The sequence below is a fragment of the Hibiscus syriacus genome, unplaced genomic scaffold, assembly GCF_006381635.1.
Source record: "Hibiscus syriacus cultivar Baekdansim isolate YM2019G1 unplaced genomic scaffold, ASM638163v2 tig00116964_pilon, whole genome shotgun sequence".
Lineage (NCBI taxonomy): Eukaryota > Viridiplantae > Streptophyta > Magnoliopsida > Malvales > Malvaceae > Hibiscus > Hibiscus syriacus.
Window position 1 is genome coordinate 2689417 of NW_024063489.1, and position 71248 is coordinate 2760664.

Here is a 71248-nt window from a genome sequence, read left to right on the forward strand (position 1 = left end):
TTATATTTTAATGTCATACACCTAAGCAATGTGATATTAATTAATTAAAATAGTAACAGATAATACTACATATATATTGTTATACTTTTATATGACAAACCAACCACCAAATGCCGAGGAAGTGAAGATAAAGACCCACGAGCAGACCACATCTCAATTTGAGAAGATTCCTGCTAGTGATCAAGAATAATTAAATATTGTTAATCAAACATAAATCATCTTATTAACTCAGCTTATGATATATATACAATTTTTTTCCTGTTGTGGGGCTTTGAAAAATAATCAGCAAACACGAATAGGCGTGTTGATTTGAAACAATCAAACTTTGCAAGCACATGGGAAATGAAAAGTTTGGGGTCCAAGGAAATTTCAGTTGACAATGTATCCTACAAAACAAAGAAGTTAATGGTTGACTTCGTGCTTTGCAAGTTTAGAATCAATATTCGTATACTGTAAGATTAATATAACATAACCATACACCATAGTGAAATATTTTTTAGTATATTAAAATTAATAAACTCACTGCTTTCGACTTTTCATTGAATGGTATTTGTTAATAATAAATGAACCATGATTCATCAAGCGAACTCGGCTTCTAACTCAAAAGTATATAAATATCATGGTAAAGGCACAAGTGTTTACCGTTTTCGTTTCTATCGAGTGTTATTTCAGAATAAGCCAGAAGTTCAATATAAATTGTGAGAAAAGAGAAGTAGCTCTTGGTGAGTTATAATGGCGTCAAAGTTGAAAAACATGAACAAAGATATAATCATCTTCGTGGCCTTGCTTGGGCTGATTCTTGGTGTCTTTGCTCGATCGTGTGTTCAGGGGCCGCAGAAGAGTTTGGAGGAAGAGAACAAAAGCTATTTCCGACAGCAGTTCGGTGAGTTTAATGTTTCATGCTTCATAAACTAATTAACTTGACTCTGTCTACAAATACGATTTGGTATAATTTTGCACTAACATTTTGCTATTGTAAATGGGATTTGCAGATAAAGTTTGCAGTGATGTGCGTAGAAAAATTGAGGATGTCTGTGTCACGTTAACAATAAAATTTATCCATTTCTTGGTTTCGAGATGGCTGCAGTTGAGATATTTACCAGCATTGTTCCCTGCGCCTCGGATCACGTGTTTGTTGTTTTGGGTAGCGTTTACCGGATCAATCTCATCCTTGCCAGATAACCCTCTGCAGTAACTGTTGATTCATTTTTGTTATCTGCATTAGCATTTATAATAATGAAGACCTACTAGAGTTCCCCATCCACCCTATCCCTTCCACACAATTTGCAAATTTGCAAAATTCGCATGATGTCTGTAAGTAAAGAAGAATAAATAAATAAAACCTACTAAAGTTCCCGATCCACCCTATTCCTTCAATCCTTCCACACAAGTTTCTTTTATACGTCACATCTTAATGTAAGGATAAAGTACACAAATGATCTCATAAAATGACTCATAGTGTTATTTTATTAAGTTTTCGACTATTAAAAGTTACAAAATGATCACTTGACTATTGTTATATTATAGACTCGTCCTTTTATGTTAAAAATTTGGCGGATATCTGAGTTAGACATTAACATGATGATTAAGATATGATAAAATCATATTTTAATGATATCTACTGACAACATCGTTGCTTTCAATAGTCGAGGAAATCAACATAATAACATCTTATAACCAAGACACCATTCATATACTTTATCATCAATTTAAATATTAAATGCTGATTAAAATCTCGCATGAAACTAATAATTAAAATCTCGCATGAAACTAATAAAATTATAAATATATTTATATTATAAACAATTTTACTTTAATGTGTTAAAAAGTAAATAATGTTATGAAATGTTAATAATAATTTTTTTGATATGTTAAATATAAATTGTTCTTTCGATAACTATATAATATATTTGATGCACATGTTTTAAATATTTTATGTTAAATAAAAAAATTTACATTATAGTTATGTCAGATTATAATTTTATTATTTATAGATCTATATTACCTTATAATTATTTTAGATTAATGTGTCGTTTTCCCTAGATTTTTCTTAATTTTTTTCTTCTTGCGCTGCTCTCCCTTTTATAATTTTGCTTAGTCGGCGGCAACACTAAACTTAGTGTTGACTGTCGACCGTAAGTGCTTCTTATTTTTCATTTATTTTTTTATATTACATCTTTATTTTTCTTTTGATTTTTTGTTTCCAATAACACTACCTTTGCGGCATGTTTTCTCTGTCTTTATGACATGTTTTCTTCTATCTTTTGACACGTTTTCGGTTGTTTGGTTGTTTTTTCGTTTCTACCTTTTCTCATGATTGAATTTGATGATGTCTCGACTGATCAAGATGTCGTTTATTTATTATTTTGATGATCTTCCTTACTTTAGACCTTCTATTGTATTGGGATACGTGGTTGCGTTCATGGATAGTTTTTCATGTCGTTCGACTTTGATATGCGATTTGTCTGTGGTATTTCAGTAGTTTTCATCATCTTTTGTAATTCTTTTGTCGATGCAGACAGATCTATTCGTATCTATCTTTGTTCGAATATTTTAGTTGAGTTTTTAACATTTTTCTTATATGTTTATTGTATGATCTCCAGTGGCTAGTTTCTTATGTCAATGATTATAGGAAAATATTTTAATTATATATTTATTAACGGTTATGGTTATAAACATTCATTGTAATTTTTAGTATTCTTCTTTTAATAAAACTAATTGCTTCTATTAAAAAAATATGTCAAATTAATAAGGAAAAAACTTAACGTTTAAATAAATAATAGGCTTAAATGCACCATTACAATTTAAAATATGTCATTTGTATCGAGTTGTCTCCTAAAATATTTTTCGAGACATTTTATCCCCTAAAATTTAAATTATTATTTCATTTACCTCAAACCATTAACTTTATTTAAAAAGCCAATAGTAAATTACATTTTAATGACTCAATTATTCTTACAGTTCCGTTTTAATCACCTAGTTTTTTTTTTTCAAAAGCATCATTAAATTTAAATTTATTATGTTTTGGTCACCCAGTTCGATTCAATTTATTTTTTAAATTTGTAATATCGTTGATATCACAAATCGAGGTTCTTTGAAGACGATGGAACGGTACTCCTCCGTAGCAACAACGGCCATCTCATCCAACAATGCACGCCATTCTTGTTTCCGTGGGAGTATACCATGCTAACGCTGGAGTGTTCTAAAGCACAGGCGTCGCTCTCCGAATGATTGCTCCATAACTTCACCTTGATCTGTAACCCGAAGTGACCCATGAATAGTGTCTGGTGGTTGAGATAATAAAGGAAGATGAGAGGGACCACCTCCTCTGCCAACAGTTCACGCCAAATAGCTTGGCAACCTTGATAAGCTCCTCTTGAGCTTTGTATAATTGCCAGGCACTGTAGACAAGTTTCATGTGGTTAGTTGGGGCTATATGGTATGATTTCAATGACACCATTAAAGAAGACAAGCTACACACTGGAAGCAATGAGATATAGAAATAAATTCAATACTAGTTTATTATTTACATTATAATATTATTTTTTATTATATATTAAATTTATATATCAAATAAAAATATATATAATACAGATAATTTTTTATATACTACAAATTTGAAAAATAAATCGAAATGAATTGAGTGATTAAAACGGAACAAAAACTTAAGTTAATGATAATTTAGAAGAAAAAAATATAGTTGAGTAACCAAAATAAAACCATAAAAATAATTGTGTGATTAAATATATAATTTATCATTGTTATTTCTAATGGATTTAATGATTTAAGATAAACGAAATACTAATTTAAATTTCAAAAAATAAAATATCTCAAAAAATATTTTAAAAACAATTTAATATAAATAACATACTTTTAAGAGACAATAATCATGGTTATTAAAACCGAACCGGATCGGTCGCTTCAATCGGTTGATCCGTGAATCGGTGGCCTGTCCGGTCCGGTTACCTCACAAAACCGGTCTGGTAATGAACCGGTTGAAAATCGGGGTGAATCGACTTAAAACCGACAAAACTGGTTTGAACCGCCAGTTTACTTTTTTTATTTAAAAAAATAAACCAAACGATGCCGTTTGTTTAACGAGCCAAGTCAAATTCGAGTATTACCAAGCTTGACTCGAACTCGAAAACTTTAAAAGTAAGCTCAGCTCAACTTAAAAACTCACGACCTAAAAATTATCAAGTTCAACTCGAACTCAAAATATAATATTAAAACTTGAACTCGAAAAGGCTCGAACTAAAAAAAAAATTATAAGTTCGATTAAAGCCAAAAATTTGAGCTCAATTGAAGCGAAAGAATAGTTCGCTCTGTGCTCACCAAAAGGCTCCATGATTTTGAATGTCAAATTATCTCTATTATTTATAGAAGTAAGTTGGGATGCTCTTCTATGTTTCTTAGCCATGTGGGATTGTTTTGTTCTCATATTTTTACTCTTTAAACTTTTGGGAAGCTCTTCTATATTTCTTAACCATGTGGGATTATTTTTTTTAAATTAAATTAAATGACATCATTTGTTATGATTTTTTTAAGTCTCAATTTTATTTTTTATTATAGTTATATAATTATATTTATTATTTAATATGTTTTACCTTAAATATTATGTTGTAGTTGATTTGAATCATTTTGTTTCACTTGATTTTATGGTTTTAATTTATATATGTTATGACTTGTAATATTTTTATACCTTTTAATATTGTAAACTTAAAAAAAGTATTACATATATATTAATATTACTTTGAATATTATATAAAATTAAAAAAATATTATTTTATATAAAATTTGGTTCAATCGTGATTAAACTCGATTGAATCGGTGAACCAATATCTTCACCGGTTCAATTTTCGATCCGATTTTAAAAACATTGACAATAATACATGTAAGTCTAGATAATAAGGTTGATGAGCTTTTTGCATTTGTCAACGGCTGCACTATCATAATGAGTAGGATGGACTGCAGAACAGAGAAACACTCCCACAAGTTTTTTCCTCGTAAAAGAGGGCATCTCTAAAAAGTTTTTTTTTCTTTTAAAGAAAAATAAATACAATTAAAACCCGTACGGACCTCTCGTTTTGCTCTCGTCTAAATTTTCTTGTCAAGCTCAGCTCTCTCTATCTCTCTCTGGGCCCCTCTCCCAAAACAAAAACTTTCAACTCCACCATCTGCAAGTATCACAAATCTCGCCCCGAATCTTCCAAATTTTTTCAATAAAGAAAAATTAATTACTTCATAATTTTTGAAAATTTTGGGGGTTAAAGATGAGTTCGAGCTCGGATTTGGTGGGTTTTGTTGAATCTGTATTGGGAGTGTCGTTAGGCGGTACGGTAACGGATTCCATGATAGTGATCGCTACGACGTCGTTGGCGGTGATTCTGGGGCTTTTGGTGTTCTTCTGGAAAAAATCAGCTTCTGAACGCAGCCGTGATGTGAAACCGTTGGTAGCTTCTAAGCCTGTTTCACTTAAAGATGATGAAGATGATGACGCCTTAATTGCTGCCGGTAAAACTAAAGTTACCATTTTCTACGGCACCCAGACGGGGACAGCTGAGGGATTTGCTAAGGTAAGTAAATTAGTAACCGTAAAGTTCTGATTTTGATTGCCGAGTGTGGTGATTTGATTGATTTGTTGAAAATGTAAGAGTTTTGACTGCTGACTACTTGAGGGAACTGATGCCTCTTTTCTTGGATGAAAATCGTAAGATAACTGATGTCAAAACTATTAATTTAGCTTATTATTTAGTCACTAATTCGTTGTGGAAAATTCGGTTGCTGATATAACTAATTGCACGGACAGAACTGAATTAAGAAGCAGCAAAGGGATTTGGAAATGATTTCTTTCAAACTTGATTCATTATGAATAAAGTTAGGGTTAAAGGCAATATTTGATGTTTACTGCCCTTTCGTATGCTTTCCATCATTTCTGGGAGCTTAACTGTAAATAATGAATTTCTTATTCATAGGCCATTTATTGGTGGTATGTATTCGCTATGTGCTGTGTCAGTAGCTTTCGTCACTCAGAGCTTAAAGAAATTGGGATATGGCTAGAGATAGAAACCTGGCATCAATAGTTCTTGGTAGTTCTGCAAATTGTGGCTGATTTAGCTACCTGAGGAGTGTTTTATTGTCCTTTTTTTCTGTTAGTCGCTGTTACACTGGGCAAAAAATTGATGTGTGCTTGGCACGTGGTGCTGCATGATTGGAACAAGCCCCTATTTTAATTCAAATTTTAATTTTTTATATGAGAATTTTATATTGCAGGCTTTAGCAGAAGAGATCAAGGCAAGATATGAGAAGGCAGCTGTAAAAGTTGTTGACCTGGTAATGTACAGGGAACCATGTTGCTACTTTGTTTTCTTGCATGAGAACGTGTTCTAGCGTTTACAATTATGACCATTAATTTGTGTATGTTTCATGTTAGGATGATTATGCTGTGGATGATGAACAATATGAAGAGAAACTCAAAAAGGAAACTTTAGCCTTTTTCATGGTTGCCACGTAAGCTAATTCTCGCTTCTGTTGGCTCTTTTCTTGGTTATTCTTTTGGCATTATATACAGCCTGGGGTATTTAATATAGTTGACTGTGATTGTAGTTATGGTGATGGGGAACCAACTGATAACGCTGCTAGATTTTACAAATGGTTTACTGAGGTTGGTTACTACTTGAAAAGAACATTCAAATTTAGACCTTGTATTATACTGGCTTTGCCATTTTTTTGTTATTTAACGCTCATAACTATGCTGTTTTATTCTACTTCAGGGAAATGAAAGGCAGCCTTGGCTTCAGCAACTCACGTATGGTGTCTTTGGTCTGGGTAACCGTCAATATGAACATTTTAATAAGGTAAACCACACAGAGACATAGGACCCAACCACTGAACAAGGCAATCAAGAGCATTTAATTTGCTTTGATTGCTTGTTTTTTCTCCTTTACAATTGTTTAATCTAGTTTGATGGTCTTTTCTGGAAGTAGATCGCAAAGGTGCTTGATGAGCAACTTTCTGAACAAGGTATTTTTCTGTCTTGCTTTGAGACTCAACCCTTCTGATCTAATTGATGGCATTGTTCTTACTAATGAGTCATGACTATGGAGTCAAAAATTCAAGGTTAGGTGCAGATTGGGAGGTTCAGGATGAAAATTTACTCAAGGTTTTTTGGGTATCATACATATAAGCATATCCCTTGTATCTTTTAAAATTGCTTCGAGCATAAAGAGTTGGGAAAATTGATTTTATGATTGAGCTATATATCATTTCTTTGAAAGGAAACAAATGGCTGATAGCTTGTCCTATGCTTTTTTTGCATCTAATTTCACTGCCAACAAATTGAGGGAATGGCTGATAACTGGATGACTTCTTCCTGTGCAAACAGGTGCTAAACGTCTTATAAATGTTGGTCTTGGTGATGATGATCAATGTATTGAAGATGATTTTACTGCATGGTATGCCATCTTCTTTCAGAGGTTCTCTGTAGCCGTCACCCATCTAATTGTCTCTCTCAAACGATTCTGGTGCCTTTTTTTTTATTGAAGCTGAAACATGATCTTACCGATGTGATGAAGAAGTTTGCTTGGGACTGTACTTAAATTTTGTGCTCTTTTAGCTTTATTTAATTGTTTTTTTTTTATTATAACCTTTTAATTCATCCCTTAGGAGAGAATTGCTTTGGCCAGAGTTAGATCAATTGCTTAGAGATGAAGATGATGAAAATACTGCCTCTACCCCATATACAGCTGCTATCCCTGAATATAGAGTAGTGATTCATGATCCTGCTATGATGCACATCGAGGATGATTACTCAAATAAGGCAAATGGGAATGCTTCATATGACATCCACCATCCATGCAGGTAAGAGGAGGTTAATGTGATGGTTTTCAAATCCTGTTTCCTCATGCTTTTATTTCCTTTCTGAGGACACTCTTACATGATTTGTGCTCAGGGTTAATGTTGTTGTTCAGAAAGAGCTGCACAAGCCTGAATCTGATCGCTCCTGTATACATTTGGAGTTTGACATATCAGGGACTGGGATCACGTTAGTTCACAGCTTGTAGTTTTTGTTACCATAAATCCTCAATCAATTTTCTGTGGAAGTATTATTAGTATTGCTGTGTTTAAGTGCTTTTGGCCCCTTGGATTTACAAGAATAGATAATTTGGCTTATGATTTATGACCTTATACTCTTCCAATAATAAGTTCATCTGTCCCAGATATGAAACTGGAGATCATGTTGGTGTTTATGCTGATAATTGCATTGACACTGTTGAGGAAGCTGCGAGATTGTTGGGTAAACCTCTGGATTTGATATTTTCTATACACACTGACAATGAGGATGGTACACCCCTTGGAAGCTCATTGCCACCACCTTTTGCCAATCCATGTACACTTCGAACGGCATTGGCACGATATGCAGATCTCTTAAACCCACCACGGAAGGTAAACCACCCCCTTCAGATTATTTCTTTTTTCTTGAATAGAAGGAAAACGTTTCCAGCTGATTTCTGCCTTATTTTTGGGTCGCTTTTTTTGCTTAAGTAATTGGTTTCTTTGTTTCAAAACTGTTTTTTTGTGGTTAGGCTGCTTTGATTGCCTTGGCTGCTCATGCCACTGAACCCAGTGAAGCTGAAAGGCTTAAGTTCTTATCATCACCGCAGGGAAAGGTTGATAAGCGTGCAGTTGTTTTCATCCTTTTGTCTGCTCATGTTTTATGCTCTTGTTTCTTATGTTCTCTTCTCCCTTTTAAACATGTCACTTTTTTCCCAGGATGAGTACTCACAATGGATTGTCGGCAGTCAGAGAAGTCTTCTTGAAGTTATGGCTGACTTCCCATCAGCAAAACCTCCTCTTGGTGTATTTTTTGCTGCAATAGCTCCTCATTTACAGCCTCGTTATTATTCTATCTCATCCTCCCCTAGGTTATTGAATTTATATTGTCTATTTTACCCTGGTGCAGTATTACCTATAACCTTATATTTATACGAAGGTTGGTTGCTCTGAGCAGGTTTGTACCCCACAGGGTTCATGTAACTTGCGCTTTAGTTTATGGTCCGACTCCAACTGGAAGAATTCACCGGGGCGTGTGTTCAACATGGATGAAGGTAGTGATTATATCTCTTTTGTTTCTATGCCCTTTCCTTTCTAATAATTCATTCCTTTTGTCTTTTATGCAAATCTTGCTGATACTTGCTATTTGCTAGAGAAGTTATTTAGGCTTTACTGACACATGACACCGAACTGTAATGAAAAAAAAATCAGAATGCAGTTCCGCCGGAGAAAAGCAATGATTGTAGCCGGGCTCCTATTTTTATAAGGCAATCTAATTTTAAGCTACCAGCAGATCCTTCAATTCCAATTATCATGGTTGGACCTGGGACTGGATTGGCACCTTTTAGAGGATTTCTACAGGTTTGTTACTTTCTGTTTTACGGGTTTCTTTTATTTTGCAAAAGGAAGAAAATAATGTGCAATTAATTGCTTTTTGCAGGAAATAATGGTCCTTAAAGAAGATGGTGCAGAACTTGGTCCATCTATACTCTTTTTTGGATGTAGGAATAGGCGAATGGTTAGGATTCTATTCTGATACTAATAACTTTTTAGCAACGATGTCAGCATGTCTTTCTATAACTGGCTTTCATTGTTAGATATTTGTAGTTAGGATTCTATTTATTACTTTCTTGGCAACTTTTGCAGGATTTCATTTACGAGGATGAGCTCAATAACTTTGTTGAACGAGGTGCCCTGTCTGAGCTTATTGTTGCATTCTCGAGAGAAGGGCCACAAAAGGAATATGTTCAACATAAAATGATGGGTAAAGTAAGTACTAGTTGTCGGAAAAACAGAGGTTCTACTCAGTGATATGAAAGTGCTGTATTATAACATATGCTGCTTTTGATTACAGGCAGCACATATATGGAACCTAATATCTAAGGGTGGATATCTTTATGTATGTGGTGACGCCAAGGGCATGGCAAGAGATGTTCATCGCACTTTGCACACAATTATTCAGGAGCAGGTATGATCATCGTCTCTTTCTATTTTTTCCTTATATTGCCAGAAATCTTATAATTTTAATAAGTTTTTCAAGAATTCATGTAATGACAATCGAACTGTTTTACAATCACTACATCCTGGGAGTTTGTCTTTTCATAATTAAATTCATCGTCCATTCATGAACTTCCAAAAAAACCGTCTACAAATTTCAGGAAAGCGTGGATTCATCAAAGGCAGAGTCTATGGTAAAGAAACTCCAGATGGAAGGACGATATCTTAGAGACGTTTGGTGATGGCTGCTCATTTTCATTTTATCCATAGACCAAGATGGTGATGAATTTATTTCATCGAGATTTCTTTCACCAGTTCCTGCGAGTAAAAACAGCCAATTTGACAGTGATAGCAGAAAGCTAAACTGTTTTTCATATTGTAAGAAGAGGCTTCAATTGCAAGATGTTAATCTACCTTGTTTTTTATTTTAAACTTAATTAATACTCTTAAATAGAAGGCTCATTTATTTTTGGACTTGCTCTTTCATTTAAAGTTGCTATAGGGGAACAGTGGGCAGCTAGTTACAGAGGATGTGAACAAAGTAGTCAAAGCTGTTTGTAGGTTATTTTTTCGATTTATCATCCTAGTGTTTGTACTGAAATAAATTTGTGAAATAAAACTGGATGCTTTTCGCGCTTGTTATCACGGTTACTTTCTCAAGTATGCACATATAAATTATTAGGTTGAAACCCGAAAAATGTATGTTTTGTTGGCTTTGTTATTTTTTTATATAAATAAAGCAGGAATTAAATGAGAAAAATACATTGTTTTATTTAAATGAAAACTACGTTGACGTTTTATTTTTACCCGAAATGTGTTTGTCCGAAAAGAAATGCATGACAGCGGGAGCGTTAAGCATTTTTTTGGCTGAACGTTATTCCGCAAATCAAGGCGTAAGATTGCATATCAATTACTCCTCGTCAATGAAGTACACAACACAAGCCCAATCAATTTCATCCGTCTTTTTTAACTGTTAAGCAACGTCAAATCACTCAACGCTTGTCAAGAATTCCAACTTTTCACGTTGGACCCTCTCTTTTACACAACCGAAGAATTCAAAGCCCAAGAAAATAAAGATGAATGCAAGCTGTTAGTGACAGTGTAGTGGTGAAAAAGGTACCCATTAGTAGCGACTTTACCAGTTAACGGCGGCGGTTCTCTTTCTCTTCTGAGCTTGCTGTTGGAGCAGGGGCAGCTGGCTCCTTGTTGTTGGATTCATTCTGTTGATCAGCATTTCTTTCTCTCAGTAATTTGCTTCCAGTTGATCTCATTGCCCTTGGTAACTTCAAAGGGATGGCATCAGATTCACTTGGGCACAAGTTATCTGCTGCTGCAATTTTGACAGGTTCATGAGTTTCTGGCTTTTCAGGTGCTGCAGCTGCAACAGTCTCTGGCGTAGCAACTGGAACCAGTTGAATCATTGATTTTCCCCATTTCTTTCTCCGATTAGGCCTTGGTGCATCCGGTTTAGCCTGTCAAAAAATAATCAAGCTCACTATCAAGACATGATTATGCTAAACGATCATGTAACCTAGACTTGAGTGTCAAACATGTCTGAATATGTTAGATATGGATATTTTAAGAAAAATGAGGTTTCTTTATCATACAAGAGACCAAAAATGGTACCACTGTGTTTCCAATGTCAGCGAGTGCTTTTCGCTTTGTAGGGCAGTCGTCGTTTGTTTCAGCTGGCATCTCACCACCAAATGCATTCTGAAGAAGCATTGCACCATGAGCGACGAGGTTGTTGGTTTCATTAGAGTCACCATCGTTTGCAACGTTTGCTTCTTCTCTATTTGAACACTTGACTGAAGAGCAACCGCATGACTGCCCACAGGAACTTCCGTTTGCTCTACATTGGCATTTCGATGTTTTGCAAGAAGACTGCTTACTGCAAGTGCAACACATCCCATCAATTTTCTCAGTAACCTCATCACTACATTCCTTGTTTTCTAAGGCATTGGTATCTGGTTGATGCACTGCCAAAATCGAAGTTCTAGATCTAGAAGCTCTTTTCCGTATCTGCTTTTTGTCCGACTGCACCCATTCGTCGTCGTCGTCGTCATGTGCCTCTATATCTGAATGTTCGGATTCAGATATATCCATGTCCTCCGTAAAGATCACAGAGCTTCGATGTTCCTATACAATAGTTCTACTTTAAGTAACAAGTAGATGGCAACAGAAAGTTAAAAGCTGGCTAGTGGATTTTACCGGGTTCCGCAACTCATACTTATGTCTTCCGCCATTGAAGTCAGGGATGCCGGGTTCCATGGTTTCTTTCATGGGATGCTTAGCGGTTACATTCTGTTGCAAGATTAATAAATAGATTCAAAACTCGATAGATATATAAAGGAGAACATGGAACAAAGAACTCGACTCAATTTAAAAATCAATTTTTTTACTCAACTCGAATTAACTTCGAATTGTAATTTCATAAACTCGACTAAAAAACAATTTAAGTTCAAATCAAGTTATAAAATACAACTTGAATAACTCAAATAGTAACTCGAATAGTAACTCGAATAACTCAAAAAATTTAGTAATTATTTTTTTCTATAAAAAAGAAAACCTCGTTAAAAAGCCCCTTTATAACCGTCAAATAACAATAGTGATTCAACGGACATTAGAAGAAAAAAAAGTATCTTAAAATTTTATTACATAAATACCAAGTGCAATAAAAATACACTTCCACCAAAAACCATTGGCAACCAACTCAACACTGTGCTGCATTGCACTACATAAACGCATCAATGATCATACCCTACTCAAAAACTAACTACTAAATTTACTCGACCAAATGCCAACAAATCACAATGACAAAAAAAACCAACAAACCCAAATACAACAAACTCAACGCCACAAAAAAAAATCCCATCCAATTAGCCCATCTCCAATTTGGCAAATTCTTCCAATTAGTAGAGCACAAGGTTCTTAACCTTGAGATCGTGGGATCGAGTCCCATGGAGGGCATTTTATAATTTGGAGATCTCCTACGGAAGCTGCTCTCAATCTAGTGTTGGGGCAGCCTACTATCTTACCTCCCCTTACCCCATTACATATGGAAACAAGGGAAAAAATAAATAAATAAATAATTTTTTAAGTTTAAGTCGAGTCCCTAGACTCTGTAGGATATATGTATATCACATATGGGGAAAAAATATGAAGAAATATATATGTATTGTATATGGTTGTAAAAAATCATTTAAATTAGAATAAAATAGTATCATAATATTATAAATATTTACAATTAAATATAAACAGAAACTTTAATCGACTCGACTCGACTAGAAAAAATTCAAATCTAGTTTGAGTTATAAAATAGAACTCGTCAACTCGCAATTTTTTTACTTGACTTGATCGAACCCTCACCCTTACAGAGAACTGATAATAATCAACAGACATGTATCAGGTGATACCTTCAAATTGAAGTTAGATTCAATACCAATAGAAAGATTACTAACCTTCACTTTCAGTTGATGAACAAGACCGACCTTTTGTGCCTCAAGTTGTCGAGCCAAGCTACTAACTTTCACTACCTTTTCCTTTAGATCTCTTATGTCCTCATCCTTTTCTTTGCAAAGAATCTCCTTATCTCGCAATGAACACCTCCAAAGAAGGGACAACAAGTTATTAATTGAAGCAAAAAAAGAAGCAAGATCCATGATGGTTAACAACTATGGTAACAAAAGCAAAAGACTGCAGCAAATCAAATTAGTTGAAAAATGAAAATGGATCTATTAGCATGCAAATTTTCTATTTCAAAAGATGCATTACCTTGAGATCGAAGCTAAATTGAATAGGTAATTCATAATATTTTTTGCATCAGCGAGAGACCGGACATGATTCCAACGTCCTTTTCCACTAAAAATACGCTCGCGCTCTTCAGCTTCAGACAATTGTGAGGCCATAGATACCAGAGTGCTAGATGTAGCAGCAAGCATGTTTTCTAGAGCAAAAATCCTCGAGTTTCTTGCACCGGGGGACAATGTCGCAGGACAATTTCTGCATTTGATAGCATTAAAGGAGGTATTTTATTTACTAGTTTACATGATAATATGTAGAAAAAAGAGAACTATTTTAAATTATGAAGAACATATACAAAAGCAAAAGCTCTAACCTTAAATCACTGCGCTTAAGTATCTCAGATTCTTCCGTCAGTCTTGCAACCTCCTTGGCCATCTTGGCCCTCCTATATAATACATACAGAATATTATTTAATAGATTCAACAATATTATAGTAAGCGTACCATAAGAAGACTCCACTTCCTGCTCAGAATCTTATGTATCAAAATTCCTTAATTAAAACAATCTTTCCCTGCCATCAAGAGAACTCACTCTTCCATTTGTCGTTCATATTCAGAGCGTACTTCATGTACCCGTACTGTCACCTCTAATTCATGCTCAATCGTCTGCATTATTGCCTTCAAAAGAAGAAAAGTATGTTACAAAAAGAAGAATCGCTTAAGAACATGCATAAAAAAGAAAAGGAAATTGAAATATAACCATTCATGACGAAGATATGTTTAGACCAAAACTAATTTGTCTAAGCAATTTGGAACAAACTATTAAATTCTTTTTGCAGTTATCAATACCTGAACTCCAGGACCATTGCCATTTCCAGCACCTGCACATGAAAAATATATTGTCATCGAGTTATAGTTACAAAAATACAAAACTAAACAGCAAGTCATAAAAGGGCTCCTAACTGGAAGCTTCACGTGAGAAAGCCTTTCGAGATTCAAGAAGTTCCTTTAGCCTTTTCGTAGCCATAGCAGCCTCTTCGGTCTTTCTTTGCAAAACCTAACACACATAAGCATCGTATGAGAAAAGTTCATTGGAATTAGAAAGATCAAAAGCTTTCTGTGTGGAAGTAAATGTTACCATCTTTTGCCTCTGGTTCAAGGCCAAGAGCTTGTGCATCTCAAACTCATTTCTCCTGCCCTCTTTCTTAAGCTAGTTATCAAGCAAAAGAGACAATAATTATACATTGATAAAAAGAAGTGTTGCTTGAATTATATAAACTATAAAACTCCCAGAATTTTAAAACGAAGCACATATTATTTGCATTCAAATTTCTTTCTTCAAAGACGTGTCAACACAAAATTTCGACCTAGTGCTGACTGTAAGTCTTGAGAACTAGTAACAATTATATTCCCTCTAGCAATTATTTTTACGCAAAAGGAGCACTACAGCTCAAACCTAAGATCTCTACTGCACATCCCACCAATACCACTTGGGCAAGCCGAGTGATACAATCATTTTTAATTTCAAACTAATATGATTCTGTAATCACAAAGAGTACATACCACCAATATAATTTTTTCAATTATCAAATGATACTAGCTGCCAAAAGTATATAGATTAAAGAGTTGCAGCCAATAAAAAATATCTACTACTAACAAAACCATGAATTAAAGTATGCCCAAATTTTGTGAAATTTCTTACAAACAACATATATCCCATAACAAAACCATGAACCAAACATGCAAATTGTATTACTTGCTTACAAAGATGCAAATTGTAATCTCATATTTGTAAGTACCTGAAGAACCTCTTTCTCTCGTGTTGCTTTCCATAACCTAAACTGCTCAGATTCTTGCTTGATCTTATGTTGTAGTTGAACCTAAAAAATGAAGATTCGCATTGGTATTGGTTGCAAGAATCCTTATCCTACTTTGCAGAAGCAATTCAGTATTTAAGATGAAAATAGGAGAGCATATGATTGAGATTCACCTTCTGAGATTTGATTCTGTGAATCTCATCTTTAAGTCTCCTAGCTGCTTCATCACTTTTTTGTTTTTGTCTCAAAACTTGAGCTTGAGCATCTTGCTTCCTCTTCAAATCGGCAACCTGCAAAGCAGAATATTAATCTAGAAACTGACAGCTGAGACTGGCATGAGAAAGAAAATCCAAAACTCACTTGTGCCTCAAGGGCATTCAACTTCTGAAGGTATTCTTCCTTCAACTGTTGAGCACCGTCATCTGAAGTAGAAGAAATATTGGCAAGGTTATGTCTGAGGTCCTCAATTTCTTTCTGCAATTGACAAATAAAAACAGAAGGATTTGGCATTACAGGATAACGGTAATCACAGAAAACACAATAACTTCAATAGGAGGCTAACCTGCAAAGCCCTTTTCTCGTGTTCCAACTCATTAACTTTCTTCTCATAATGTTGTTTAAGAACTGAGGTGTCAGAATTTGCAAAACGCTTCATTTCAGCCTTAAAGAAATAAAAAGTTGTTAGGAAAACAACTGATGGTTTTGCCTCCACAAAGGAAGCAAAAGAAAAATAATTGCTCTGAATGTTTCAGTGACTAATATTCTTGAATATTTCCATGTACCAGTATCAACAATGCAAAATGAAAAAGAAACGCAACACATACCTCTTTCTGTTCAAGTCTTTTGTCCAACTCCTTAAGTTCTCTGTCCAATTTTTCTTGGAGAGAAGAATGTTCAATTTCCGCTTCATTAACTTCATTATCCTCAATCTCATCTGCAAAATACGGAAGAATTATTCTTATATGCATTCTCTAAGGCAAGCTTATCATCTAAAGATGGGAATAGATTGGAAGTGAAATAGAAATGAAATGATATAAATGTCAAAGGCTTAAATGATAATGTCTTGTATCATAGATTACATTCTCCAACTAACTATCTCCCCAATAACGACTAGAATATCAATGTGATAAGATGCACATTGATGGTTCAATATCATCAATGAGACTTTACAGTAATCAGGTATATCGATGGATAAAAATATCACATTCCAGGGATTAACATAGACGTGCTTCACGTGCAATTCAATTATAACTTATATGAGTTTTACAATTGAGAAAAAATGAAAAGGAAGAAAGCACGTATAACTTTGGAGGGTGATAGTTCTACGTAATTACTTTTCAAAAATGTAATAACAATTAGAACATTTTATAATGAACAGATATAAAAGTTTTAACAAACAAAAGGTGTAAGCATCAACTAAATAATGAATAGTTAACTGCAAAATACCTGATAAATCAACACTTTCAGAAGAAAACAATGAATTTTTTGAGGTTCCATCATCACCAGAATCAATACAATCAGAAAACCTGCCACGCTTTGTGCTGTTCGTACTTTTCAAGCGTATCAATTCTCCTTCTAACTCTTGAATTTTCAACACATAAGTTTTCATCAAATCAAAATCCTGCAGTAATGCAAAAGTACATGTCAACCATGATTAGATTCGTCAAATACTAGATTCAATAGGTAGACAAAAATCTTTACCTGATTTTGATTAGAGTCAATCTCATCCCATGATTTGCCATTACGGATAGATTCAATTTGCATTATTAGTTTGTCTTTCTCAACCTGAGATATTAAATGCATTATATTTCATAGGGCCTTTGGCCAGTATATATTCGAAGACAAAAAAGGGAAGTGGAAAAACACCTGAGCATCAAGTGCATGCTGGGCCAATTGTTCACTAGTGAGCCTGCGTTCTTGAAGCTCTTGCTGTAGCTCTGCATTGCTTGCTTCAAGTAAAGATACTTTGTGCTTGAGAATCTACAAACCAAAAAAAATACTTTAAGCAACTAGGTGAAGAATGTCAATATAAGTATTTGCAATTTTGTATAATATAACCTGAAGTTCATCAAATGATGCTTGACCATCACCGCGATAAAACAAAAGCTCAGCTTGCAATTGCTCAATTTGGCTCCGCATTCTTTGCAACTGAGCTGCCATTGGGTCACGGTTTATCTAATCAAGTATAAGTGATGAGAAAATTAGAACAAGAGCTATAACACCGATAAAAGAGCTTTTCTTGCAAGCATGTAACTCAAGTAGCTTACAACTGCCTTATTCTGAATGTTTCTGGCTCGATTGGCATACTTCAAGGTGTTTAGGGTTTCTTCAGCATTGGTGTCAGCCGGACTAACACAAGCTACAATCAAATATAGAAAGAAATAATTCTTATTCATGCTAAAGAAATTCAAAGAAAAAACTCGGGACATAGTAATATGCCAACAATGCTGAATATTTAATGCTATAAAACATTTTATTGCATACCAATCATCACTGTTTTGCTGTTTCCTCCAAGAGAATCCTGTGAATTTAACTTTCCATCAGCAAATGTAAAATTTCTTTCTGGAGTGGGTAGTTTCATAGGAGGACATTTATATACATTACACACGCACACACACACATAGAGAGAGAGAGAGAGCAAAATTAGTTCCCAAAAAAAGAACTATAGCAAATTCATATATCACCACAGCCAAGAGCCTTACAGATGAAAACTGAATCTGTTCCCCTTTAGGTCGATGTAAGAAATGCCTATTTTCTAGCAATTGATATTGTGAATTTTTAATTTATAAAATGTGCTCTAAGTAGAATGAGCGCATTTCCAATTGATTTATGCTGTTCAATTTTTCCAAACAGACAGTCTACTTCAGTAAGTGAAAGCATCCTATTAAAACAACTAGATTTGAAAGGTTGTACATAAGTATTCAGATATATTACTATTTGAAACAAATTTCTGAAATCAGAACGACAATCAAAACATGCCTGCAACAAGCGCGTCAACTTGCTATCACGATATGGGACATGTCCCCCTTCCTTCCTCTTCCTGTCATCTCCCAAAGCACTAATGACATTCCCTAGAGCTAGTAAACCTTTATTAATATGAATGCCTACAGCAACAAAATGTCAATGTTTTAGATAACTTAAAGCACAAAGTTTCAAGTCAATGCTTGTATTAGAACCTATTATTATTTTAAACCATGTTAGAAAATGGAAAATCAGAAATACCTTCTTTAAAGCGCATGCCATCAGCACCTGTTCTTTTTGCACGTTCTGAGCCAGCAAGGTCCACTAAATGAAGCTTTGCACATAAGATATCATCACCAATATCATCATTTACCCCATTTGGGCAGCTTGCAATCTTCTTTTGCTCCATGATTATCGTAAAGATGGCATGTGAGCGACTAGAAACAAAACGAACAATGAAAAGTGATATGAGCACAATTATATAAACGTTTAATAGAATTTTGAGGTGTATTAAAACATGTAAACAAAATAATCATTCTATCCTAATCCAAGAATTAAGTAAAGCAAGAGAAAGACAATTGCAGAAGTTATTTATCTCTTTCATTATCTTAAAAGGAAAAATGATGAACGATTAGTAAAACATGTAAACAAAATAATTATTCTATCTTATCCAAGAATTAAAGTAAAGCAAGAAAAATGTCAATTGTAGAACTTGTTCATATCTTTTATTATTTAAAAAAGAAAACTGATCTTATGCCAAATGAGCATAATATTCTAAACCAAACAGAACACGAATTCAGGTAAAACAAGACAAACTTTACCTAGATTGGCTGTTCATATTGGTACTTCCTGTTGCACGAGACAAAGAACCTCGTGACAAGTATGTTGCCATCTCTTCTTTTGTCCGAACTTCTGCCTCAGTCACTCCAGCAAGCGTTATTCCTCCATTCACTGTTTCCCTAATTTGTATAGGAAGTCTTCCAGGAGCTGTATGTTTGGCAAGAGATGCAGCTTCGACTTTACATAAGGCAGCTGAATTTGAGTCGAGTAAATCAAACACTTCTTCTTTAAATATCTGTCAAATTCAAAGATTATAAGCAAATTAACAGATCACTGAGAAAAACAAGTAGAAGAATTATTTTAGCCAATTACCTCAATAAATGACACTCTCATCAAAATTTCCGAGGAGTGCTTGGTTGCCTCGACTCTTTTAAACATGTTTTCCATTACTTTGGGTATAATCCCGCCATTACTTCCTTCCCCAGTGTAGTTGGTTCCCATAGTATATGTTTTACCAGAACCCGTCTGAAAACCCCGAAATACAATACTATTATTAGTCAATTATAAAATGTAACGGAGAAAATAAAACTAACAACAATAATAAAGTACTAATTAAAACAAAATGAAACTAACCTGACCATATGCGAGTACAGTAGCATTGTAACCATGAAAAAGTGCATCAACCAGTGGAGCAACGCAATCATCGTATATAGCTGAAGAAGCCGATCCCGCTCCCCCATAAACATAATCATAGGTAAAGGCATGTGACCCAATTTGAACCTGTAAGTGTATCAATAATATAAATCTTTCTAAAGCTAAGATTTCAACATTAGTAATCATCTCAAATTCACAATATTCACGAGGAAACTGCTGCAGAATACCTGAGGTTCTCCGGGAACGACAGTGATGCAATCCGTACATCCGTTGAGAAGCTCTGTAGTAATCAGCGGCCGTATATTAACGGCGACTCTCACGGATTCCGAATTTTCCATCTCTTATCTAATGTGATCTAAATCTGAAAACAAATCCTCGAAAACCTTAAAGGAAAAAAATGAGAATAAACGAATAAAACATCCTTTGAATCACTCAAAACCAACGCATCAGAACTAAAATCCGTGAGCTGAGGAGATTATACGACAAGTGCATAAAAACATGAATGGACAATATTAATTTGATAGGAAAATCCAATACCTGAAAGAGATTGAGATAGTTCCTTTTAGGTTTTGATTTGTTAGACGTTAAAATTTGAATTCGGAAAAGACAAAAGCAGAAGGGACTGCGGAAATTTGAATGGTCGAGGCAAACGTGGAAAACTTTTTAAGCATTTGAACAATTAAACTGGATCTAAGAAAAGGCGGTCAGGTCCGAATTCAAATTGTTTGGAGAGAGAGAGAGAGGGATGAGACACGTGACATTCTCGTGACAGGGGTTGGGCTTAATATTTGGCAGTTGACCGCTTTACCTTGCCTTTTACTTTTGTAAATGCAAATGTACATCTGAAATTAATAATACAAGTTATTTGTCATTACAGTAATGATTAGTGATAATCTTATCAATTAATTTTTATTTCATATTTAAGCAAAAAGGTTTTGAGTAATAAATATATTTCCAGTCTTTCTTAATGCTTTCTTGGTGAAGGTGGATTAATATTTTTTTTGTTTAAAATATGTATTTTTCTTTTAATTTTAAAATCTGATAAATTAATTCTTCTAATAAAAATAAAGCATTTAGTCCTATCAATTTCAAACATGAATAATTAAGGATAATTAATTTAGTTTTAATATTTTTATTGATTTTATCTAATTTTGATTAATATAATAATAAGTTTATCTTTCAATATTTATGTATTATGTGAATTTGATCTTGACTTTATACATTCAGTAATGTTAATGTTAGATTTATAAATAAATAGAATTAAGATCTAACATTGGAAATTGAATTTATTATTTAATCAATCAAAATTTGTTAATATATATATATATATTAATGTCATGATTAATATCTTTAATTATTCACTTTCACAATTGACATGGACATTTTCATCATTATGTGAAATTGAAACATACCAAGTTACCTAATTTTGTAACTAAGAGACCTAAGAGATTTTTTTTTTTACATTTTGTTCTATAAATATAAAAAAACATATTTCTAGAAAACTGAAATAAATTTTATCACTGGTAATAGTTTCCTCTTATTAATTAATCACAACACACAATTAAAATTGTAGCCAACTTGCCTTTCAAAAATAAATACTAGCAAACTGGCCTATATTTATATATATAAAAAATCACCCAAAACATTTGAAAGCCCATTTTATTTAAAACCTAAGTGGCGGCACGATTTTTGGTTCGGAGATTATTTTTTAATTGCACACTCAAACACAACCGTTAACAGCTTTTTTTCCAAGCCAGCCTTCCTTTTCTTGTTCGATTATCATAACGAATCAAATGTGGTCGAACGTTATTGGCAAAGCGAGGTAAGATGCTATACATCTCGAGGGAAATTAAATTAGGGTAATAAATGATTTCAAAAGTTTAAACGGATAAAAAAAACACAGTGAATTAAAAACTGCTAACTGATCAAAGTTAAGCTCTACACATGCAATCGGGGGCTGGATAAGTATATATAGATTGCTTCTCCTTTCTTAACCTCATTTGGCCTTGTCTATTTTTGTGCCCATCCATAACTGCACGCTGAAACTCAGGCCACTTCATGCTCTTGTTCAGGAATAGAGGGCCCAACAGTAACATGTTTGGTCTTATGGTCTTCAATTTCAAGTAAGCTCGATGTCCGAGCTGTAAACAGATAAATAAGAATTCTCATTTACGAAATTTATTTTAAGTAGTATATAGTGAATTCTATACTAAAAGAAACGATGGGAACTTTAAAGGGTATCCTTACCAAAGCATTGTGCATGTTTCCAGGAGAAGCAGAGATGAAGATGTCACTTTGAAGGCTCACATAATAATCAACTGCAGCCATCAAAGAAGCTTTACCTTCAGTTTCAGCTAGCTCCTCTGAAGCAAGGCTCTTCTTATATTCCATGAGTGGAAACATTTTGCGCAATGTTGAGATTCTTGCCTCTCCTCCATAAACCTGAAAAAGGAAAAGGAAAAATGCTCCTTTTAAATCAGAGTTCCACTCAAAACAGACGGTTTCAAAATTAACCTAGCGAATATGCCGTGCATCAAATGGACTCCTATGTCACAAGCAAAGATGATAATAAATTAAAGGGTTGTTTATTTATTTCAGAATGATTAAACGCTAAATGATTTAGAAGGTCTGTATGAATTAGCTCAGAATGTGACATGCTTTTTGATAATGACTCTTAATCATTCAGAATGTACTTCTGTGCTGAATCATTCAGCATTGTTTTGCTGAATTAGTCAACACTGAATCATTCAGAGATGAGAAACAAATGCGCTGAATGTTGAACGGTTCAGCATTCAACGTTGAATGATTCCATTCAGAGCCAAACAAACAGCCCCTAAGTCCACCATCAAGAAAGAAGAAAGAAAAAAGACGGACTTTGTGTGAAGCAAGATAGAGGCGAGTACTACTGTTGAAGCCCAAAGCAGTTAGTAGCAACCCAATCTCCTCTGGAGTCAATGGGCACCGCCCTTGATTTCTCAACTCATTGTCAGTGAATTGAGAGTTTAAGACCCTTCCCTGCCATAAAACTTGGCGGTACTTAGCTAAGGCCAGTTTCTCAGCTTTGCCTCCACCAAAATCACAAGCTGAATGAGCAGCCATATCCTGCACAAAGTCTAATTAGAAAGGTAATTAAGGTTGCTACAGCATACGCGCATACATATGCATGTATAGATTTGGATAAAATCAATATAACCAACAGACTCAACGTTCATCAAAAGTGTCAGTATTGTAAACAACTGATTGGTGCTTTTACCCAGAAACTACAGTAAAAGAGCACTCAAAATATACAGGTACAAATGCTTTGATCGTAGATATATCCTACCAACTTCAACGCCCAGTAGCGTACCAATGAACAATCCCCAACTTATTTAAAGAGAAATTGTTCTTTTCAGTTATGAAAGAACTGAGCACCATCTTCTACTTTTAGCCAAAGAGACTCCAATAACACTACAAATTAGATTATAAATTGGCTTACTCGATTATCTAAAGGAGTTGGGATTCATACTTTGTCGAAGCGAAGATGTAATACAACAAACTTTCCAGCTCCCTCTTTTGGGGTATCATCTATTCTCTCACGTAGGAGATCACTGCCCGAATCTTGAAGCTTCCCAGAAGGATACCGGAGTCGATGAACAAGGGTCTCTCCTATTAATCTGATCTGAGGAACAAAAACTAGAGCTTCGAAGTTTACTTTACAACGTAAATGTTGAATTTTTATAGGCAACTTGTCAAACGCTAGGCGATGGGAGAATGGTGATATAGCAGCAATCCCATAACTGCACCCATAAAGATCTATATAATATCACAAACAATATTGTTTGCCGCACACACATACAGATTTCTACGACTGTCGTTCACAAAGTGGTTATCTAGCATAAGGTACTAATTTACCAAAGAAAGTTGTATATTTGTATTTGTTGCTTAAAGCTTTACCTTCGCATGACAGGCAACACATTTTCGACATACCAGTCTGCCGAAGCATGAACAGGTGCTGTTTTGATTCTAGTAGCTCTTATACCTGTAGCATAATATTCCCGTGTGCTCCAAGAATATTGCCTTGGGAGCTCTTTAACTACAGAAACTTCATGGCGAAGGACATTGATAAAGTGATCCACGTCAAATATATCTGTGAATGAACTGCAGCGGCAAACACGAATCTCCTCATATTAAGAGATTAAAAAAAAACTATGACAGGTTGTATATGTTACTCAAGAAATACCTTGAATCTTGCCAAACAGGATTCACCTCAAGGTGTGGTATCACTAGTGTCGCATTCAATATTTGAGTTACAGCAACTGCATCACATATCTTGGTAACAATAAATAAGTAAAGAAGTCAAAAGTCAGCGCATTAAAACCAAACTGCAAAAAACATGCATTAGCTATCCATGAACTCACCTCCATTCTTTGCTGGTTCAATCCTCCATCAAGAAATACCTGAATATAACCCTCAGATCTCTCTGGCAATGCTTCAAGAAGTGAAAACAAGCTTATTAGTTAAAGAGAAAAAAAATCCCATCTCTTTCATTTTCGAGGTCCGCTTAATGATATCTAAGAATCTCATTATATAAATCTTCAAGCACTAACATGGGGGGTTATCAGCAGAGTCGATGCAAGGCTTCCATCCTTGATTTGGCAAAGGAGACCAGAGATCGGATCGTTGTTTAATCGGCTGAAAGAGCAAAATATTAAGAAACATGCACAGTATTAAATTTTGAAGGCTTTTCACCAATAAATAAAAATCAACCAAAAATGATACTAACAGTTTTCCAATGCAAAGCGACGTCAAGTAAAGACAAGTGTCTTGGTTTCGGAGCATTCCATTCCTGGAAAAGCAAGAGCTTCTTCAATTGATCATTTAATTCTTAAACAAATCATAGTGAAATAAATGCAACCATACACAGAAACTATTACTGAAAATTGGGATCGAAAGAAGGCTATATAAAAGAAAAAGAGAAATAGCAAGCAGAAACTGAAATTTACGGAGAACAAAGATGGATAGGCACGTCCAAGAGGGGCGAAGAGATTTGGGAGGAAAATTGGCAAGAGGAGAAGGAAAAGCGCGGCAAATGCGCTTCTTTGAGATTGATGACTCTGGTGATTGCAGTTATATGGCTGCCTCATTCTTTCCCCTTTTTCAGTGTGTGTCTACAATGCTAAAACCCTAACCCTAATTCCATGAACATCAGAATGTAGAAGGGGGTTTTCTAGTGAATTCAGAAATGGTGGTGATTCAGAGGAAAGAAGACGTTGCTGAGATTGCGAGCACGCTGTTGATCGGAAATGTTGATTTGCTTTGAACACATAGGAAAGAGCGATGTTCTAATGCAATCGACTTTTTACCAAAGGTGGTGAATTTGCGATTGAGGAAGTAGTACAAATCCAACGCCTCGGATTTTTTTGCTTTCTTCACATATATAATTGGGGGACTGACCCAAGAAAAAGAGGCTTAAAGTTTTTTTAAAAATAAAATAGGCTTAAAGTTTTTTTTTAATAATTTTTTTAACAATTTTTACAAAGGGAAAAGAAATTTAGATATTAAAGTTTAGAAAACCTAAATAAAAAAATTATAATATTTTATTTACTGAATTTAAAAGGTATAAATTTATGTGAATTCATTGGAGAGGTCTCATTAAAGTTAAAACCATTTAACTTATTTTGTAAATTTTGTATACACCTCTTTTATTTTGAATACAGTTAACATAATTATAATATATATATATCAATAATCTCTATCATAAATAGTTAAAAATTCTTAGTTGATATTTTTCAATAGTTTGTGAACAAAATTTGTCATTCTCCTCTCCTAAGTAGAAATTGTTCAAAAACTTATCAAAATCTTAAATTATACTAATTTTCTCTCTTTTTTTTTATATCACCATTAATTTCTTTTCTTCTTTAATTTTATGATCAATGGGTGATGTCCTTAATGTTGATCATCGACCGTCGACATTTATTGTTTTTATTTTATTTTATTATATTATATGTTTACATATTTTTTTTAATTTATCTATATTTATGGCATGTGTTTCTTTATCTTTATGGTACATTTTCGATCATTTGATCATTGTTTTTGTTTATCTTTTTTCTCATGATTGGATTTAACTTTGACACTGCTAATCAAGATGGGATATATTTGTTATTATGATGTTTGTCCATGTTTTGGACTCTCTAATTGGATTTGGATATGCAATTTGCATTCGTGAATAATTTTCTCATGTATGATTCCCTCTGCTTTGGACTCTGATTTGTGGTTTGTCATTAGTCTTTCAATAGTTTAATTCTCTTTTGTGATTTGTTTGTCGATGCGGTCATATATATTCAAATCTACCTTTTGTTCGAGTTTATTTAGTTAGGGTTTTTAACATTTTTCTTATATGATCATTGTGTAATCTTAATTAACTAGTTTCTTGTATTAATTATTATAAAAAATATTATTATTATATATTTACCTTATAATTACGATTGTAAACTTTCATGTTAATTTTAATATTTTTTATTTTTAATAAAACTAGTTGCTTTATATGTAAAAGAATATAGTAATATATAATTGAATACATATTATAACATAACGTAATTCAAATTATATTGATCCAACTAGCCTCCTTTATGATAAGTACGGTATGTGGTCAACATTCACTTGCACTTCATCACAACTAGCCTCCTTGTTTTAAACCAGTTCAGAAACTTGATCCAACTGGTTCGATACCGTACTTGGATTTTGATGTGATGATACAGCTGAATTACCTTTTAACTCCTTGTTCTCGACCATTTCATCTAACTAATTCGCTGCTGCGCCAGGATTTTTGGTGCAACAATGCAGGCAAATTATCTTTGGAGAGAAAGTCTGCTTCATCCATTTTATTGGGAATCATGTTGGAGATATAAGTCTTCGGCGAGGGACAAAGGTAAGATTTTAGGTTATGGGAGAACTTCTAGAATTTTAAGAGAATAAAAATATATTATCAATTGAAAATAAATATATATATATCTAAAATATATGTTAATTTAAAATTTTCAGAGAGGACGATTGCCTCCATCTGCCATACTTCGATCCATCCCTATCTCCGGTACCTCGATGGAGGCAAGCATGAAACCTTTCTTTGGATGCTCAACATTGCCCGTCAACTCGGATTGTTCCTGTTTTTCAATCGGATATACATAATCCTCAATGAGGTTATTTTCAATGATACCAACATCATCAGAGGTACAAGATATTTCAAGCCATGTGTAGACTCTGTGTTCTCCTTGCATGGAAGCTACATGACCATAACAAAACCGCTCGATGCATATGGAACTTCAGCTGTGATTCCAGTGAAGTAGGGCAAACTGGTTCCTCTAAATGATGATCACCCTGCACGTCTTCTTGCTGAAAATAAGACACTTTATTCTTATTTGAATTTGGACACAGAGTATTCTAAAAAAGAGTTTGGAAACAGTCATTTCAATCTATTGGCTCGATTGAGAATCTAAATTCCGATTATAAGTATCGGAACATACTTAAATTTAAATTGATTCTTGACTTTTTAAAAATATTTGAAAATATTTTGATTATAAAATTAACTTTTAGTGTCATCGACTATTTAAGTTAGACAGGATCGAGCATATTGTCGGAACTGTCTTTCGGTTGGGCCCAGAATTGGGCTTCGACTTGAATAAAACGGATTGGAGTCGCCACCGATCATTTATTTTAAAACAAATGGGTTGATCGGATACCTTATTTCTTACCTGATCTGCGTCGTACCAAAGATGTGTCGTATTCGAGAGTCGGTTACAATCAAGGAAGGGTTAGCACCATTGAACTGCCCTTTCGGTACTACGTAATTTCCAGTTGTATTGAAAACATTTTGATATTTCGATATAACAAATCAAGTTAAATGAATTTTAAGATTTTCCAAATGATTTTCTAAGTATATTCGATAGAATTATTCGAATATCAACACATTACTCCAAATCTTTCAAAGATAATTTTTAATCCTTACTCAAAGTGTAAAATTAAGTTTTAATCTTAAAACAATTTCAAAATAATTTTACAAAGTATTTCGAACCATTTCAAAGCCAAAAATTACAGATTGCTCAGAGGGAACCGATTTCCCCCCAAGGGGGTATCGATTCCCCCTGAATGGTTTGGCTCCGAGAATTCCAGTATGCTCGGAGGGAACCGATTCCCCCCCAGGGGGTACCGATTCCCCCTTTTATAACGGTCGAAATATTTGAATTTTACACTTAGGGAACCGATTCCCCATAGGGGGTACCGATTCCCCCCACGCTCCAAACTGTTTTATTAATTGTTTTCACACTAAAACGGCTATATTATTTTCTATAATCATCCCCAACGTTCAGAAGTGATTCAAGGTGTATTTAAACAAGTTCTGAAGCCTTTGAAAGATAAGAAATCATAGAGAAACAAGAGAGAAAGCATCAAACACTAAGTTTGTGCAGATCAAGCCAATTTTCATTTCAATATTCATTTTGCTTTCAAAGAACACCATTTGTGCTCATTTGTAATTATTTGTGAGTGTTCTTTTCTTGTTCTAGAATTGTGCAAACATCTTACCTTGTGAGGTTTTCCTTGTAAGTTTGCAAATTTGTAATCTTCTCTTTGGGAAAGAGTGTTCTTAAGAATTGGGGTATATTCTTGAGGGTGTTGTAAGGTTATCTCTTTGGCCTCAAAAGAAAAAACAAATTAGTGAATTTGTTGGAAAATCCTTAGTGTGGATAGCTAAGGTAGTGGACGTAGACTTTGATTGAGAAAGTCGAACCACTCTAAATCGTTGTGCAATTACTTTCAATTTTCTGCAAAAGCTTCCACCAAATTTTTAATTGCCAATTCACCCCCTTCTTGGCCAATTCAGTCAATCGATTAACTCAACAATTGGCATCAGAGCCTCACTCATTTGAAGGTTTAATCACCTCTTGAGTCGATCTGGGAAGAGTTAAATCGATAAAGATGGCGTCTACTTCCGGTTCATTCTCCATGGAAGAATCCAGACCTATTGACGTGCCTCCACACTTCAATGGAACAAATTATCGTCATTGGAAGAGGTGTATGATGATATTCATCAAAGCATTTGATATGGAAGCTTGGATGATAATCAAGAAAGGATATTCCTCTCCTACTAAGAAGGCAAAGAAGTGGAGTGTTCAAGAACGGAAGGAAGCTCAACAAAACTCAAAGGCTATGCACATTTTGTGTTATGCAATTGATCCTAATGTATATAAAGGAGTTTCTTCTTGTTCAAGTGCCAAGGAAATGTGGGATAAGCTTGGGGAGATCTATAGAGACAAGGAAGAAGAAGAACCAATAAAAGTGATGTCTCTATTAGCTCTCACAGAGCCAAAGGTATCTTCTAACTCAAATATATCAAATTCAAAATCTTTTAATGAGTTACAAGATGCTTATGATAAATTATTTTCAGAGTTTGAGACCATGAACTTCAAATACAATAAATTGATTTCTAAATTTATTGCTAAAAATGATCTTCTTTTGAAAGCTAAAACAGACTTGGAAAATCAAAATGAAATGTTGAGAAAGAAGTTAGAGCTTTCAAAAATAAAATCTAAAAACTTTGAAAAAGAAATTTTCAAATTAAACAAACTTCTTCTAGAAATGAAAATGGATTTTGAAAATCAAAACGAAATCTTGAAGAAGGATTTAGAACTCTCAAAAATGAAATTTGAAAGTATTGAAAAAGAAAATTTCAATTTAAAAGATAAGCTTGAATGTTTAACAAGAGAAAAAGAGATCATTCTAAATAATTCATCTAGTTCAATAATAACAATATGTTCACATTGTCATTATCATGGTCATAAGGAACATACTTGTCCTTTAAAGAAAGGAAAACGATTTAAAATTAGACAAGTATGGGTTCCAAAAGGAACAAGAGGCATTGAAACTAATGTTCAAGGATCCAAAGCAATTTGGATACCAAAATCTACTTAAATGTCTCTTATAGGTGTGTGAGAGCAATTGTGATAAAGATGATGATATTCAAGATGCTCTAAGCCACACATAAAAAGGGAATGGGTAACCTCTAAACTTAATGTTTTTATTATTTGGTTGCTCATTTAGTTTATGCATGCATGAGGTTTTAAAATGTTGAATTATGTTATCTCATGTATGTTGAAAAATATTGTATGATGAACATGGTAAAATTTGGTAATATTTTATAAACTCTAGTTCATCATATTAATTTTTGGTCAAAATTGTTTTTAAAAAGTAATTGATATCTCTTTAACAATTGATATCGATTTTTCAAGAACTTTGGTTTTGCAAAATTTTGACCTAATTTTTTTTCTTAATGTTTATGCATAGATTTTTTGTTTAAATATTATAAAGTTTTAATGCATAACATTTTCAAAAACTTTATGCATGTTCTCTTAATCTCTATAATCAACATTGCATAATGTTTTATATGTGAATGGGTTAAAAGTATAATCTTTTGAAAAATAAATTTGATAAAAGATACAATGTTTTATTTTAAATGATTGCAAAATTGATTAACATTGCATCTATTTTCGATTATGCTTGTTGGTCATAAAATAGGGATATATATATATACATGATGCATTTAGATTTTATTAATATGACTATTTTGTGCCTAGTTGCTAGGGATGAGCATGATGATTTGTTATGGCATAGGAGACTAGGACATGCTAGTATGAGTGTTTTGCAACGGCTAATTCAAGGTGATTTAGTTCGAGAGTTGCCTAAGCTTAAATTTGATAATGATAAAATCTGTAATGATTGTGCTAAAGGAAAACAAAAGCGAGTTTCTTTTAAATCCATTAATGATGTATCAACTAGTAGAGTTTTACAATTGATCCATTTAAATCTTTTTGGGCCAACTAGAACTACTAGCTTGGGTGGAAAACAATATGCATTTGTCTTGGATGATAATCCCCTTTCGAGGAAGGATTCTTGTGTGAATGATGATGTAGGTGTTATTCCTTAAATTTTAAAGCTTATCGAGTATTTAATAAAAGAACTTTAGTTGTAGAAGAGTCTATACATGTTGTTTTGGATGATAATCCCCTTCCGAGGAAAGATTCTTGTGTGAATGATGATGTAGGTGTTATAAATACAAATGACGTTAGACATGACGTTGGAGAACCATCATCAAAGGAAGAAACGAAAAATGAGGAAACTCATGATCCTCTTGAGAATCCAATCATTAAAGAAAGGGAAGTATCTTATCCAAGAGAGTACAACTATGTCAAGGATGATGAAATTATAGGTAATCCATCCAAAGGGGTAACAACTCGATCTTCTCTTAGAAATATTTATAATTATGTTGCATTTATTTCATGCATAGAGCCTAAGAACATCAAAGAAGCATTAAAAGATGAACATTGGATTATGGCTATGCAATATGAATTAAATCAATTTGAGAGAAGTAAAGTATGGACATTAGTTGAAAGGCCTAGTAATAAATCTATTGTAGGTACTAGATGGGTATTTAGGAATAAGCTTGATGAGAGTGGTAATATAGTGAGAAACAAGGCTAGACTTGTTGCTCAAGGGTATACTCAAGAAGAGGGCATAGACTATGATGAAACATACGCTCCCGTAGCTAGGATGGAACCAATTAGAATGTTATTAGCATTTGCATGTTTTCATGAATTTAAATTATATCAAATGGATGTTAAAAGTGCATTTTTAAATAGTTTTATAAAGGAAGAAGTATATGTGGAACAACCTCCAGGTTTTGAAGATTTAAAATTTCCGGACCATGTTCTTAAATTGACAAAAGCTCTTTATGGTTTAAAACAAGCTCCTAGAGCTTGGTATGAAAGATTGTCAAATTATTTAATTGAAAAAGGGTTTTCAAAAGGGAAGGCTGACACAACATTGTTTTTGAAGCATAAAGGTAAAGATTTATTAGTAGTTCAAATTTATGTTGATGATATAATATTTGGTTATACTAATGATGTTCTTTGCTAAGAATTTTCTAAGCTAATGCAAAGTGAGTTTGAGATGAGCATGACGGGGGATCTCTCATTTTTCTTGGGACTCCAAATCAAGCAAAGAAAAGATGGCATCTTCATCAATCAAGCTAAGTACGTCAAAGATATGCTCAAGAAGTTTGGACTGGAAAATGGCAAACCACATGACACTCCAATGAGCTCTTTAACAAAGCTTGACTTAGATGAAGGAGGTAAATGTGTAGATGTTAAATTATATAGGTCAATGATTGGATCTCTACTTTATCTAACTGCAAGTAGACCGGACATTATGTTTGCTTATGTGCTAGATTTCAATCATGTCCTAAGGAATCACATTTACTAGCTGTTAAGAGAATCTTTAGATACCTTAAGGACACTCCTAGCTTAGGACTTTGGTATCCTAGAGACTCTAGCTTTAGCTTGCATGCTTTTTCTGATGCAGATTATGGAGGATGCAAATTAGATAGGAAAAGAACCTCTGGTACTTGCCAATTCCTTGGAAATATGCTAATTTCTTGGTTTTCAAAAAAATAAAATTGTGCTGCATTATCTACCACTGAAGCCAAATATATTTCAGCTGGTAGTTGTTGTGCACAAGTTTTATGGATGAAACAACAACTTTTTGATTATGGAATTAAAGTAGGTACCATTCCTATCAAGTGTGACAATACTAGTACTATTTGTCTCACTAAAAATCCCATCCAACACTCTAGAACTAAGCACATTGAAATAAGACATCACTTCATTAGAGACCATGTCACTAAGGAAGATGTAGTTCTAGAATTTGTTGATACTTTGCACCAATTAGCGGATATCTTCACAAAACCTTTAGACAAGGAAAGATTTTGGACACTTAGGAGAGAATTAAGTTTGACCAACCTATCTTCACTTAGTGTTTAAAATAATTTTAGCACTTTTAAGAATATATGAAAAATGCTTATAAAAGTAATTTTTGATTGCATTCATTGCTATTAGTTAGGGGGAGTTTATGATTCTTAATGAAAAAATAATTTTATGTTTAAATATCGTTTAAATATTAATTTAATTGTTTGAACATGATTAATTTTCAATATATGAGTTGTCAATACCACTAGAGGAAATTAATTTAGCATTTTGGGTATTTAAAATCGAATGTTAGCATTTTGATGCGGAGGGAATCGATCCCCCCATGAGGGAACCGATTCCCCCTTTGAAGGGGGAACCGATTCCCCCCACAGGGGAATCGATACCCCCCTGGGGTTCTGGTTATACACGGGTAGAACCCTTATTTTTATTCAAAACCCTTTTCTTCCTTACCGCCGTTTCCTCTAAACTCCCTCCCTATCTCCATTCTTGCCTCAAATCAATATTCTTAATCGGAATTCACTTCAAATATCATCTTCTAAACCTGTTGGAATAATCAAAAACGTGAAAACTTCAACTAATCTCACTCAAATCCGAAATCCTTCAAGGTATTTTTCCAAAACTTCTATTTCATCAATTTATGAACATAGAACTAGTTTTAATTAGTTCTAGGAAGAACTTTAGATCGGGCATTGATTGTTTAGTGATTAGAAACTAGATATCACAACTAATTTCATCAAAAACACAAGAATTTTTCCAAAAAAATTTAAATTTTCGAAAAACAAATGTTGATTTTCAAATTATTGTGTTTTGATTGAATTATGTTGTTATGAAAACTATATTGTTTCTTAAAACCGTATTTTTCAAAAGTTTTCAAAAACTTTGCCCATTAGGATTGATTTATAGAACCTTGAAATATTGAGGACTCAATTGAGTTTTAGATTGATTGAATTGCATATATGTGTTTTCTAAATTGCAGGTTATCCATTCTATTCCGATTTCCTAAACCATGTCCAATCCTAAACGTGCTAGGTCATCATCTAGTCGCTCACACCGTCAACCAAATCCACCTCCAAATCCTCAAAATCCAATTCCTAATCCTAATCCCATTGATCCTAATTTGACTATCCAAAATTCGTGTTTCAATCATCCTGGTCCTAGAAATCATCGTTTTTGGTATTATCAATATTTCGACTCTTACAAAATCCTGGAAGAACGTATTTCTTCTCGTCAAGCTATGTTAGATATCAATTTTAAATATCTTCCTCTTTTACAAGAGTGGAAATTTGATAAACTCTTTGACCTTGAACCCATCGTTTACCATCAACTTATTTGTATTTTCTATTCTAATGTCGTTTGTGTTAAAAACCAAACTGAAACCGAAACCATTGGAATTCGTTCCTACCTCCTAGGACAATTCTCATATATTGACTCGGCTTACATAGCCAATACATTCAGATTAGATAACGATGGTATTTCAAATGAAAAACAGGTTTTAGGATCTCGTTATAAAAGAAGAGATAGTGCGAGTGCCCTAGACCTACATGAACGTTTTCTTCATCTAATGATTTCTTGGTGGTTTCGACCATTCGGAGGTCGTTATTCTACTCTTAGAGCCTTAGATCTTTGGTGGTTACATTGTTTCAAAAATAATATTAAAATTAACCTAACTCAGATTATTTTTGCTGAAATTGTTGAAACCGTAAATCTTGTTCCTAACAAGAAACTCTGTTCCTCTCTTGTTTACGGTTGCATTTTGAGTAATCTGTTTTCCAAAGCTGGGCTTAGAGTCGGGATAGATGTCGTTTTTCCCCTTAAGAAACAATTAACCTTCTTTCCTTAACGAGAGCGGGATGGATTAAGGATAAGGAAACCGGTGAATGGGTTCGATCTTCTACAAATACTCCGGGAGCTAGTTCTTCACAAGCTCCACCCGAAGCTGGCGAAGATCTCGAGCTTGAGCAATTAATGCGAGACATCGATGAAGCCGAAGATGAGCCTGAGCAACCTGAGGAGCAAGCACAACAAACGCATCAAATGCCTCCATATTTTCAATCCTTTATGGAGATATTCGATTTCCGATATGCTACCATGGATTCGTGCTTTACTTCTATAGAGTCCCACTTATCCACAATGGGAGCTCAACAATTAGAAATTATTCGGGAGATGCGTGCAAACAATGAAGCAACCAACACGCGTATTAATGACCTCACTTACGAAATGGCCGCTATGCGAGCTCGTTTTCCTCATCCTGATCCGGATATGTGATTCTGTGCTTAAATTTAAAACTTTGAACTAAAACGATTATTGCTTCAACTTTTTGGATTGTTTGATTTTGTGACTTTGGATTTGTTTGTTTGAATTTATATATTTTCTTTTGATGGTTTAGTTAAATTTATTGCATCATTTACATCATTATAGCAATATGACCAATTTTGCCATGTCACATTAATTATGAATATTGATTATGAAACTAATGGCTAACGTTTCTCTTGCTTGTGATCTTAGCAGCTTATATTATATATAATCAATTGGCTAAATGATTTCAAAACCTTGTTTAAATTCTTTAAAATGTCTTTTTGATTTAACAAAAAGGGGGAGAAGTGTTAAATGTGTTTTAAATGATAAATGGGAGAAGTGTTAAAGTAAGGGGGAGTAATTTCAAAACTTGATTTCAAAATCTTAAAATTACTAAAATGTTTTGTTATATCAAAAAGGGGGAGATTGTTGAAAACATTTTGATATTTTGATATAACAAATTAAGTTAAATGAAATTTAAGATTTTCCAAATGATTTTCTAAGTATATTCGATAGAATTATTCGAATATCAACACATTACTCCAAATCTTTCAAAGATCAATTTTAATCCTTACTCAAAGTGTAAAATTAAGTTTTAATCTTAAAACAATTTCAAAATAATTTTATAAAGTATTTCGAACAATTTCAAAGCCAAAAATTCCATATTGCTCAGAGGGAACCGATTCCCCCCTGAATGGGTTGGCTCCGAGAATTCCAGTATGCTCGGAGGGAACCGATTCCCCCCCAGGGGGTACCGATTCCCCCCTTGTATAACAGTCGAAATATTTGAATTTTACACTTAGGGAATCGATTCCCCATAGGGGGTACCGATTCCCCCCACGCTCTAAACTGTTTTATTAATTGTTTTCACACTAAAACAGCTATATTATTTTCTCTAATCATCCCCTACGTTCAGAAGTGATTCAAGGTGTATTTAAACAAGTTCTGAAGCCTTTGAAAGATAAGAAATCATAGAGAAACAAGAGAGAAAGCATCAAACACCAAGTTTGTGCAAATCAAGCCAATTTTCATTTCAATATTCATTTTGCTTTCAGAGAACACCATTTGTGCTCATTTGTAATTATTTGTGAGTGTTCTTTTCTTGTTCTAGAATTGTGCAAACATCTTACCTTGTGAGGTTTTCCTTGTAAGTTTGCAAATTTTTAATCTTCTCTTTGGGAAAGAGTGTTCTCAAGAATTGGGGTATATTCTTGAGGGTGTTGTAAGGTTATCTCTTTGGCCTCAAAAGAAAGAAAAAATTAGTGAATTTGTTGAAAAATCCTTAGTGTGGATAGCTAAGGTAGTGGACGTAGACTTTGATTGAGAAAGTCGAACCACTCTAAATCGATGTGCAATTACTTTCAATTTTCTGCAAAAGCTTCTACCAAATTTTTAATTGCCAATTCACCCCCCTCTTGGCCAATTCCGTCAATCGATTAACTCAACAAGTTGTCTTTAATTAAGAAAATAGAAAGTTTAAATTAAAAGGTAAAAATACGATCTCAAATTACTTACCTCCAATTGATTTGAAATTGTACCCTTAAAAAGTCGAGAAACACGTTAGAGGAAAAAGATAATGAAAGTACATAAATAACAAAAATAAAAGGTAAAATAAATAAGTAAAATGAGATAAAAAAAATAAAGATAAAAAGGTAATAAGATAAATAAAATAAAGGTAATAAAATAATAGAAAAAATAAACAAATAAAATAAATAAAATAAAGAACATAATAATAATATAATAAATACATAAATAGATAAAAAAATAAAATAAAAATGAATAAATAAACAAAATAAATATAAAGGAAATAGAAAATAAGTAAAGATAAAAAAATATAAATATAAATATAAAACTACAAAAAATAAAGAAAATGAAAGAAAAAAAAGAAATAAAAGAAATAAATAATAAATAAAAAACTAAAAAATAATAATGAAAAACTAAAAACTAAAATATATAACTATTATGTAAAATAATAATAATAATAATAAATAGTGAAAAATAATAAAAAATAAAATAATTACTCCACCGAAAAGGGGAGAAAAACAAAGAAAGTTTAAGTTTGGTAAAAACATAATATAATAAATACAAAATAAATACATAAAATAAAAAACATAAAGAAATAATATAAAGAAATACAAATAGAATAAATACATAAATAGAATAAAGAAATAAAAACATAATATAATAAAATAAAAGAACATAATATAAAACTAATAAAAGAAATACAAATAAAATAAAGGTAATAAAATAAAAGAAATACAAAAAAAAACATAATAAAAAATATAATATAAAGAAATAATATAAAGAAATAAAAACATAAAGAAATAAAATAAAACTAATAAAAGAAATATAAATATAAAGAAATACAAATATAATAAATACATAAATAAATAATATAAAGAAATAAAAACATAATATAATAAATACAAATAAAATAAAGGTAAATAAATAAAATAAAGAACATAATAATAATATAATAAATACATAAATAGATAAAAATAAAATAAAAATGAATAAAGAAACAAAATAAATATAAAGAAAATAGAAAATAAATACATAAAGAAATAATATAAAGAAATAAAAACATAATATAATAAATACAAATAAAATAAAGGTAATAAAATAAAAGAAATAAAAGTAAAAATAAATAAATAAAATAAAGAACATAATAATAATATAATAAATACATAAATAGATAAAAATAAAATAAAAATGAATAAAGAAACAAAATAAATATAAAGAAAATAGAAAATAAGTAAAGATAAAGAAAATATAAATATAAATATAAAACTACAGAAAATAAAGAAAATGAAAGAAAAAAAAACTAAAAAATAATAAATTAAAAACTAAAAAATAATAATGAAAAACTAAAAACAAAAATATATAACTATTATGTAAAATAATAATTATAATAATAAATAGTGAAAAATAAAAAAAAAATTAAACAATTACTCCACCGAAAAGGGAAGAAAAACAAAATAAAAGAAAGTTTAAATTTGGTGAACGGGAAAGAAAAAAGGATGGGGTCTAGTTAATAAATGAGTGTGGGGTAAGTATACATATAATATAGTAAAAATAAATAAACAAAACCGTTATGATAAAATATATATAATAACTATAATAAAAAAATAATGAAGAACAATTTAGTGAAGTAAAAAAAATAATAATAAGAAAAAAAGTAAATATAATATAAATAAATAAAAACCAAAAATAAAAAATATAGAAAATAAATATAAAAACATAATTAAATATATATATATATATATATATATATAATAATAAGGGTTAAATAAAATAATAAAAAATAAATACATATATAACAAAATAAATAATAAAATAAAATAATAATAAAATGATTAAATTGAAATAAAAAGTAAATTGGGTGGTCAAATTTTGAAATAAAAATCAAGATGAAAATTCATTTGGGGTCAAAATCAGCTTTTAAAAAATAGTGAAGGACCAAAAACGTGATTACCCCCTCCTTCTACAAAACACGCGGATTTAAAGGCAAATGGGTCGGGTTATGGGTCGGTCTAACGGGTACTATAAATGCCAAAAACCATTAACATAATTCATTTTAACCATCCTTAGCCGAATGAATCAAAACACATCCCTCAACTTTCTCTGATCTGTTCATGGGATGTTCTTCATTTTGAAGAACAACCACCATACGAACCCAGAAACATTGTGGCGTCGCCTCACCGACCGACGTTGATCGGCGTCGACTAGCAGTCATCGGCGGTGACTACCAGTCATCGGCGGTGAACCTTATATTTTTTTGCCTTTTCGCAAGTTCTTCTCCCCCACTATTCAAAAATGTAACTTGTTTTCGAAAATCGGCCTCGGGGGAGCATAGATCTAGAAAAACAAGTTTTGAAATCCTTCTTCTTGGATCCTCAGTTGAACCTCTTTTTGGGGGTTTTTAGAGTGAAAATCGAAGGGCAATAAGGTATACAAGCAACCGAGAATAAACAAGGTAAAAAAATGCTACATTTTATTTCCTTTCGAAACATTTTACAATAGCATCGGTTTGCTTCTTTATGTTTGCTAGTGTAAATTTGTGTGTGTGTTTGCCTCGTAATCATGTGAAAATCGTATCCCCTATGGGTTTGATTACGTCCACTATTTATAATGGAGAAAAACTCTATTTTTAGCCTCAAGTCTAGAGTCCTAATTGCGTTGATCTTCTGTTGCTTGGTTATGGATGAGTCCTAGGTACCCATGCTGTTGATGTGCAGTGCGAAACGGTCGGAAGGAGATGCGTGAGTGGTAAGGATTCCTCGGGGGATTGTTGCGGTACTGGCTTCTTAGGGTTCTAGAAAACCCTAACTAAATCGGGAGGTTCGGGTTCAGACTAGTTTGTGGGTCTGGGTATTCGGGTCGCGTGCATGCTCGGGTATGGGGGGATCTGTTGGGCTACACGTGTTGGGCTTGTAGTTGGTTTTATATTCTTTATTTGGGCCTACAAAATAAAAAGAGAAAGAAAAATATATAAATAACATATATATATATATATAACATATAAATTATATAATATATATATAGTTATTTATGTAGGGACGAAATATAGTGTCTACATCTGCCCCTCTTTGCTCATTATCGTGTAACAAAAATAGAGCAAAGATTAAAAGACACAAATTTCGTCCATATCGAATGTTCTCTGTTGTAGAGTTGAAATCCGATGTAATGACTGATCTGTTAATTTGAATTTATCACAAAATGACTCCCTCGTCGTGAGGTTGAGTTGAACTGGAAAATTCTGAGCATGATATCCTTCGTCGTGAAGTTGAAGTCGAATTCAGAGTATTAGAAAGTAGTTCATGGATCGTCTTCCAGCCCAAGATATTTCGTCGTGAAGCTGAAACTTGACTTGAAGACTTCGGTGTTGCTGTGTTACAGATGACTCATTCGTCGTAAAGTTGAGTCAATCTTTAGGGTACGATATCCTTCGTTGTGAAGTTGAAATCGTAGATAGCTCATTCGTCGTGAAGTTGAGCTTTGAATTGGATATCCTTCATCGTGAAGTTGAAACCCAATCTTGTCTAAGTTGTGTTGTTTCGAGTTAAGTATCCTTCTCCGTGAAGTTGAAATTGACTCTGAATGAAACTGGAAAGCTCATTCGCTGTGAAGTTGAGCTTTGAATTGGATATCCTTCATTGTGAAATTGAATTCCAATGCTTCTTGTGAGCACGATATCCTTCGTCGTGAAGTTGAAATCGTGGATGGCCCATTCGTTATGAAGTTGAGCCTCGAATTGGATATCCTCATTATGAAGCTGAAATCCAATTTAAATATAAATGTAGCTGGTGGGCACGATATCCTTCGCCGTGAAGTTGAAATCGTGGATGGCCCCTTCGCTGTGAAGTTGAGCCTTGAATTGGATATCCTTCGTCATGAAGTTGAAATCCAATCTAAGGATGGATGTTGCTGGTAGACATGATATACTTCGTCGTGAAGTTGAAATCGTGGATGACCCCTTCGTTGTGAAGTTGAGTCTTGAATTGGATATCCTTCATCGTGAAGTTGAAATCCGATCTAAAGATGAATGTTGCTAGCACGATATCCTTCATCGTGAAGTTGAAATCGTGGATGACCCATTCGTTGTAAAGTTTAGTCTTGAATTGGATATCCTTCTTCGTGAAGTTAAAATCCAATCTAAGAATGGATATGGGCATGATATCCTTCGTCATGAAGTTGAAATCATGGATGACCCCTTCGTTGTGAAGTTGAGCTTTAAATTGGATATCCTTCGTTGTGAAGTTGATCTTTGAATTGGATATCCAAGTATTGTCTGTTGCTGTTGGGCACGATATCCTTCATCGTGAAGTTGAACTCGTGGATGACTCATTCGTTGTGAAGTTAAGCCTTGAATTGGATATCATTCGTCGTGAAGTTGAAATCCAATCTCGAGTAAATGGTGTCGCTTAGAGTCCAATATCCTTCGCTATGAAGTTGAAATTGACTCTGAATGAAATTAGAAAGTCGTTTGTTGACAGACACTCCTTCGCTGTGAAGTTGAGCAACCACCATCAATTTATGAATGTGTTTTTGAAGTTGAAACTTGACTTTAAAAGTTGCAAAAAATTATGTATGCTAAAAATGATAAAATGTTATGCTCTTAAGTATGTCTAAGAACATGCGACATGAATTAATTCTGTTTATCTCTTGGATTGAGCCTCATTTTTGTCTTCTGGTCTTGTCCTTGGAATCGACCATGCCCCATTTTCTTTTCAGGATGTTGACTATGTCACAAGTTCTATCTAGTCTCTTGAACTTATTATTTTCAAGAGCATTGTTCGTTCTTTCTTTAATGGAGACAAATGAGCATCAACAGCTTCTAAGACTTTTCACATTTGAGACTGTCCTGTTTGAAAATGTTTTTCTCATTTCTCTTATTTTAGGAGGGAAAAAATATATAAATGTAAGAATTCTATAAAATATTGCCCCTTAATTTACACTCGCAATCGAATTAAATCATAAACATGAATTCAAAGAATATCAAAAGAATTAATAGTTCTTTATCGCTTTCAGAGTTATATCTCTTTGAAAAATGTCCAAAATTGATGAGTTGGTTTCAGGTTGGCTTCCTATTTTCTAAGGTTTTGGCCACCAAAATGTTGTTTCTTTCTCAGTCTTTTTGAACATTGCAACATACTCCTATTTCTTGGGTTGGCATTTTAATCGGATGCAGACAAAATGACGCAACTTGCATAATCAATTACTAGACCTTGTATTTCGGTCCTCTGAAATCTTCCATTTTTTCAAGCTTTGTAGGCTCCTCTAACAAAGGTAGTGCGAAAATATCTGTCTAAAAATGAAATTATTGAGTGCTCGTGTGAAATTGACTATAACAGGTGTTCCTTAACTCTCTTTGTCCATCTTTACCGAAACTACTTATTTAAATGAATTTGATTTAATTTTCCATTGTCTAGCTAGCTGAATCCATAAAGCTGTGGTGTTTAACCAATTGCCTTAGAGGGATAACTCAAGCTTTATTGAATATATATTATAATCACCCTTATCAGGCTAGCTGAATCTTATTCATAAAGCTGGGGTGTTTAACCAATTGCTCTAGAGGGACAGTTCAAGCTTTATTATGTACATATAATATTATAATATGGGTATACGGATTCAATTTCTTAAGTTTGCCAAGAAGAACCTGTTATAGTCTAGGTGTTATTGAAAGTCAGGAAATCTTATATTTAGAGTTAAATTTCCAAGCAACTGACACGAACTAGATTCACCTACTCGATTAATCCATCCGTGAAGATCGTTATCATCACTGAACATTCTCAATAGAAGTATAGTAATGTCATACATAAGAGATGCCCCATGTTGTCCGCTCCTATGCATACCTAATACCAAGTCTCTTGTTCATTCTTTCATGAAAAGGAGAATGCTATATCGGTTCCTGCAAGAGAAGTATATGTTGTTCGGGTGTGTCTTTTGGGGTAAAACCAAGTGTCGTTATTTGATCATGTCATTTTATCAAAGATCTGTAACTTCGATCATTTACAGAGTTTTTGATTCAGTTGATATTCAAAGAATTTCAAGTTGTAAATTTGGTTCAACATTCAACATAAATTCATTTAAATATCCATATAAAAAGAAAGTTCAAAAATAAGTTTCAAATATGGGAAAGTCCAAAAACAAATTCAAACAGGATGCCACGAAATGGAATAAGGCCTCATTTGGATGCCCCACTAGTTGGATTAGGGCTTTTATCTGCACTTGCTCCCAATTCTTTAATTGTTTCACTTGTCACGACTACTTTTGATGTACCTTCTGGCGCACAAATTTCTACTTCCTCCGGAGCAGCTTCTTGGGAAAATCCCACTTCTTCATGATTTATCAGCATTTCCTTTCTTGGTTGCTGGAAATTGGGCCCAAATATATATCCAAAACGATTTTCCTCAGTGGTGATAGTGTTGGTTGGATCCTGAACGCATATTGCAGTTGTGATTGGCGTAATATTCGTCAAGCCTCTTGAGCTGCCCATAATCCCTCTTGCCTTCAGGAAATTTGATATAGGTGTTGAAGTTACGTCTGTCCCACTGATTCTTAAACCCTTGGGCCAGTCTCGGACTACATCCATGGAAGCTCTTTTACTTGGATTTCCTTTACGATCCTCTTGTGCCTTAGGTTTTTCGTAGGAATCCTCTGTTGAAGCAGTTTGAGGTGTCTTTTTGGCTATATCTGCCCCATCTATTCTCAAACCCACGGGCCAGTCTCGGATTACATTTATGGAAGCCCTTCTGCTTAAATTTTCTTTTTTATCCTTTTGCCTCTTATGTTCTTCAAAGACATTCTCTGTTGAATTGACGGCTTCTGAGTTTTGGACCATCATCTCTTCTACCTTGCACCCCTGAATTGTTTGCATCATGGTTGCTAGAAACCTTAACGAAACAAGCTGGAGTTTCATCCTGGTTTATTAAAGGGATCTTTTTATAGGTCTACTTCTCATTCAGGGAACACTGTGGCTGAACATATCCCGGTGTAATCAATCCGGTTGTGAGTATTTTTTAATGTAGTTTTTCAAGTGAAAAATGAAAGGGATGGAATTGAAAGCACTGAACTTTATTTTTATTCCCATCTAGTCCCCCTAGAGAGAGTCTACTTGGCAATGACTTTATAGATAAAACTTGAGGGTCCTGACTGGATGATTGTAAAGGGTTAGAACCTCTAATCACGATACCCTTCTTGGCTTTCTTGGTCAGCATTCAGTCATCTTCTACGACCCTCTTCTTTGAGTGAAGTTTATCTCTCACAAGGGAAATTTCATCCCTCATTAGATCTTCATTCATTGCTAGCCCAGTGGGACCTTCTACAACTATATTTGACTTTTAGAGTTTACCTGAAATATCTGACTCCTTAACAAGTTCCCTTGCCCCTGTTGTTTTAGTTTCAGCACCAGCATTCATAGTCTTATCCAAAATGGGATCCACTGGTGGCTTCTCTTCATGGATCACAATATTTACCTGGTCCATTAACTTGGTCATCTGTTATCTGGATTCATCTTGAAATCTTCTTGCTTGGTCGATCATTTCCTGTTAGGTTTTTACGAGTTGCTCTTGAATTTTCTCAATCTTACTAACACGCGCGAGTATCTCATTCATCACTTTGGATCTTCTTACAGTCATGCTTCATGTAATCTTCAATTTGCTTTCAACGCTTGTTTGTTCCTTTTTTATGAGACATCTCTTGTTAATTAATGTGAATGCAAAGAAATAAAAATAACAAAATGCATAATGCAAGCAATGTTCGAGGCATTGATCCAAAAATGTATCTGTTATTATAAATAATCTTTATTTAGGACAAAAGTGTTACGTCTTATGAGACAAAAAACATTTTAAAGGTATAGACCCCGAACATTTTTGGATTGGTTAATTTGCCTTCAGCTTTCTTCTGTCCCTGGTTGAATGTCATATTAAATTGTTCCGGCTTCTCTGGCTAAACTGTGCAAGGGACGAGCTGCTTGCTCCAAAAAAAATCTCGAATAAATGCATCTCCGACTTTCACTCTCTGCTGAGTTTATTTCTAATGAAAGCGCCATTGGAGCCCTCCATCCGAGATTTATCTGCTTGTTTCTTGAATTCGTCGATAATGGTCTCCAGCTTAACTAGGGTTTCATAATCTTGTTCTTGTTGTTTTTGAATGGATTCTCCAGGTCAGCAACCTTGCCCCTACAACTTTTGCTAAAAAGTTGACTTTTGGTGTGCTCAGTGTAATCCTGATCTGTTCTGAATCCTTTATGACCATAACTGGACTTCTGAGCATTTTATCTCTTGTATTATAACCCCTTTATCCATTAATATAAATTATTTACGTTTAACGAACACATTTTTAGCGGATAAACACCTCTTTTGAATGATGTGAATGATAAAAAGACAAACATGAAAGTAAAAAGTTAGTAAAATAAGAAAAATAGTAATGAAAGTAAATAGGTAAAAATAAAAAAGCAAACAACATGGTTAGGGTAAAAATATCTTAAGGTTTGAAATAGGGTAGGCTCTAATTCTCCATAGTCTTTCGGTTTAGGTTCTAAAAACGGTACCTGAGTTCTCCTTGTTGGTGCCCCATTGGGCTAACCAGACCCTTAGTCCTAAGCCCATTTCAAGCTTGTGTGAACTAAGTTAAACTCGAGAGGATACATTCCCTTATGCCCACACGGTGAATAAATTCACACGAAGACATAAGGTATATGAATCCCGAAGGCTACTTGCTAGGCTCGTATGGTGAATAAATTCATACGAAGGCGTCGCTTTCACCCCCACTTAAAACGGGTTAGAGCCTTAGATGAAAAACAAGTTTTGACAAGTTGAAATCATTGAGAAAACTATCAGTACAACTATTTATTCGGAAAAACATAACCAAAAGTAAGAAATAATGATTGAAAAATTACCTTAAAATTTAAACTTACCCTTTTCATTAAAAAGACAACTGGAAATTACCTTAGCCTGACTAACTTACCTGTCCCCAGCGGAGTCGCCAAGATGTCGTAATCATCTTTCGGTTGGGCCCGGAATTGGGCTTCAATATGAATAAAACAGATTGGAGTCGCCACCGGTCATTTATTTTAAAACAAATGGGTTCATCGGATACCTTATTTCTTACCTGATCTGCATAGTACCAAAGATGTATCAGATTCGGGAGTCGGTTACAGTCAAGGAAGGGTTAGCACCCTTGAACTGCCTTTTCGGTATCACGTAATTTCAAGTTGTCTTTAATTAAGAAAATCAAAAATTTAAATTAAAAGGTAAAAATACGATCCCAAATTACTTACCTCCGATCGATTTGAAAGTGTACCCTTAAAAAGTCGAGAAACGCGTTAGAGGAAAAAGGTAATGAAAGTACATAAATAAAAAAAATATAAGGAAAAAATAAATATGTAAAATGAGATAAAAAATAAAGTAAAGATAAAAAAAAGTAATAAGATAAATAAAAGAAAGATAAGAAAATAAAAGAAATAAAACTAAAAATAAACAAAAACAAATAAATAAAATAAAGAACATAATAATAATATAATAAATACATAAATAGATAAAAATAAAATAAAAATGAATAAAGAAACAAAATAAATATAAATGGAATAGAAAATAAGTAAAGATATAGAAAATATAAATATAAAACTACAGAAAATAAAAATATAAATATAAAACTACAGAAAATAAAGAAAATGAAAGAAATAAAAACTAAAATAAATAAATAAAAACTAAAAAAATAATAATGAAAAACTAAAAACAAAAATATATAACTATTATGTAAAATAATAATAATAATAAATAGTGAAAAAATAATAAAAAAATAAAACAATTACTCCACCGAAAAGGAAAGAAAAATAAAACAAAAGAAAGTCTAAGTTTGGTGAACGGGGAAGGAAAAATAATGGGGGGTCTAGCTAATAAATGAGTGTGGGGTATGTATACATATAATATAGTAAAAATAAATAAACATAAACGTTATGATAAAATATATATAATAACTATAAAAAAATAATGAAGAACAATTTAGTAAAGTAATAATAATAATAATAATAATAATAATAAGAAAAAAAGTAAATATAATATAAATAAATAAATAAATACCAAAAATAAAAAAATATAGAAAATAAATATAAAAATATAATTAAATGTATATATAATAATAAGGGTTAAATAAAAAAATAAAAAAATAAATACATATATAAAAATAAATAATAAAACAAAATAATAATAATAATAATAATAATAATAATAATAATAAAAGGATTAAATTGAAATAAAAAGCAAATTGGGTGGTCAAATTTCGAAACAAAAATCAAGATGAAAATTCGATTAGGGGTCAAAATCAACTTTTAAAAAATAGTGAAGGACCAAAAACGTGATTAGCCCCCCTCATTCTACAAAACGCGCGGATATAAAAGCATATGGGTCGGTCTAACGGGTACTATAAATACCAAAAACCATTAACATAATTCATTTTAATCCTCCCTAACCGAATGGATCAAAACCCATCCCTCAACTTTCTCTGATCTGTTCATGGGTTGTTCTTCATTTTGAAGAACACCTACAATACGAACCCAAAAACACGGTGGTGCCGCCTCGCCGACCCCCGTTGATTGGCACCGGTCGCCGATCATCGGCGGCAAACCTTATATTTTTTTATCTTTTCGCAAGTTCCTCTCCCATACTATTCAAAAATGTAACTTATTTTCGAAAATCGGCCTCGGGGGAGCGTAAATCTAGAAAACAAGTTTCGGAATCCTCCCCCTTTTATTCTCGGTCGAACCTCTTTTGGGGGTTTTTAGAGTGAAAATCGAAGAGCAATAAGGTATACAAGCAACCAAGAATGAACAAACAAGGTAAAAAAATGCTACCTTTTATTTCCTTTCGAAACGTTTTACAATAGTTTCGGTTTGCTTCTTTGTGTTTGCTAATGTAAATTTGTGTGTGTGTTTGGCTCGTAATCGTGTCCCCTATGGGTTCGATTACATATACTATTTATAATGGGAAAAAATTCTATTTTTAGCCTCAAGTCTAGAGTCCTAATCACATTGATCTTCTGTTATTTGGTTGTGGATGAGTCCTAGCTGTTGATGTTCTATGCGAAACGGTGGGAGGGAGATGCGTGAGTGGCGAGAAGTCCTCGAGGGACTGTTGCGGCGCTGGTTTGTTAGGGTTCTGGAAAACCCTAGCTAATTCGAGCGGTTCGGGTTCAGACCAGTTCGCGATCTAGATATTCGGGTCGAGTGCATGCTCGGGTCTGGGAGGGCTTTGTTGGGCTTGTAGTTGGTTTTGTATTCTTTATTTGGGCCTGTAAAATAAAATGAGAAAGAAAGATATGTAAATAACATATATAATATGTATATAAATAACATATAAATTATATATAATATATATATAGTTATTTATGTGGGGACGAAATATAGTGTCTACACATATAAAACCATTTTTCGGAAAAAAAATTTAAAAGATAATTTTAAAGTCTATATTTTACTATAGATTCATCTTGAAAGAATTCGAGATTTGATTACATATGAAGAATGATGAATAATACATTGCTCAGATCCGATACCTAATCAATTATATATTATCTTAATGGTGAATTTTATTAGTTCAAGTTTAAATTTAAAATGTGTCTCTTTTTATTGATGTGGGTTTAGTAGGCATGTAATATTCTAACATGAATTGTCTTTATTTTATTATGGTAATTAATTAATTCTGAATAAGTAACTTATGATTTTAATATGGAGAAAAAAATTATGATTTAAAAAGAATCTTAAAATTATGATTTTAGAATAAAATGATATTTTTTTTAATTTTTAATTTTGTATTTTATAAAATTATTGTTTAAAAATAATACAAAATATAAAAATATAATTATAATTATAATTAAATGATCAAATAAAATATTTTTATCAATATGACATATTATATTATTCTTTTAAATATAGTTAATGAAATCTAACAATATAATTCATTTTATAATAAAATTAAAAGTTTAATAATTATTTTATAATTTTGAAACATTAATCAGCATAAAATATTATTTTAACTTAGTTTATTGATAATCTGATAGTACACTTTATCCAAAACCGTTCTTGGAGTAAAACTTGCATTCTCGATTGTAATTTGAAGCGTGTTTACTCTCAGCTGGTCACCATGGTGACAAGAGTTAAGGAGGAAGAGGAAGAGTTCACGAGAAGAAGCAACAAGAGGGTTCGCTCATCGGTTAACAATAGAGAGGCTGAAGAAAAACCATCAAATAAGTCGTGGTGAGATAGGGTTGTTGAGTCTTCCCCGTTTGCAGGTATGCTACAAAGCACGACGAAAATTGAGAATGATAAACCCGACTCAAACAAGGAAGAAGAATTGACTAAAAGTGATATTCCAACTATCAAGATCCCAACTGAACTGAAGTAAAAGATTCGTGAACCTTAGAGGAAAGTCCTAATAATTAAGGTGCTCGAAAAATATGTTGCCTATAAGATGCTAATCAACATAATCACCTTACTATGGAATCTTGATGGGGAATTCAAGTGTATCGATTTGGGAAATGGATTTTATGCAGTCAAGTTTCAAAATCTTGAGGATCGATTAAAATTTTTGACAATGGGTCCATGGAAAATTATGGATCATTACATTACGGTTCAAAAATGGCGACCAAATTTTATGGCGACAAGCCTAGGTATTCCGTCAATAGCAGTTTGGATCCAGATTTCAAGCCTGCGAGTGGAATATTTTGACGAAAACGTTCTGGTGGAGTTTGGTGAATTGGTTGGAAAACCGCTAAAAGTATATTTTCGTACGACTTGGACTACAAGGGGTAAGTTTGCTAGGATTTGCGTTGAAGTGGACTTAAACAAACCTCTTCTGTTGAGAATGAAGGGTTACATGTAATCTGCTTCAATTATGGTATTGTTGGACATCGGCGCAGGGATGTCCCCTAAAACACATGGAAAAGAGTGAATCCCAAGAAGAGAAAGTCGAGCAGAATAGATCAGAGGAAAATAAGACAAAGGAGGAAAATATCCAAATGGATGAGCAAGATAACAAGAAAGAGGAATACAATAGTAAATATGGTCCCTGGATGCTTGTCCAAATGAAACAAAGAGGTACGGGAAATAAGACCAAACAACAAGAAAGGGGTAATCAGAATCACAGGAAAGGAAATAGATTTGATGTGCTAAATGAGGAAGGAACCGAGGCTATACCTAAAGAGTTGAATGAAGAGGGTAATGAACAAGTTATGGAAATTGAATCCTATCCTAAGGAAGGGGAAAAGGAAAACGAGATGACTCCCACAAACAGTAGTTAGATGCCTGAGAATATATATACAAAACATGGTAATCAAATGAATAACAACCAAACAAAATCTCCATCAGGACAACCCTTATGTTAGGTATAGCTCATAAATATACCGGTAAAGAAGACAGAGGATGGAGCGGATCTGTCCTTACAAAGAAAGTCTCGTAGTGGGTACGGTACAGGGTTATTTTTGTAAATATGTACCAGGTTTATTTATTATAAAATGAGATGTAACCAAAACCTATGAGATACTGAATAAAATTTTAGCGTCGCCTAGGGCATCGAGGACGTAAGCACATTGTTGAACCTCATTAAAATTCTTGTGTTCTTTCTGTTTTCTTTACCTGATTATTCAACAATTGGTATCAGATGTCAGGAGCCAAATTCGAAGTTGCAAAATTCGATGGTCATGGTAACTTTGGATTATGGCAAACAAGGGTGAAAGATCTGTTGGTGCAGTAAGGGATCCTGAAGGCTTTGTGACCTATAAAGCCGACTTCGATGGAGGAGGAAGATTGGGAAGATTTGCAGCAGTGAGCAGCAGGAACAATACGATTATGTTTGGTTGACGAGGTCATGTATCACGTAAGGCATCTGTCGTCTCCAGATAAAATTTGGAAAATGTTGGAAAGTCAGTTTATGTCCAAATCCTTAACGACTAAAATGTATCTAAAGCAACGGCTGTATGGGCTGAAGATGCAGGACGATCATGATTTTGCGCAGCACGTGAATGTCTTCAATCAAATCGTTTCTGATTTAGCTTGGCTTGATGCGAAAATTAAGGATGAAGACAAAGCGATGATTATGTTGTGTTCGTTTCCTCCCTCTTACGAACACATGGTGACTACTCTTACATATGAGAAAGAGACTATCAAAGTTAAGGAGATTACTACAGCCTTGTTGGCTCACAATCAGCGGAAGCAGAATGCAGGGGAAATCTCTCAAGCTGATAGATTATATGTCAAGGGTAATCGAGATAGTGGACGGAAGCCAGAGAATGCAGAGTCTGGGAAGTGGAATTTCAGATCCAAATCTAGGGATAAAAAGACAATTCATTGTTACAGGTGCAAGGAGGCAGGACATATGAAACAAGACTGTCTAAAGTTGAAAAACAGACTGATGAGAAGCGTGATGACTCATCCAAGTCTGTGAATGTGGTCGAGGATGACAATTCTGATTGCAGTGAGGGTGATATTCTCTCTATTTCAATGACTCAATTGACGGATGCTTGGATTCTTGATTCTGGATGTTCTTATCACATCACGCCAAATAGGGAATAGTTTTCGATATACAGGTCGCTAATTCTGGTTCTATTTATTTGGGTGATGATCGATGTTGCAATATTGTTAATATTGGTGATGTCAGAATTAAGATGTATGATCGTTCTGTTCAGACATTGTGTGGTGTTCGACATATCCCAGATTTGAAGAAGAATTTGATTTCTTTGGGCACTTTGCACAAGAATGATTTTATCCCTAAGGCTTATGAGGATAAGGAAACTATTCGGATTGTTAAAGGAGCTTTGACTGTGATGAAAGGAAAAATAACTACATGGAATATTTACAGATTGTTAAGGAGTACCGTTGTAGGTGGAGTTCATTTTGTTAAGTCCTCTGATGATAATACCAAACTGTGGCATATGCGTCTTGCTCATCTTAGTGAACGTGGTATGGCTGAATTACATAAAAGAAATCTTTTGCATGGTGTTAAAAGCTGTAAGCTCAATTTTGCAAGTATTGTGTTCTTGGTAAACAGACTAAAGTTCGTTTCAAGACTGGGAAGCACACAACTGAAGGGATTCTTGATTATATGCATTCTGATGAATGGGGGTCTTCTATGACATCGTCTTTGGCTGGATCTAGGTATTATGTTACTTTTAATGATGATTTTTCACAAAAATTTTGGGTGTATTTTTTGAAACAGAAGTCTGACGTTTTTTAGAAGTTCAAGCTGTGGAAAGCTGAGGTAGAAAACCAAATAAGACGAAAAATCAAGTGTTTGCGGTCTGATAATGGTACAAAGTACACATATTCACAGTTTCTAAACTTCTGTAAGGAGCATGGGATTAAGAGACATTTTACAGTATGCAAGACACCACAACAGAATGATGTTACGGAACGGATGGACAGGTCGTTGAATGAAAGAGCCAGATGTTTGCGGTTGAATGCGGGCCTTCCCAAACACTTCTGGGCTGAGGTTGTTAACATGGCATGTTATCTTATCAATAGATCGCCAAGGGCATCATTGGTTGGGAAAGTTGCAGAAGTGGTATGGACTGGTCATGATGTTACTTTTGATCACTTACGGATTTTTTGTTGTCATGCTTATATGCATGTACCTACTGATGAGAAATCCAAACTTGATGCAAAATCGAATGAGTGCATTTTTCTGGGTTACAAGGCATGTGTCAAAGGATTCAAGCTCTAGGATCCAGTTGCAAAGAAAATTGTGATCAATAGAGATGTTGTTTTTTATGAACAACCCATGTTGCAGCAGAAGAAAGACACAACAGTGTTGAATTTCGAGCAGTTTCCAGTTGAGAAAATAGAAACTTCTCAACCAACTTCTGGTGGTTCCGCTACTGTTTATTTGCAGGATTATAGTCTTGCCAGAGACAGGGTGAGACGGATGAATATAAAGCCTTCGAACAGATTAGGTTTTGAAGACTTGGTCTCTTTTGCACTTACTGTTAGCAGTGATAATCCAGTTACTTTTCATGATGTTATTACTAGTCAAGAAAATGATAAGTGGATGACTGCCATGGTTGAGGAGATGGAGTCTTTGAATCACAATCGTACATGGGAGTTAGTTCGTCTTTCTGAGGGTAAAAAGCCTATTGGTTGCAAATGGGTATATAAGAAGAAACCAATCGTAACAGAAAAAGAAGGGGAGAAGTTCAAGGCTCGTTTGGTAGCAAAGCATTTTTCACAGCAAAAAGAAGTTGATTATGATGAAATATTTTCTCCCGTGGTTAGGTACACTTCAATCCGAGTAGTACTTGCATTGGTGACTAGTTGAGATTTGCATTTAGAGTAGATGGATGTTAAAACTGTTTTTTATGGTGATTTAGAGGAGCAGATCTACATACAACAGTCTGAAGGTTTCACTCAACCTGGAAACGAGCATTTAGTTTGTAGATTGAAGAAATATTTGTATGGGTTGAAACAGTCTCCGAGATAATGGTAAAAACAGTTTGACTCATTTATGATCAAGATTAGCTACAAGTGATGTGAGTATGATTGTTGTGTCTATGTTAAGAGCCTTGATGATGGTTCTTTTATTTTTCTGTTACTGAATATTGATGATATGTTAATTACTACAAAGAACATGGATGATGTTATCAGTTTGAAAACTTTATTGAGTCAGGAATTTGATATGAAAGATTTAGGTGCTGTAGAGAAAATTCTTGGAATGGAAATTTGCAGGGACAGAGACTCAAGGAAACTGTGGCTATCTCAACGAGGTTATGTTGAGAAAATACTAGAAATGTTTATGATGAGCAGCGCAAAAGTGAGCACTCCATTGGCGAATCACTTTAAGCTCTCATCAAAACAGTTCCCTAATATATATAAGAAAGCTGAAGATATGGCAAAGGTTTCGTATTCTAATGCTTTTGGCTCCTTGATGTATGCAATGGTATGTACTCGTCCTAATTTAGCTCATGCTGTTAGTCAAGTTTGTAAGTACATGTCTAAATCTGGTAAGCAACATTGGGAAGCATTCAAGTGGATCTTTAGGTACTTAAAGGGTACTGTGGGACATGGAATTGTTTTTGGTAGTCAGCGAGATAATCCTTTGATTGTAGGATATGTGGATTCAGACTATGTGGGTGACTTGGATAATAGAAGATCTATGACAGGGTATGTCTTTACTCTTGGTGGAGAGCCTATTTATTGGAAATCTACTGTTCAATATGTTGTGACATTATCTACAGCTGAAACTGAATACATGGCAGCGGCTGAAGCTGTAAAAGAAGCTTTATGGCTTACTAGTTTAGTGAAGGTGTTGGGTGTTCAGCAAGGTGGAGTTCAGTTTCTTTATGACAATCAAAGTACTATTTACTAGGCTAAGAATTAGGTATATCGTGCTAGAACTAAGCATATTGATGTAAGGTTTCACAAGATCAGAGAGTTGGTTGCATCTGGAGAGATTTTGTTTCAGAAGGTACATACTGATGAAAATACCGCTGATATTTTCACCAAGCCAGTTATGATAGAAAAGCTCATGCATTGCTTGGACTTGTTGAATGTTTCGAGTTGTTAAAGAAGTAAGGTAACCTAACCCACATTGAATGTTTCCTAAGGGGTATGATATTCGCCAAGGTGGAGATTTGTTAGGTATGTCTCATAAATATATTGGTAAAGAGGATAGAGGGTGGAGCGGAGTGAGCGAACATCATCTGTCCTTACAAATAAAGTCTCACAGTAGGGGTTATAATTATATGGATTAAGGGCGTAGTCCCCGCAGTACGGTACAGTGTTATTTTTGTAAATATGTACCATGGTTTATTTATTATAAAAGGAGATGTAACTAAAACCTATGAGATATTGAATAAAATTCTAGCACCGCATAGGGAATTGAGGAAGTAAACACATTGCTGAACCTATGAGATATTGAATAAAATTCTAGCACCGCATACGTTGGAGAAAGTAAATGATATAGTCATGGATTTGGATATTGATCCTTTGCAGAACCCTACGAAAGAAAGAAATAATTCGGATATCACTAAGTCGAACATGTGCACAAGAATAGAACTATCCCCGATTCATGCAGTGATAGAACCCGCGCTTCAAGCAGGCACTGAACAAACGCGGATGAATTTATGAAAGTCATTTCATGGAATTGCAGGGGATTGGAAATGATGATTTTCGGAGAAATTGCAGAGAACTCACATGTGAACAGAAACTGTCGATCTTGTGTCTTTTAGAGACTAAAGCCAATGAAGGAGCAAGGAAAACGATTCAAAAGTATCTCAAGTTTGATGAAAGTTATGAGGTTCCAGCTCAAGGCTTCCGGGCAGGTTTACTGCTCTTTTGGTATCCATATCAACTTAAAGTCATGGTCAAATATGCTATCGATCAAGCTATCCATTGTAAAATCCTTGATGATTGAGAAGAGTTGGATGCTCTCTGTTATTTACGCTCAACCCCATAGTTCCAAGAAAGTGGAATTTAGGAAAAACCTTAAATCATATGCTGAAACCGTGGATAAACAGTGGCTAGTGGTGGGGGATTTTAACGACATTACAGCTCTAGAGGAGCAGGAAGGCATCCAATCTGACTGTATTGATCGGATTATCACTTTTCGTAACCGTTTAGAAGACTACCACCTTATGGATGCAGGTTGCACGGGAAATAAATTTACCTAGGTTCGCAGAGTTCAGGGACAATTTCTCCTAAGAACATTTAGATAGAGCACTTCATAATCTTGATATGTTATCCCTCTATCCAAATCTGCGTGTTATTAATGCCACAACACTCCACTCTGATCAGAGTATGATTCTTGTAAATCTGAATATGTAGTTTCCAAGTAACAAAGATAATAGACCCTTCAGGTGTGAGGCTGCCTAGCACACTCGTAGGACTTTAAGGAAGTCTTCAAGAACGCATGGAAGAGAAAAGAGAATTCCCTCGCGGATGCAGTTATTAGTTTATCCTTACGTAAAAAGAGATTCTCTAGTTACAAAAGTCTAGGTTGGATTGGGTTCTTCAAGAAGAGCGTAACACTAATTTTTTTCATCTCTCTACATTGATCAAAAGAAGACATAACAAGGTCCAAGGTCTTTTCATCGAGTATTCATGGGTAACCGATAAACAATAACTGCAACTCCACATTGTTAACTACTACAACAATCTGTTCGCAAAGAAAGATTATGTGAGGCTAACCAAGCCTTATGATAAATTCCTTCCGAAGATGGATGAGACAGGAAGAACTGAGATTTTGAAAACCATTATTATGGAAGAGGTTCATACAATGTTTTTCTCCATGAAAGGTATGAAGGCTCCGAGGCCAATGGAATCTAACAGATCTTGTACAAACAAAATTGGGAGCTGAAAAACACCCCTTTGGATTTCATGATTACTACCATATCTACTGGTAGTATGGATCCTAGGATCATTGAGGCATTTATGGTGCTTATCCCAAATATTACGGAATACATCTATCGGATAGAGCAAAATCGTAACTGATAATTTGAGAAAATAAAAATGAAAATAAAGAAGAAACAAATTTTACGTGGAAAACCCCTAAATAATATAAGGTAAAAACCACGGGCAACTGTAGAAGAATTTCACTATGAGAAAATAAGAATTACAACTTCTCTCGATCGACCAAGGAGAAAATAATGATAATTCTCTCTTGATAAAAAGGAGAAAACAACTCTCAAGAAACTCTAAATTCTCTCTAGTATTGGAAGAAAGCTAGAATGTTTTGGGATACTTTTGAAGCTAAATGGGATAGTGTATTTATAGCTGAAGATTAAGGACTAATCTTATAAATACCCTAAAGTTTAATGACTAAATATTATAATTATCCCTTACTTAATTCAATAATTTTGTCTCCTAATTTATTTTCAGCCTTCGGTTGCTAATGAAAAAAATAATGCAGCCGCCCCATTAATTTTATTTGACTTTCAACAATCTCTTACTTGAAGATTTGATTGGAACAATCATATCTTCACACCATTCTTTCTACCTTGTTCCATCATGTTGCTTACGTTTTTGAGAGGCCACAAGAGGATCGACACCAGGTAAATTTATCAGTATTTACCGTCTTTGTCATGAAATCTGTTATGTTGTCTTTGGTATGGATCTTCTGTATATCTAATGTCCCTTCTTCTACCTTTTCACGAATGAAATGGTACTGAACTCTTATGTATTTTGTCCTTGAATGAAATGTTGGATTCCTTTCTAGATGCAATACGCTTTGACTGTCACAAAACAGAGAGACATACTCTTGATTGTGCCCAAGCTCCTCCAATATCATCCAGCTTACAGCTCCACCAGCTCCACCAGCAACTTTGAACACATATCATGTAGTAGATTTGCTTTTATCCAAATCTCCTGCATAGTCAAAATCAACATACCCATTGATAAGTAAATTTGATACTCTGTAACATAATACAACATTTGAGGTCCCTTTGATGTATATCAAGATCCTCTTTAATGTATTCCAACGCTCTTTGCCTAGATTCGCCATGTACCGACTAACCACTCCCACTGCTTGTACAATGTCTGGTCTTGTGCATATCATAGCGATCATTAAACTTCTCACTGTCGATGCATACAGTACTTGAGAAATCTACATCATCTCTTCTTCCCTGCTAGGACTCATACTAGAGGATAATTTGAAGTTAATACGAAGAACGGTAGTAATTGGCTTATAATCTTCCATGTTGAATCTTGACAAAATCTTCTTCAAGTAATTCTTTTGTGAAAGCCAAATCTTCCTATTACTTCTGTCTCGATGAATTTACATCCCTAGAATCTTGTTTGCTGATCCCAAGTCATTCATTTCAAATTCCCTAGCCAGTTGTGCCTTCAATTCTTCAATATGATCTTTGTTGGGTCTTGCAACCAACATGTCATCCATATACAACAACAATATAACAAAATCGTTATCACCAGACCTCTTGAAATAACCACAAGGGTCTGCATTAAGTTTGTTGTATCCAAGGCACATAATGAAGAAATCAAATCTCTTATACCAATACCTCGGCACCTGCTTTAGACCGTACAGAGATTTGTTCAACCTGTAAACCAAGTTCTTCTTTTCGTCTTCTTCAAAACCTTCAGGTTGGAGCATATAAATCTCTTTTTCAAGATTTCCATGAAGAAAAACTGTTTTAACATCTAGCTGCTCTTGATGTAAGTTCAATGTAGCACACATTGCCAAGACTACTTGAATTGTTGTTAGTCGAACCACAGGAGAAAAGATTTCATTGAAATCAATACCTTCTTTTTGAGCATATCCTTTGACCACCAGTCTTGCATGATACCTCTCCACTTGATCGTCACCATTTCGCTTGATTTTGAAGACCCATTTGTTACCAATTGGCTTCCTTCCTTGTGGTAGTGGCACAAGGTCCCATGTATTATTTTTATGAAGGGTTCGATTTCTTCTTGGATCGCCATCATCCATAGTGAAACATCTGAGTTGTTTATTGCCTTCTGGTATGTTGATGGCTCACCATCCTCTGTTAAAAGGCAGTATGCAATATTTCTTTCTATAACATAATCTGAGTGTCAATTGGGACGTCTTCTCACACGATCTGATTGATGAGTTGTTGAAGCTTCAAAATTTTCTGGTTCTTGTTCATCATGTGATGGTTTTGCTTTAGAATAATCTCCTTGTTCAGACTCATTTTCCACATGTATCTGAGTAGTCTCTGACTTTTCAGCGCTATCATCGTCTTCTTTTCTTTGTAGTTTATCTTCTATAAAGATAACATTTATGCTAATGATCATTTTGCGAGCTGTGGGATCCCACAAGTGATACCCCTTTACTCCATCATCATACCCCAAGAATTTGCATTTCCTGGATTTTGGATCCCACAAGCGATACCCCTTTACTCCATCAGCATACCCCAAGAATTTGCATTTCCTGGATTTTGGATCTAACTTTGAAATTTCTTCGCTTGTGTATTCTCCTCCATTATCTATTCTGAAACACTTGATCTTATTTCCAAAATCAAGTTCCACCCGCGCTTTGAAGTTTTTGAAAGTGGAAAACACATCTGACTTCTTCTTAATAGGGTACACCCAACATCTCCTAGAGTAGTCATCAATAAATGAGACAAAATAGTTTGCTCCGCATAGGGATATAACAGGTGCTTGCCATACATCAGAGTGAACCAATTCTAGAACAATTTTGCCTCTAGATTTTGATTTTTTGAATTTCAACCGGTGCTGCTTACTCGTTATGCAATGCTCGCATAAAGTAAGTGATACCTTTGTTAAGCCTGGAAGTAGCATTTGCTCCATAAGGACTTTCATTCCTTGTTCTGACATGTGTCCAAGTTTCTGAGGCCATAACATTGCAGAATCTGAACTACATGAGGCAACAGAGGCTTCTGCTTCTAGTAAAGTCTCTCCCTTCAGCATGTACAAGTTTGCAACTATCTTTTCGCCTTTCAGCACCACAAGCGCTCCATGAAACATCTTCATGATTTCTTTCCGCGTTTCAATCTTGCTTTCATTATTATCCAACAATCCGTAGGATAATAAATTTTTCTTCAGGCCTTTCACATGCCACACATCTCGAACAACTTTAATTGTTCCATCATGCATCTTCAACTTGATGGTTCCAACGCCAACGATCTCTAAGGCATGATCATTGCAACTATACACAAATCCTCCTGAGACAGGTTCATAATGATGGAACCATTCTCTTCTTGAGGTCATGTGATATGTTACTCCCAAATCAATGAGACATATATCTGCAAATCGTTTTCTATCTTGGTTAACGCTTCACGACATAGAGCATCTCCATCATCTGAAGTGTTTGTGGTATTGCCTTGTGGATTGGAGTTTTTATTTAGATTCCAACAATCCTTCTTCAAGTGACCCTTCTTTCCATAGTTGTAACACTTTAAATTCTTCTTTCTCCTCGACTTCGATCTACTATGTTTGTGACTGCTGCTTTGGTCACGTTCTGTTGATCTCCCTCTCATCGTTGTTAACGCTTCTGCTTGTTGCAGATTTACTTGTATGTCTTCCTTGTTCTTGCGCCGATTTTCTTCTTGTAGAACAGCAGCTGCAACATCATCAAAGACTAGACTTGTGATATTACTGTTTGTCAAGTTGATGATGAGTTGATCATATGAATCCGATAGACTTTGAAGTAGAAGTTCAGCACGTTCTTGTTCTCCTATTGTACATCTTAAGGATGTAAGCTGAGAAAATAAAATGTTCAACGTGTTTAAGTGCTCCGTCACTGAAGTAGATTCTGGCATCCGGAGAGTATACAATTTCCTCATAAGAAAAATTTTATTGTGCAACGATGTAGCCTCGTACAATTTGGTGAGATGATTCCATATCTCCTTAGTTGTATTATTCTCCTCGATGCTTGACAATACTTCATCTGCTAATGCTAGATGAAAGTTTGTCATAGCATTATCATCCATTTCAATCCATTTGTTGTCATCTGTGACATCTATCGGCCTTTCACTGATAGCTGCTATACAACCGTCTTTCCTCAGGATAGCCTTCATCTTCAATTTCCACAATAAGAAATTTCTCCCATTGAATTTTTTCAATATCAAATTTCGTTGCCATAACTTCTATTACAGATACCTCCCTCTATTTCACTATCGTGAATAGCTCTTTGAAACCTTCAAAGAATGTGTAATACCTTCTTACTTTCTTATGTTGGAGGATCCACCTTTTGGTGGCAACCACAAAGACAATAAGCAAATATTACACACTCAAATCTGGCTCGAATACCAATTGTTGCGGAAAACGGCTATCGGATAGAGCAAAATCGCAACTGATAATTTGAGAAAATAAAAATGAAAATAAAGAAGACACAAATTTTACGTGGAAAACCCCTAAATAATATAGGGTAAAAACCACGGGCAACGGTAGAAGAATTTCACTATGAGAAAATAGGAATTACAACTTCTCTCGATCGACCAAGGAGAAAACAATGATAATTCTCTTTTGATAAAAAGGAGAAAACAACTCTCAAGAAACTCTCTAAATTCTCTCTAGTATTGGAAGAAAGCTAGAATGCTTTGGGATGATTTTGAAGCTAAATGGGATAGAGTATTTATAGTTGAAGCTTAAGGACTAATCTTATAAATACCCTAAAGTTTAATGACTAAATATTATAATTATCCTTGCTTAATTCAATAATTTTGGCTCCTAATTTATTTTCAGCCGCCGGCTGCTAATGAAACAAATAATGCAGCCGCCCCATTAATTTTAATTTGACTTTCAACACCAAAGAGTAACCCTACAAACAATATCTCCAAAATTCGACCTAGAACGCTGTTGAACGGCAAAACTCACGAGATAATGTGTTGGGAAACTTTATTTCACGAGATAATATTCTCCTCATATTAATTGCTGAGATAGGGCGAATGCTACAATCCCCGCCATTGGTCGCCAAGTGCTCAGAGATACTTTGGAGGTCGCCATGTATACCAGGCGAGGAAGGAGGACGCACAGATGCCCTGGCGACCAAAGGCTTTCTACAAAACAATTGCTCCTGGATTTTTTGGTGAATAATTGCTCCCCAGTCCCTGTACTCTTAAGACTTGTATTTTAGTCTTTCTACTTTAGTCCCAAGAATTTAGATGTTTGATAAATTGAAAACTCGAGCACTGAATAAAGTATTCAAAACTTAAATATTGAATCCAAATTGTAAAATTTATTTAAAATTAAGTATTATATGTAATCAAGTTAATTGATAAATATAAATTTTAAATGAAATGAAATAAAATGACATTTATAAAAAATAAGTGATAAATAAACTCTTCTATATTTATTATTCTCCAAATTTTTCATAAAAAAATCATTAGATTAGTTTCTCTTTTAATTATCAAACATATTTTAAAAATTAAATTAGATCATTGAAAATATTTTAAATGACTAAAATTTTCAAAATATTTTCAGTCAGGGCCTTAAACTATTTAATTATCTGATTTAAAATTAAACTTTTAATTGATAATATTATTAATTAATTTCTACTAAATTTGAAGTGTGCATTATCATTTGAATACTTATTCACTAAATTACAAGTCTTAAGAGTACAGGGAATGGGGAGCAATTATTCACCAAAAAATCCAGGAGCAATTATTTTGTAAAAAGCCTTTGGCCGCCAGGGCATCTGTGCGTCCTCCTTCCTCGCCTGGTATACATGGCGACCTCCAAAGCATCTATGAGCACTTGGCGACCAACGGCGGGGACTGTAGCATTCGCCCTATCTCAACAATTAATATGGGGAGAACATTATCTCGTAAAATAAAATTTCCCAACACATTATCTCGTGAGTTTTGCCGCTGTTGAACACATCCTACAATTTTTTTTTCAAAAATTGTTGTGAATAGACTTCGCCCGATACTTCAACGAATGGTAGGTCCTTACCTGAACAACTTTCTCGCTGGTAGAAGCTCTACGGACAATATTATCGTGGTGCAGGAAATTATTCATAGCATGATGAATTCGAAGGGAATGAAAGGTTGGCTTACCATGAAAATGGATCTAAAAAAGGCTTATGACAATTTTAGTTGGAACTTCTTGAAACAAACTCTGTGCAACTTTAATTTCCCCATTGAGTTAGTTGAGATTATCTTGCACTGTATCGAGACCAGTACTGTGGAACCTTTTGTGGAAGAGAAAATAACCTCAGTGACCAAAAATCCCAGATAATATACGATTTTGACCAAATTCGTTGCGATAGTCTACAGTTGTCGTTGCGATTTTCCAAATTCGTTGCAATTTTCCAAATTTGTTGAGATAGTCTATAGTTGTTGTCCGAAAATTCGTTGTGATAGTTAAAAAAAAGATTTTGTTTCTTAAGAATTTTCTCTAAAAAGATAGTATCCGCGCGGACGTGTCGAAGACACGTATTACCATTACCACGACCACGACCACGACCACGACCACGACCACGACCCGAGACGAGACGAGACGAGACGGCGGCGGCGGTGGCGCGCGATAGTCCCCCTTGTTCTCTATCACTCAAAAAGAAAGTGGGAAAGCCAAGCCTTAAATACCATTCCTAATAGTGTTTCCAATACTATGTGGGATTTGAGCATTACCAACACTTGTTCCCAATACTATGTGGGATTGAGCCTTAAATAGTGATATTATTTTTGAATGTTTTGCTTAAAATTGCAATAATCGCGATTGATTGTAAATTGACTTTTAATTATGACATATTTAATTGTATAATACTAATGCAATTAGTTACTGATAAAGTTGTTTTAAGGTGCATGATTGTTAATTGTTTCCTGAATAATCACATTGTATTGGAAACAAGTGTTGGTAATGCTCAGTCCCACATAGTATTGGAAACACTATTGGGAATGGTATTTAAGGCTTGGCTTTCCCACTTCCTTGTTGAGTGATAGAGAACAAGGGGGACTCTCACGCACCGCCGCCGCCGCCGTCCGTCTCGTCTCGTCTCGTCTCGTCTCGTGGTCGTGGTCGTGGTCGTGGTCGTGGTAATACGTGTCTTCGACACGTCCTCGCGGATACTATCTTTTTAGAGAAAATTCTTAAGAAACAAAATCTTTTTTTTAACTATCACAACGAATTTTCGCAACGAATTTGAAAAATCGCAACGACAACTGTAGACTATCGCAACGACAACTGTAGACTATCGCAACGAATTTGGAAAATCGCAACGACAACTGTTGACTATCGCAACGCGAAATGGAAAATCGCAACGCGAAATGAAAAATCGCAACGCGAAATGGAAAAGCGCAACGCGATTTTCAACTATCGCAACGCGAAATGCAACGCGAATTTGCGATAGTGGAGATCGCAATACGAATTAGAGATCGCATTGCGATTTTGTCGGTCATTTTCGCAAATCCAAAAAAAATTGGTCAAAATCATATATTATCTAGGATTTTTAGTCACTGAGGCTATTTTTTCTTTGTGGAATAGAGAAATTACCGAGAAGATTGCTCCGAAACAAGGCCTGCGTGTAAAGTCAAAAAGGGTAGGCGGGGGCATGATTTTTTTCTGCAAAGCCAGTATCATTTTTCAACAAAGGGGCACCGAATTCGGTGCCTCAATATTTTAATTAAAATGTTTTTTGGTTTAATTACATTTTAGCCACTGCACAGTTTAGGGTATTTACAAGATCAGTCCCTAAGTTTTAGCTATAAATACCCTAGCTCATTTAGCTTCAAAATCATCCCAAAACATTTCTTTCTTCCTATACTAGAGAGCTTTCTTGTGAGTAGTGAGTGTTTTGTAAACACCTGTAAATTTTCTCTCTTAATAAAAGATCTGCAGCAGCCCGGAGACGTAAGCACAATTGGCTGAACTCCGTTATCAATTTTTGGGTATTATTTTTCCGCTTTTATTTTGTATTCTCGCTAATCTGGTTATAGGGAAATTACTTGTACTCGGTTTATTTCCTAACAACTGGCATCAGAACTTTTTGGTTGTGAATTCTGTCAATTTTTTGCGAGGTTACTATTCGCATGAATAGTGAATTTCATGAATAGTGAAATTCGGTCGGCGATACGAATTTGTCGATGGAGGTGTTCTAATACACGACAGTTCGTAGAAATTGTCAGAAACGATCCAAACGAAGCCAGATTCGAGTGGGAGCGATGGCTGCAGACGAAGGGAATGTGAAAATTGAAAAGTTCGATGGTGCGGACTTTGGATTTTGGAAGATGCAAATTGAAGATTTTCTGTACCATAAAAATTTATAACAACCCCTCTCAGGAAAATAACCAGAGGGCATGAAGAATGAAGACTGGGCTCTTCTCGACAGACAAGCCCTCGGAGTTATCCGACTGACGTTATCCCGCAATGTTGCTTTCAACATAGCAAAGGAAAAGACCACGGCAGGTCTTATGGCGGCTCTCTCCAGTATGTATGAGAAGCCATCGGCCTCAAACAAAGTTCATTTTATGAGGCGATTATTCAATTTGCGAATGGCGGAAGGGGCATCAGTGGCTCAACACCTGAATGAACTCAACACAATCACAACCCAGTTGAGTTCCGTGGAAATTGAGTTCGATGATGAAGTTCGAGCTTTAATTCTCTTATCATCTCTACCAGACAGTTGGAATGCTACTGTTACAGCAGTAAGCAGCTCGTCGGGAAACAACAAATTAAAATTCGACGATGTTCGGGATCTGGTATTGAGTGAAGAAATTCGATGAAGAGAAGCGGGTGAAGCATCAACCTCCTCAGCCTTGCACACGGAGTCTAGAGGGAGAACTTCAGAAAGAAATTCAAATCGTGGCAGATCCAAATCCAGACGGGGAAAATCAAGAACATGTAATAAAGATTTTACCTATTATAATTGCGGCAAGAAGGGTCACTTCAAAAGAGATTGCCGAGCACCGAAGAAAAATACCGGCGCACAGGAATTTGCAAACATGACAAAGGAGACAGGTGATGCCATGATTCTAAGCGTCAACAGTCCGATTGAATCATGGATCTTGGATTCAGGGGCATCTTTCCACTCCACCCCATGCCTAGAAATCATGGAGAACTATGTCAGTGGTGATTTTGGGAAGGTTCATCTAGCTGATGATGAAACCTTGAAGATCGTCGGAAAAGGAGACATCCGACTAAAGCTGTCAAATCAGACCACCTGGAAGCTGACAGGAGTGAGACATATTCCTGGCCTCAAAAGAAATCTGATTTCTGTTGGACAGTTTGATGGAGAAGGTTATAGTACAACCTTTTCAGGCTATGAATGGAAGATTACCAAAGGAGCACTCGTCATTGCTCGTGGTAAGAAGACTGGTACTCTCTATGTAACCTCGAATTTAGAGAATATCATTGCAGTAGCAGATGCTGACGGAAAATCAAACCTATGGCACCAAAGGCTTGGCCATATGAGCGAGAAAGGGATGAAGACCCTTTTGTCAAAAGGGAAGATGCCAGATCAAAAGAATGTAGATGTCGGACTATGCGAGGATTGCATCTTTGGCAAACAAAAGAAAGTCAGCTTTACAAAGATTGGCAAGACTCCAAAGACAGAAAGGTTAGAATTGGTTCATACTGATGTATGGGGACCATCCCCAGTTCCATCTCTTGCAGGCTCACTATATTATGTCACCTTCATTGATGATTCAACAAGGAAGGTGTGGGTTTATTTTCTGAAGAAGAAATCAGAAGTCTTTGATACCTTCAGAAAATGGAAGGCCATGGTGGAAAATGAGACTAGTTTGAAAGTCAAGCGGTTGAGGTCTGACAATGGAGGAGAGTACAGAGACAGTAGATTCAGAGATTTCTGCGCAAACAATGGGATCAAGATGGAGACAACAGTTCCCATAACACCACAACAGAATGGTGTAGCAGAGCGCATGAATAGAACTCTAAATGAACGTGCCAGAAGCATGAGGATACATGCCAGATTGCCCAAATTTCTATGGGCTGAAGCTATCAACACTGCAGCTTACCTGATCAACCATGGGCCCTCTGTTCCTTTGGATGGCGGAATACCAGAGGAAGCTTGGAGCAAGAAAGAAATAAACCTTTCACACTTAAGAGTGTTTTGTATTTCTTATGTACACATAAACTCTGCTGAAAGAAGTAAACTTGATGCCAAGTCCAACAAATGCGTCTTTGTTGGTTACGGTGGTGATGAGTTCGGTTACCGGTTTTGGGACTACGAAAATCGAAAGATCATCAGAAGAAGAGACGTCATTTTCAATGAAAATATGATGTACAAAGACATGTCAACCGCAGAATCAAGTAATACCGAAGCTAAAACAAAGGAATTTGCTGAGTTCGAGGAGATTTCTGGAAATGATGTTCAGATCAGTCCTGAAGCAGTTCAAGAGGAAGAACCAGGCACACCAGAACTGAGACGCTCCTCCAGAATTCCTAAACCAACCCAACGGTATTCTCCTTCTTTGCACTACTTGTTGCTGACTGACAATGGTGAACCAGAGTGCTATAATGAAGCGATGCAGGTGGATGATTCAGTCAAGTGGGAGTCTTCCATGAAAGATGAGATGGACTCGCTTATGTCAAATCAGATGTGGGAATTAGCTGAATTACCACCAGGCAAGAAAGCGCTCCATAACAAGTGGATTTACAGGATCAAAGAAGAGCACGATGGGAGCAAACGCTACAAAGCAAGATTGGTTGTCAAAGGTTTTCAACAAAACGAATGTATTGACTACAATGAAATTTTCTCTCCAGTTGTAAAACTGTCTACAATCAGACTGGTGCTGAAAATTGTAGCTGCAAAGAATTTACATCTTGAGCAGTTAGATGTAAAGAAAGCTTTTCTTCATGGTGATTTGGAGGAAGAAATCTATATGAGGCAGCCAGAAGGCTTCATAGAGGCAGACAAGAAAAACCTGGTATGCAGGTTGAAGAAGAGCTTGTATGGTTTAAAACAAGCTCCTAGACAGTGGTACAAGAAGTTCGATAGTTTCATGGGTAGCAGTGGTTTTACCAGATGCCAAGCAGATCATTGTTGCTACATCAAGAGGTTCGACAATAGCTTCATTATTTTATTGTTGTACGTTGATGACATGCTCGTTGCAGGCTCAAAGATGCAAGAGATTATACACTTGAAGCAAAAATTGTCGAAGCAGTTTGCTATGAAGGATCTAGGCGCTGCAAAGCAGATTCTTGGGATGAGGATCAAAAGAGACACAAAGTCGGGGACTTTGATGTTATCACAGGCTGAGTACATCAACAAAGTACTCTCCAGGTTCAACATGCAAGATGCTAAACCAGTAAGTACACCTTTAGGTGTTCATTTCAGACTCTCCAAAGACCAATCACCAAAGACAGAGGAAGAACGTGCACACATGGTGAAGGTGCCGTATGCCTCAGCAATTGGAAGTTTGATGTATGCCATGGTTTGTACCAGACCAGATATTGCTCATGCAGTGGGAGCTGTTAGCAGGTACATGAATAATCCGGGCAAGGTACACTGGGAAGCAGTCAAATGGATCCTCAGATATCTGCGGGGTACCACAAATAAAGCACTTTGTTTCAAAAGTAGAGATACGATACTGACAGGCTATGTAGATGCTGACTTAGCTGGAAATATTGACATCAGAAGAAGCACTACAGGGTATGTCTATACTCTAGGAGGAACTGCAGTGAGTTGGGTTTCTCAACTACAGAAGATAGTTGCTCTCTCCACAACTGAAGCAGAATATGTCGCTGTTACGGAAGCCAGCAAGGAGATGGTCTGGCTCCAAAGTTTCTTGGAAGAGTTAGGCAAGAAACAAGAAAACAATGTCTTGTATTGCGACAGTCAAAGTGCTATCCATCTAGCGAAGAATCCGTCTTTTCATTCCAGAACGAAGCACATACAATTGTGATATCATTTTATTCGGTCTCTTCTGAAAGATGGGATTTTGAAACTTGAAAAGATTAGTGGAGCTCAAAATCCGGCAGACATGTTGACAAAGACGGTGACCACGGACAAACTGAAGTTGTGTTCAACTTCAGTTGGCATGCTAGAATAACAAGACTAGAAATGCTGCTGCATCGATCGAGGTGTGAAGACAGATTAAAAATCAGTCTTCAAGTGGGAGATTGTAAAGTCAAAAAGGGTAGGCAGGGGCATGATTTTTTTCTGCAAAGCCAGTATCATTTTTCAACAAAGGGGCACCGAATTCGGTGCCCCAATATTTTAATTAAAATGTTTTTTGGTTTAATTACATTTTAGCCACTGCACAGTTTAGGGTATTTACAAGATTAGTCCCTAAGTTTCAGCTATAAATACCCTAGCTCATTTAGTTTCAAAATCATCCCAAAACATTTCTTTCTTCCTATACTAGAGAGTTTTCTTGTGAGTAGTGAGTGTTTTGTAAACACTTGTAAATTTTCTCTCTTAGTAAAAGATCTGCAGCAGCCCGGAGACGTAAGCACAATTGGCTGAACTCCGTTATCAACTTTCGGGTATTATTTTTCCGCTTTTATTTTGCATTCTCACTAATCTGGTTATAGGAAAATTACTTATACTCGGTTTATTTCCTAACACTGCGTCAAGGGGATCCATCATCTCCCTATCTCTTCATCTTAGTCATGGAGAGACTCTCTCACATGATCCTGGAAAGGGTTGAAAATGGCACGTGGAAAGCAGTGGGAGCTTCGAGAGGAGGACCAAAAGTAAGTCATATATTCTTTGCTGATAATTTACTTTTGTTTGCCGAGGCGAGTGCAGAACAGGTAGTTCAAATCCGAGAGTGCTTAAAAGAGTTCAGCGAGACCTCAGGCTGGATGTAAACCTTCAAAAATCCAAACTCTTCATATCTCCTAGCATCAATCCAAATATGTCAAATTATCTTAGTAAACTCTGTGATATTCCTCTGTCGAATGAATTGGGAACATACCTTGGAGTCCCAATAATTCACAAAAGGCAAAATGCAGGTGATTATGCACCGTTAATTGACAAAGTGATGAGAAAGCTTGTCGGGTGGAAAGGGAGAGTCCTCTCAATGGCGGGAAGAAAAACGCTCATCCAATCCGTCACCGCGGCTGTTCCAGTCCATACCATGCAAACGAGTATTCTTCCGAGAAGAGTCTGCAACAAACTCGATAGTTTAAATCGAAACTTTCTGTGGGGAGGAGGAAAGGACTACGCGCATAACCATCTGGTCAGTTGGGAAAGAGTTCGTATACCTAAGATGCATGGGGGTTTAGGTCTACGTAAAACTAGAGTCATAAATTTAGCCTTGATGGCCAAAAATGGATGGAGACTTCATGAACAGCAAGACAAAATCTGGTGTAGGATATTCAGAGACAAATACCTCAAACATCAAAATTTCTTAGAGGTGCAAAGTCGGACAAATAGCTTCACGGTTTGGCGGGGAATCCTAAGTACCCAGAAAATTGTGAAGAAGGGTTGTAAGTGGCAGATTCGTTCGGGAGATCAAATAAACTTCTGGCATGACTGGTGGGTGGGAGATGCTCCTCTGGTGGAAATGTACCCAGCTATGAATAGTAGCTTCAGAAATGAGAAAGTTAGCTTTTATTTTACAAGAGAGAAAACGTGGGACTTCCAGAATCTTCAAGGCGTGCTTTCGGCTGAGACCCAGGATCAAATACGAGGTATTCCGTTACCGGTGGGCAGTAATGCGACAAAACAAGACAAGATACGCTGGGATATATCGAAAGAGGGAATGTTTACGGTAGCTTCTGCAGCAAAAGCAATCTCCAAAATGGAATCACCCGATCAGTTTGTGTCTCTGTGACTAACCTTGGATGGGTTTGGCGTGTGGAAACCATTGAAAGGACCAGATTCTTCATATGGCTTTGCATGCTAAACAAAGTTAATACAAACGAAGTCCGAGCAACCAAGAACATGATGCAGGACCAGAGATGTAAAGCTTGCCAAGAGTCTCCGGAGTCCGTAGACCATATTCTCCATAAATGTCGAATAGCAAGAAGAGTCTGGGATGATATGCAGGCGTACACACAAGGAAAGCTATTGGAGAAAGACTCGTTCAGAGACTGGCTTAAGAGTAATTGTTGCTCGAAGAAAATAACAAATGATGACAGTAACTGGGATATCATTTTTTCTACGCTGATCTGGGGCCTTTGGAACATAGAAATGAAATAGTCTTCAAAAGGCAAGGAAGAAAGCCATAATCGGGTGGTGGTTTATGCCCAGAAATTGGCAAAGAATATCAACACTGCGTTGTAAAGAAGATATAATCAAATAACAAGGAAACCTGCTTGGATTAGTTGGTCTAAACCACCGATGGGCTGCATGATTCTTAATACTGATGGAGCTTATAAGGATTCGATAAGTCTGGCAACAGCGGGAGGATTAGTTAGAGATGATGACGGCGCATGGATACGAGGCTTCATGCTAAAAGTTGGGAAAGACTAGCAATAGCGTGGCGGAACTGTGGGGTGAGCAAGGTCTCATGCTGGCCAAATCGTTGAATATATCAAACTTTATTGTGGAACTTGAAGCTAAATGGGTGGTGGAAGCTTTGAATGGTAATGTTACTGAAGAGACCTCGGAGGAAATCTTGCTGAACGACTGCAAGGAACTCCTGAAGGGTGGCTGGATCCGAGAAGTCCGGCATATATGGCATGAAGGAAATAGGTGCGCCAATCGCCTAACCGATCTGGCGGTCTCCCAAACTGAAAGTGTAACGATTCCGTAAATTGCTTCGGAAGAGATGAATCAGCATGTAGAGGCTGATAGGAGAGGTATAAGTACCAGAGCGGTATTTGGTTCACTGAATCTAAGATTATCTTTAATATTACCGAAATGTAATATTACTATAAAAATATTGTATTACCTTATTTGGTTTATTTAGCAGGAATATAAGATTACAATGTTTGGTTAGAGGAATATAAGATTAATTAGATGCATATTTTACTAAATTATCCTTATGATATATTTTTTAAAGTTAAGCTTTAATATTAATTTATAAATATTTGAATGAAAATTCATAAAAATATTTTAATCGTTATTCTATTTAACTTTTGAGGAGAAATTATATTTAATATATAATTAATATAATTAGTATATTAAATTTATATTTTTAAATAATGTTCCTAAGTAACATATTTATTTATATAAAATATAATATAATATAAAAAATAATATTATGGTAGTAAAATATTATTTTAAATAATTATATTTTTACAATAATACTATTTTTCATCCATAAAATTATAAATAGTAAAATATTGAATATTAAAAATATAAAATATTTTAAATTCTCAAAATTA

At 34.8% G+C, this 71248-nt stretch overlaps 4 protein-coding genes across 5 annotated transcripts; 2 read left to right on the forward strand and 2 right to left on the reverse strand.

Annotated features, from left to right (window-relative positions):
• Positions 1–707: 707 nt before the first annotated feature.
• Positions 708–1195, forward strand: LOC120190947. Its single transcript, XM_039193954.1, has 2 exons — positions 708–883; positions 993–1195. Exons 1-2 carry the CDS (start codon positions 733–735, stop codon positions 1193–1195), a joined length of 354 nt encoding a protein of 117 aa, XP_039049885.1. The 5' UTR covers positions 708–732.
• Positions 1196–5102: 3907 nt separating this feature from the next.
• On the forward strand, positions 5103–10628 carry LOC120190861 (NADPH--cytochrome P450 reductase-like). Its single transcript, XM_039193900.1, has 18 exons — positions 5103–5576; positions 6274–6333; positions 6434–6510; positions 6607–6664; positions 6774–6857; positions 6987–7023; positions 7385–7454; positions 7666–7860; positions 7952–8044; positions 8220–8445; positions 8586–8669; positions 8773–8924; positions 9011–9107; positions 9265–9414; positions 9494–9571; positions 9700–9822; positions 9908–10021; positions 10212–10628. The coding sequence occupies exons 1-18, from the start codon at positions 5274–5276 to the stop codon at positions 10290–10292; spliced, it is 2082 nt and encodes a 693-aa protein (XP_039049831.1). The 5' UTR covers positions 5103–5273; the 3' UTR covers positions 10293–10628.
• A 351-nt stretch (positions 10629–10979) lies between these two features.
• Positions 10980–20650, reverse strand: LOC120190860 (kinesin-like protein KIN-4C). Of its 2 annotated transcripts, XM_039193898.1 has the most exons (28): positions 20543–20650; positions 20233–20366; positions 19985–20131; positions 19724–19876; positions 19393–19646; positions 18833–19008; positions 18590–18714; positions 18095–18131; positions 17878–17969; positions 17669–17785; positions 17477–17590; positions 17312–17395; positions 17057–17231; positions 16435–16544; positions 16173–16271; positions 15971–16084; positions 15784–15900; positions 15593–15673; positions 14932–15003; positions 14757–14850; positions 14643–14674; positions 14386–14471; positions 14168–14239; positions 13825–14052; positions 13512–13656; positions 12262–12354; positions 11677–12189; positions 11193–11522 (listed from the first exon to the last, which is right to left on the reverse strand). In XM_039193898.1, the coding sequence occupies exons 2-28, from the start codon at positions 20341–20343 to the stop codon at positions 11193–11195; spliced, it is 3771 nt and encodes a 1256-aa protein (XP_039049829.1). In that variant the 5' UTR covers positions 20344–20366; positions 20543–20650. The 2 variants fall into 2 exon arrangements, with proteins under 2 accessions (XP_039049830.1, XP_039049829.1); XM_039193899.1 differs by lacking the exon at positions 20543–20650 and having other exon boundaries at positions 10980–11522; positions 20233–20343.
• Positions 20651–21879: 1229 nt separating this feature from the next.
• Positions 21880–25380, reverse strand: LOC120190862 (O-fucosyltransferase 31-like). The gene is made up of 10 exons (XM_039193902.1): positions 24988–25380; positions 24768–24830; positions 24592–24676; positions 24403–24473; positions 24225–24313; positions 23939–24142; positions 23511–23781; positions 22880–23107; positions 22253–22447; positions 21880–22146 (listed from the first exon to the last, which is right to left on the reverse strand). Exons 1-10 carry the CDS (start codon positions 25126–25128, stop codon positions 21937–21939), a joined length of 1557 nt encoding a protein of 518 aa, XP_039049833.1. The 5' UTR covers positions 25129–25380; the 3' UTR covers positions 21880–21936.
• Between the last annotated feature and the right edge of the window lie 45868 nt (positions 25381–71248).

What these genes read in the sequence shown, in the direction of transcription:
- LOC120190862 (XM_039193902.1), bottom strand. Translation starts at nt 25,128, where the DNA reads ATGAGGCAGCCATATAACTGCAATCACCAGAGTCATCAATCTCAAAGA. An exon ending in CCTGTTTGGCAAGATTCAAG is followed by an intron (nt 24,143 to 24,224) that starts GTATTTCTTGAG and finishes TTGCCGCTGCAG; the next exon opens with TTCATTCACAGATATATTTG. An exon ending in TCTATCTTGCTTCACACAAA is followed by an intron (nt 22,448 to 22,879) that starts GTCCGTCTTTTT and finishes TTCCTTTTTCAG; the next exon opens with GTTTATGGAGGAGAGGCAAG.
- LOC120190861 (XM_039193900.1), top strand. Translation starts at nt 5,274, where the DNA reads ATGAGTTCGAGCTCGGATTTGGTGGGTTTTGTTGAATCTGTATTGGGA. An exon ending in TGAGCAACTTTCTGAACAAG is followed by an intron (nt 7,024 to 7,384) that starts GTATTTTTCTGT and finishes CTGTGCAAACAG; the next exon opens with GTGCTAAACGTCTTATAAAT. An exon ending in TCTATCTCATCCTCCCCTAG is followed by an intron (nt 8,925 to 9,010) that starts GTTATTGAATTT and finishes TGCTCTGAGCAG; the next exon opens with GTTTGTACCCCACAGGGTTC.
- LOC120190947 (XM_039193954.1), top strand. Translation starts at nt 733, where the DNA reads ATGGCGTCAAAGTTGAAAAACATGAACAAAGATATAATCATCTTCGTG. An exon ending in CTATTTCCGACAGCAGTTCG is followed by an intron (nt 884 to 992) that starts GTGAGTTTAATG and finishes TGGGATTTGCAG; the next exon opens with ATAAAGTTTGCAGTGATGTG.
- LOC120190860 (XM_039193899.1), bottom strand. Translation starts at nt 20,343, where the DNA reads ATGGAAAATTCGGAATCCGTGAGAGTCGCCGTTAATATACGGCCGCTG. An exon ending in AATATGAACAGCCAATCTAG is followed by an intron (nt 19,009 to 19,392) that starts GTAAAGTTTGTC and finishes TTTTGTTTCTAG; the next exon opens with TCGCTCACATGCCATCTTTA. An exon ending in TTCATCAACTGAAAGTGAAG is followed by an intron (nt 12,355 to 13,511) that starts GTTAGTAATCTT and finishes ATCTTGCAACAG; the next exon opens with AATGTAACCGCTAAGCATCC.